This window comes from Lepus europaeus, chromosome 14, assembly GCF_033115175.1.
Source record: "Lepus europaeus isolate LE1 chromosome 14, mLepTim1.pri, whole genome shotgun sequence".
In the NCBI taxonomy this organism is placed as follows: Eukaryota; Metazoa; Chordata; class Mammalia; order Lagomorpha; family Leporidae; genus Lepus; species Lepus europaeus.
In genome coordinates this window covers 41,866,514-41,938,602 of record NC_084840.1, presented here as the reverse complement: position 1 = coordinate 41,938,602, position 72,089 = coordinate 41,866,514, and the positions used below count along the sequence as shown (strand labels likewise).

The window sequence follows — 72,089 nt, the reverse complement described above, 5'->3', positions numbered from 1 at the left end:
AATATGGGATACTGGTTTTCTAAGTGGAGGTTTAATCCCTATTGCACCATAACATCCCCTTCAAAGTCAGGGATTTTTTTTTGTCTGTTTGATGCACTGTAGTTTCCCAGTATGAAACAGTGCCTGTGACACTGCAAGTACTTGGAAGATAGTTGTTGGTATAGATTGTTGAATGAATTGCTTCTGAGCTTGGTGCAGGGAGAAGTAGAATAATTTCTCAAACATTAAAATGTAGGAGAATTATATTGGAAGGCCTTTACCCTTAGTGTGGCCTGGAGGAGGGCTTGGAAATGGTTGCAAAAGAGCTGGGAGAGATCACTGGGCCAGAACAAGGGACACCACAGCAGCATGTGCTGTGAATGAGTGCTTGGGACCTCAGAGGTGAGGGTGATTGTTCTAACTGTGGTGGGAAAGAGGACAGCTGGTCACCAACAATCAGACCACACACGCCATTCCAGCACTCTGTAAGTTCCCTGTTTTTTTTTTTTTTTCAAGATTTATTTTATTTATTTGAAAGACAGAGTTACAGAGAAAGGTAGAACCAGAGAGAGAGAGAGAGAGAGAGCGAGAGAGAGAGAGAGAGAGAGAGTCTTCCATTCGCTGGTTCACTCCCCAAATGACCGCAACAGCCAGAGCTGAGCTGATCCGAAGCCAGGAGCCAGGAGCTTCTTCTGGGTCTCCCATATGGGTACAGGGACCCAAGGACTTGGGCCATCTTCCACTGCTTTCCTAGGTGATAGCAGAGAGCTGGATTGGAAGTGGAGCAGCCAGGACTCAAACTGGTGCCCATATGGGATGCCGGCACTGCAGGCTGTGGCTTTACCCCACTGCACCACAGTGCCAGCCCCAAGCCCCCTGTTATTAAGATATATCTTTGGGTAAAATGCTGATTAATTATTCTTCTCCTGGTAGAATGGAGGTTACAAACAAAAATTAGTATAACATATAGAAATTGCTTTATTGTTCTTGAATTATGTGGACTGAGATCTATACCTTGTGGCAAAATAACCTGGCCAACCTCTGTCATATCTCAGTGTACTTTGATCCAGTGAATTCATGTCATAGAAGACATAAGAAATGTGGTCTTAAAAAATGAATAAATGAGGTTGAGAGGAAAAATGGCTGCCTTTCCCTCATTTTTGTGTGTGTGTGCAAAAGTCAACTTTCACATCATATGCTGTTCTAAAACTCTTCTTCTTAAGATTTTTAAATGGGGGAGTAATTTCTGATTATATTATATATATTCCAATATCCTGCAATTGCTTGCTCTAATAAGCACAGTGTATTTACCTTGCAGAAAAATGAGCAGTTTGTTTCCATGTATGCATTTACAACACCTTACTAAATATCCCCCATAAGTGAGGTATTCTCCACAAAGGAGGTGCCTACAAGATGAATGGCCAGTAATGGATTTCCCTGTCTGTTCCACTGGGACCTCATGAACAACATGTCCAAAGTAGAACTCATCCTCAACCCCTGAATGCACTACTGCTTCATCCCTTATTTTGGCTAACGTCAACTTCATTCATTTAGTCATCAGGCCAAGTGCTTGAGAGTCTTCCGGAATGGGGCTTCTCAAAACACAGTCTTCAGGGGAGGGCTAGACCACAGAATATCATTATAATATGGTACGTCAGAAACTTTTATCACATCCAAACATGTGATCCTTTTCCCTTTGTTTCATTTTGCCAAATATTGGTCCACGTAAACCTCACTGAGATAGTTTGAGAAACACTATTCTAGACCACTTCTCACTATCTAGGTGGATGTGGATTCTGCAATACTTACCAAGCATATAACAAATCCATTCTCCTCTTTCCCGAAGTGTAGGGTCTCATTTCTTACCCGGACTATGACAATGGCCAGATTAACTTTTCTTTTCCCTCTCAAGCCTATCCTGTCCTCCTCCAGCCATACTGCCTCCAGAGCACCCAAATAAGATGTGAATACCATCATATACTTTCTTCCGTAAAATACTCCAGTGGTTCTGTTAACCACAGAATTAAGCACATGTTCCTTTGAATATGTGTAAGACACTCCATAATTTGAACCCATTTTATTTTATTTTTTTTTTTAGTTTTATCTTCTATTGCTGTCTGCTCTGTTGCCTATCCACCAGGCATATCAAACTTGATTGGCTTACTGACCACATCTTAATTTTGCAGATGTCTACAACTCCAAACCTTCTATTCTATGTAGCTATGATAATCATCTGCATTTGTTCCTTGGAAAAATCCTTCCTTTCTGTAAAAGTTCACTCAACAGAATCAAATTTAGGTTGGGATAATGGGAAGAGGACACGGTTCATTGGCACATCTAGGTCAGAGTACTGACCTAGTATTTGGAGTATTTCTGACATAAATGGAACAGTGAGAATGGCTCTGGGAAAATCCAGTCTTCAGAGACAAGAACCCAGTAGAATGTATCCAAGAACACATTGTGGTGTTTTTAGGAGCAAATTTCTATGTCGAGAGAAATGTCACAAGACATTCCACAGAAATAAGTGCTGGAGGAAGAAGTAGGATCTAGAACTAAAATACTATCTAAATCTCCAACAGGAGTAGGAAATATTGTGCTACAACTACACTGAGATCTGCTAGATGCCTTACTGATGCTCCAGCTAGCTTTCACTTCTACTTGCCCCATATGCAAAAGTTCTCACTCTGGGATGCTTTATGTCAAGTAATCTGGTGTGTTTTGCTCAGACATCATCATGTCTTATCTTCTTGCTACAGTTTGCTAATGTGTGCATACTTTTCATCCACTTATACGCTGGTATACTTATTGGCTGTTAACTCACTGTATTGTATTGCATTTTATTTATTTGTTTACATATCCTCCACTCTACTAGTTTATGAGCTTCTGAAGTACAAGAACATGCTCTGTTTACCTTCATATTCTCAATGCCTAGCACAGCTCATTAGGGTGTAACTGGCATTTAAGCAATGTTTATTGAGTGAATTATTAACTGCATGTATGGGTGCTTGTTTATGTTACTTAAGGAACTAGGTGGAGAAAAATCTTTTGGCCACCCTTTAGTAAGCTTCATAATTGACTATAGAAACTTGTGCAATGTCACATCCAGGAAATTGTCATTTGACTTCATGTTTCCAGGGATCACTTTGCAAGGGAAATAAAATCTACAATTAGGACACAATATTGACAAAAATATTCTGGGAAAAGAAGTTTAGGGTTTGGTCCATATGAGAAATTGAATTATCCAGATTATGAATGAATCCAGTCCAGAGGTCAGTAAACTTTTTCTCTAATGGTTCAGACAGTAAATATCTTAGGCTTTGCTGTGCAGTTCTGTTGCATCTACTCTCATTCTGCATTTGTAGTGTATAAGAAACCACAGTCAATACATAAATGAATGAGTGGGACAGTGTTACAATAAAACTTTATTTACAAAAAAAGGCAGTGGGCTAAATTTGCTCTGTGTGATATGGTTTGTGCACCATTGATTTAATCTATTCTTTCAATACTTAGTTATTAAAGATCTTGGTGTGGGAAAAAAGAATTGATTCTGGTGGCCACTATATACCTTGAGCTGGTCACTTGACATCATCATTCCATTTACTTCTTACAACAGTCTGTTAGACGCATGGTTTTACTTCACTTAAAAAATTAGAATGAAGTTCAAAATACTTAAGTAATTTGATAAGATCACACAGGTAATAAACGATGTTTGATTTCAATTTCAACCAGATCAAAAACTGTCATCGAAAAACTCCGGTTTCCTTCACGAAAATGCAGTCTCTACTCTGTTGACTCTGTTGTGGGATGTAAGTTGTGGCAGGTGTCAAGTAGTCTGTGATGAGTGAGAAGGCAAGGTTGTGCTCGGGTGATAACCCTAGTAATCTCAAGTACCTGAATTACCAGCGTGGGCTGTGAAATACCCACTGTGTGTGACACTTAGATCTAGGGCCAATTGGGTATTGTTTTGTGATTTCAATTAGGATTTAGTCATTTTCCATAGACAGTGCAGGCTGTGCACAGAGGGGACTCTCAGTCACACTCATTTGCCCCAGATTGGCACTCTTGAGACTCAGGCCAAGGGAGCCCCCAGCCCCTGTGCAATCTCTAGCACCTATGGCAGGCAAGAAGAGAACAGAGCAGTTTTTGCACACATTTTCTAGGCTTTTTCTAAAATAAAAACACATTAGTTTCACTTATCCTTCACTGGCTAAAATGATTCAGATAGTTTTTTACCTAACATCAACGGAGGGCAAAGAGTTGTGCCATGCACTCAAGATGAAGAGACTATACATAAAAGTGAATAGCACTAATAACTACCAAGACTTTAACAGGAAAATTAAAATTTTTTGCCAAGTAGTTTAAATGTCAAAAGTTTTTATATCTGAAACTATGCCAATGTGTGTGGGAGAAAGCGGAGGTCCAGACGCCTTCAGAACATATTAATGTTAATATCACCTTATGTATTAATTACAAAAAGATTCTTTCCTGGCTTGTTTACTCCATTGTATATCTGGATAGTGAGTACTTCTCCAAATATTTTGGTAATGGAAACAGCATCATTCCACAAAGTATGGGACTGATGTGGGATGGAGGTTTAAACAGAACTTGGTAATGTTAGAAGTAGTATACGACAATGCAGTTTTTTTTAAGATCTATTTTATTTTTTTGAAAGGCAAAGCTACAGAGAAAGGTAGAGACAGAGAGAGAGGTCTGCCATCTGCTAGCTCACTCTCCAGATGGCCGCAACAGCTGGAGCTGCGCCAATCCAAAGCCAGGAGCTTCTTCTGGGTCTCCCACACAGGTGCAGGGGCCCAAGGAGCTAGGCCATCTCCCACTGTTATTCCAGGCCACAGCAGAGAGCTGGATCAGAAGAGGAGCAGCCCGGACTAGAACCGGCGCCCATATGGGATGCCAGCACTTCAGGCCAAGGCTTTAACCCACTGCGCCACAGAAAGACAATGTGGAGATAAAATAGTCAATTTAGAAACTGTTAATTAAGGAACTGAATAAAGGTAAACTTGGCTCTTCAGATGTGTTTAATACAGAGCCCAAATTCTGAACTCAATTACTCCTATGCAACCAACAGAACTAGGTCCTTTTTATTAAGTGTAAATGTATCTTATGTTATGTCTCCCCCACCCCCAACGATGTGAGTAGACACTGGAGAACCAGAGGGCAATTTGCAAGGGCTGCAAACCTGAGGCCAATTTTCAGGGAGCCTGCTCACTGGCTGAAAACCCGCAGGGGGTTGTTCACACATCGTGAGAATATGGCTTCATTTATCACCGTGGCCACCAAATGGCTAAAGGCTTCCAAAAATCTTCAGGGCTCATGCTAATTTCAATGTTTCTTCTCTCTGGTTTCTGTTACTACTTAGGAGGAGAAGAGTAGGGGGACAGAAGACACTGGGCCTTTCTGCCTCCACCCAGGAAGTTCTTGTGTGAGCGTGAGGGTGCTGTGTGCACTAATTCCACATGTCCACTCCTCGAACTTTCCCTTGTAGGGATCAGCCATGCTGCAGGGATTGAGCCTATTCAGCAGGGTAGATGTCTGAGATGTTTCCAATTTAGTATATCTGTCTCTCTGTACAAGATACACCTGATGGATGTGGGTTTGGAAGTGCTGGTCTCAAGTTGTGGAGTCTTGTTAGGTAAATAAGACTTTTAGGGCTGGCTTTTTGGTGCAGTAGGTTTAGTTACTCCTTGTGGTGCTGGCATGCCATATTGGAGTGCCGGTTTGAGTCCTGGTTGTTCTACTTCCAATCCAGCTCCCTGCTAATGCAGCTGGGAAGGCAGCAGAGGACAGTGCAAGTACTTGGCCTCTGCAACCCACATGAGAGACCAAGATGGAGTTCCTGGCTCCCAGCTTCAGACTGGCCCAGCTCTTGCAGCCATCTGGGGAGTGAACAAGTGAATGGAAGCTTGCACTTGCTCGCTCTTGCTCTCTTTTTAAAAAGCAGATGAGACTTTTGACAAAAGAATGGTCTAAATTAATTCTTTAGGAAGGACAAATGTTTCTTAGTTACTTTAGGAATCCAAGTAAGCAAGCATGCTCAAACCCTTCAGCTTTCACTGGCTCTGCCTTGGATTCACTGTTGGTCTGCAGACTATTTCATTGTCTGTTTATGACTTCCTATAAATGAACAGGGAAAAGTTCATAGAAGTTTGTTTTTCTTATTAAAACAACAGAAAGTGAAAAAATACTTCAGTCCATTTTTCTATGTTTATTAGCCCAAAAAACAATAAAAAACCCCACAGTCTTACAAAATCATGGCACCATAAGAAATGCCCTGCTGCTCCGGACCAGTGGTGCGTCCAACCAGCAGTTTGTCCTTGGTTGTGATTCTAACCAACGTGTGTGTGTGTGTGTGTGTGTTGCATGGTTGGGGGAATACAGGGTGGTGCCCTTTTATGAAGCCAATCTCAAGTGAGCAAAGTATTTTTTAGCTTAATGAAGTTTCGTGGGGCTGGAGTTGTGGCACAGCAGGTTAAGCTGCCACCTGAAATATCAGCATTCCAGCATATGGGTACCAGTTCAAGTCCTGGCTGCTCCACTTCTGATCAAGCTCCCTGTTAAGGTGCCCGGGAAAGCAGTGGAAGATGGCCCAAGTGCTTGGCCCCTGCACCCGCGTGGGAGACTTGGAAGAAGCTCCTGGCTTTGACTTTGGATCAGTTCTGGCCATTGCGGTCATTTGGGTAGTAAACCAGTGGATGGATGATCTCTCTCTCTCTCTGGCTTTCAAATAAATCTTAAAACAATGTGAAGGTGTCAACATGCCTGGGTTGTTTTTGAAGAGGGCTGTTGGGAAGAGATTATTTCCCGCCTTTTCAGGTTCTGGAGGCTGCCTCCTTCCTTGGTTCATGGCTCTCTTCTATCCAGACCTTCAAAGCCAGCCATAGCTAGTTGAGTCTCACATAGCATCACTCTAACTCTTCTGCCTCCCTTTTTCACTTATAATGACCTTGTGATGACACTGGGCCCACCTGGATAATTCAGGATAATCTCTCCAGTTCAAGGTCTATTGATTAACAACCTTAATTCTGTCTGTAATCTTAATCTCTCTTTACCATGTAACCTAACATATTTACAAGTTCTGGGCACATAGACCTTGACTGACATCTTTGGAGAAGGGAGCATTATGCTGCCCACCAGCCTGATCTGGACAATGCAGAAGGGGATACATCTCTCTAAAACTGAACATGCTTCTGGCACTACCTCAGAGGCAGGATAAAGAGTATTACGTATACATTCACGGACTTTCAGTGAGAGGGCATGGATTTTGAGAGCTGCTCCACCACCTACAAGCCACAAGAACTTGAGAAGGCAAAAGTTGTACCAGGTAAACTCTTAGCTTTCTACTAACTCCAACACATACTAATTGTTTTATTTAGTAGGTAAGGACAATACATTTTAAATTCTGGCACTTAGAAAGGCTAGAATTTCTATCATGTACTTATGAATTCAATGGAAAGGAGATTATATTGTGCACCAATATTTTCCCAACACTACCTGCAACATGTTTAAGCCAAGAGTAATGGTGGTACTTTTATGGGAACAAAAATGATGGTGACATTGACTCTGACATGTGTTTCCTGTGTAACCTCCCTCACCACACTGACATGATTAGGAACTTGTTCTCTACTTATACAACAAGATCATTATCTTACCTTATAACCAGAACATGCCATTGAAATAGGAATTACATGGTTTGTGTTCTATAATAAAATATTCTTCCCAAGCCTTAGGAATCAACCTCCCCAGTAGGAACCAAAAAAGAATGTGAAGCTGCTAAAATAATAATAATAATAATAATAATAATAATAATCCTGGAGTATCCCAGGAAGAGAAGCATTTTCCCATTCTAACCAATGCATGTATGTGGATTGGATGATGTGACCTTAAGGCTGCTGATGGTGAACTGGAGCCGTTGTTCAAAATGCATTGAAATTCAGAGCCATATTCTCTGCACTGAGATAGCTGCTGAGATTTTAGAACACATATATTTTTAAAAAATGATATCAGGCCTATTTCTCTAACCATTTTATTTTTTCCTTCCAAAAACCATAGTAATAACCTTTTCTAACTACATAAAACTGCATTCATGCCAAAAAAATTGCAACAGCATATGCTAATTCAGTGCTCTAGTAACTTCATGACTTGATATTACCTTAGAAATGGAAACAGCCCTGAAAGAGGGCTTGGGTCTGACCTTTTGAGCAAACCCTCACAAGGAAGGGAAGCGAGATTGCCTGTGTCAAAGCTCAGGACTCCACCTCCTGGCCAGGGGTGGCCAAGGTTCCTTTGAAGTATTTTGTCAAACTGCAGAGAAGGAGAGGCCACAAGGAACCAGAAGATGAGAAGATGAACACACGGCCTCTGTAACACGGGTGTATTTTGCTACCGGCCTGCAGACACATCATGATCGGTGACGAGCTCTTTGTGATCCGAGGGCAGCTGCAGGACTCCAGAGTTGTAGGCATTTTTCCTTTGAAAGCCTCATGAGGTTTCTTTCCCTGGGTCTCAAAAAGTAGAACAGGCTTTCCCCTGTGAGCATTCTTTGAATTATGCTCATAATGAATACAGAGAGGAATGAGTTGCAGGGTGGAGGAGATGAATCAAACACTCTGCAAAGTACTGAGGGCCACTGATTATATCCAAACTACATTTGAAAATCAACCTTTGGATCCATGGACATAAAGTTATATGATGTGAGTTAACAGAGAACAATGCACATCACTGTGGCTATCAAGGAGGGAAGAACCTGGAAAGGTAGATGAGATGTGAACATGATTAGATAGCAATACAAGGCAGCTCTCCATGAGTGTGTGTAGAGACCAAATGATCTTGTGTGCTTCCTATCACTTATTTTGTGCTGTTTATTGGAATCTCATCCATCTTTAAGATACACCCTCCAAGAAGCCTTCTGTGATCACGCTGAGAAGTGATCTTATTTTCATGACACTAGTTACTGCCTTTATGGAATCAAAACATGTACCTGTGTTTATACCTTATAGTCAACTGGAATATTTCTTCAGTGCAGGGACTAAAACTAGGTATCCAGTTTCTTTCCAGTGTGTATTTCATGTTCTGTGAATAGCAGGAGTCCACCAATTTTTATCAAATGAAAAAATGAATACAGTAATTCTTGTTAAGTGCATAAATGAGAGGTGAGGTAAGAACTTAAAGTGATCACTCCTGCTTGGGATGTAGGAAAGCTTTATGGAGAAAGTAGTGATTAATTCCCTCTAGGGGGTTACTGTAAGATTAAAGTCCTTACTAATATTTTAAATTCATTGTACAAAAAAGTAAAAGACTTGCACATCTCTGAATAGATGTCCATGGATATTACCATGATACCTCTTCATCAACCCCTTACCCCATATACTAAAGGATTTCTGACTTATGATTCATTAAAGTGCCTAGAACACAGAATATATTCGGTAAAAGTTGAACAAGTGATTGAATTGTCTTGATGAAGATATTCAATTTAAATTTATATCGTCAACCAATACTACATTTTAGAAAGAATAAATTAAGGGGTCAACACTGTGGAGTAGCAGGTAAAGCCACCATATGGGCACCGGTTCTAGTCCTGGCTGCTCCACTTCTGATCCAGCTCTCTGCTATGGCCTGGGAAAGCAGTAGAAGATGGCCTAAGTGCTTGGGCCCCTGCACCCATGTAGGAGACCCAGAAGAGGCTCCTGGCTCCTGATCAGCTCAGCTCTGGCTATTATAGCAGTGAACCAGCAGATGGAAGACACCCCCCCCCCCTTCTCTCTTTCTCTCTCTCTCTCTCTTTCTGTGTAACTCTGCCTTTCAAATAAATAAATAAATCTTTAAAAAAACAATAAATTAAGCCTTATTGGGATCTCCATTGCAACATATGTATTTTTAAATTTCATTTCTTACAATAATTTGTGAGGTTGATATTATTCCCACAAGTTTTATAGGTAAAACTCTGGTCTCATCTAGATGAACTAATTTGCCCAGGTCACACAGTCAATGCAAGAGAGGAAATTCAAATCCAAATCTTACTGTTTCTGATCTTCCCATTTGTAGGAAGATGGAGATAAAGGAAATGACATAGGTATTTCTCCTTGCCTAGTCAGCTCACACTTTAAAATAGCAGCATTTTTCTCATTTCTAATCTTGCTTGCCATGAGGTAAAGGCTTCTTCAACATCATCTTAAGAAGCTGTTCTGACATTCCTTTTGAAGGCACTTGGGTCTCCCATCTCATCCGAACCCTCTGGGTTTACAGAAATGTTGATGAAATCTTTCCATCTTTTTCATTGCATTATTTCAAACTGTGCTTCATTTTTACATTAACACATCCTCTGGTATTATCCATATATGTATGTATATATATATATATATATATATATATATATATATATATAAAGTAAACTAAATTCAGTGCTTGTGCATCCTGATTGGCCAGACCAGATGGAGTGATTTCTGAACTAGAATTGAAAATCAAAACATAAGTGCTTTTTAAAGAGGTTGAAGTTTAGAAGCAACTGTTCATGGCAGACTTAGCTTTAATTCTAAGCGGGTTTGGGTTTGTTTCTAAGCTGTGTTTGACTATGGAATATTGGAACCTCTACCCTTATGCTGCTATATATGTATCATACACACATATTGCCCTTGACAAACAGGGGAGTGTAGTTAGAGCTCAGCTAGAGAGTTTTAAAGGACAGTGTGGCTGTTAGGATCATAGTCATGGTAAGTGATAGTTGCTTTTTGTTTGTTTGCTTGCTTTTGATTTTTGAGATCTGTATGTAGAAATAAAGTGATGAATAGGTTCTGGGAGGTCTCCAAAGAATAAATCCTGAATGGTAATACATGTTAATTTCCAAGTGTATAGTGTGAACTAGACTCCTTACACTTGCTGTCTATTTAATCCTCAGGATAATCTTTTGAAATCAGCATTGCAATCCCTGTTTGATAAAGCATACTGGGAATGCTCCAGGTCACACAACCAGAGTAGAGAGGAACTGAGTTAAAAACCAAACCTGTGGTTCACAAGCCATTAATCCATCACAAAAATACTTCTGAACTCACCACCAGGAGTCTAGATGGATGAGAAGGCAGCTTTTCTCAGTCCCATAGAATAGAGAAGGATGAACCTGGAATGCACCATGAAAAACTTTTGGGGGCAGCCAATGTTGTTTGCACTTTTTACTAAGAGCAGGCAGAGGATGTCCTACAACAGGTCAGTGTAAATAATAATGTGGAAGGTATTATGGTGTAGTAGCTTATTTTTAGAATTTGCATCTAGAAAGCCTTAGAGATTGACTCCTGCATTGTTTCCTGGTTACCTTTAGCAAATCATTTATCTTGTCTACCCCTGCTTCTTTATCCATAAAATGAGGATAATATAGTCAATTCTCACTATTCTCAGATTCAACATTTGCAAATTTTCCTACTCTCTAAAACCTATTTATAACTCCCAATCAATGCTTGCAAAATTTTGTGGTCATTTGCAGTCATGTGTAGAGCAGCAAAAAGTTTGAGTTGTCCAGTGTGTATTTTCCTAGCTGAAGTCGAACAAGGTGACATTCTGCCTTCCTGTTTTGGCTCTTATACTGTAAACATGTGTCTTTTCATGGACAATTTAGTATCGAACTTTTCACATTTTTGTGCTCTTTTGATTGATATTTCTGTTTAGAATCGCCCCCAACCACAGTGCTGAAGTGCTGTCTAGTGTTCCTTAGTGCAAAGAGACTGTGATGTGCTGTTTGCTGAGAATATGTGTGTCAGATCAGCTGCATTCAGAGATGAGTTGTGTTGCTGATGGCCATGAGTTCAACATTAATGAATCAGCAATATGGTGCACCCAGCAAAAGGAAGAGGAAATTTGCTTATCTGTATGTGCAGTGGTCTAGTGCTAAGATAGTATCTATAGAATGTGATAAAAACTTGCCTTCCTCTAGGAGGTTCACACCTCCCTTAGGATATACCCCATGTGAAGAGATAGATAGGTCTGGGCCTCTTAACTTACAAGGCCTAAAGCCCACCAGATTATTATCAAGCCCCTTCTATCAGGTTCTATTTGCCTCTCAATCAGAAAAATTACTTGTAGCTTAGACAGCACCTTTCTTAGCTCCTCTAATAATGACTCTGTCCTTTGTTCTAGACCCTGTCTAGTGCACTTGGGCCTCATTCCTTTGTAATCATAACCTCTACTCTACCACCAATGGCTCTACTCCCAACCTGTGTGTACTGATGGTCCTCTTCCCCACTTAATGCTGTATAATTGTTCAGACCTGGTTAAGGCCACTCTTAGGATCATTGGTTAATATCCTCAAACTGTCTTTTATGACCTTGTCTAAATATGATCAGAGTCGGGGAACTTGGAAGGCTTCCATAGCCTTGGCAACTCATGACGACAGCCTAGGGTGGTTACTGGCGCCATAAACTAGAGTGTCAATTTGTTGGGTCAACAACAGGAGCCACTGTGCGCTTGCTCCTGATGTGGGATCTCTGTCGTTAATGTACTGTACATTTTGATCTAATGCTATAACTAGTACTCAAAAAGTATGTTTCACTTTGTGTTTCTATGTGGGTGCAAACTGTTGAAGTATTTATACTAAATTGATCTTCTGTATATAAATAGAATTGAAAATGAATCTTGATGTGAATGGAAAGGGAGAGGGAGCGGGAGAGGGGAGGGTTGCGGGTGGGAGGGAAATTATGGGAAGGGGAAGCCATTGTAATCCATAAGCTGTATACTGGAAATTTATATTCATTAAATAAACGTTTAAAAAAAAAAGAATGTGATAAAAACTATGGGACATAAGGAAGTATGGATAAAATGGGGGATTCATGAGATGAGTTCTAAAAAATGTTATCCCTAATTGTTTTTTTTTTTTTTTTCCTGACAGGCAGAGTGGATATTGGAGAGAGAGAGACAGAGAAAAAGGTCTTTCTTTTTGCCGTTGGTTCACCCTCCAATGGCCGCTGCGGCCGGCGCATCTCGCTGATCTGAAGCCAGGAGCCAGGTGCTTCTCCTGGTCTCCCATGTGGGTGCAGGGCCCAAGCACTTGGGCCATCCTCCACTGCACTCCCTGGCCAGAGCAGAGAGCTGGCCTGGAAGAGGGGCAACAGGGATAGAATCCGGCGCCCCAACTGGGACTAGAACCCGGTGTGCCGGTGCTGCAAGGTGGAGGATTAGCCTGTTAAGCCACAGCGCCGGCCCCTAATTGTTCTTAATTGCAGTGGATTAAGGGCTTTGGAGTCACAGACTCAGTTTGAAATCAGCTCCTTTCTCTACTGGTTTTATGATCCTAATACTTTCAGTATCTTTTGTAGAACAAGGATTGCAGTGCTTAGTAATGGCTGAAGGTTCCCCTCTCCCCACTTAAAATTTCCCCAGTTAAAATCACTTTCTCAGATTCTAGTAATTTCTCCTAATGAATCTAACCCACTGTGGCTCAGTGGGTTAAGCTGCTGCCTGTGATGCTGGTATCCCATGTGAGTGCCAGTTTGAGTCCTAGCTGCTCCACTTCCCATCCAGCTCCCTATCAGTGTGCTTGGGGAAAGTGGGAGATGACTCAAGTGCTTGGGACCCTGCCACCCATGTGGGAGACCCAGATAGAGTTCTCATTTTCTGGTTTCAGCCTGGACTAGTCTGGGCCATTGTAGCCATTTGGGGAGTGAACCAGCACATGGAGGATCAATCTGTCTCTCTCCCTTTTCTTAACTCAGCCTTTCAAATAAAAATAAATCAATCTTTAAAAAAGAATATACAAGTCTCTAGAACAAGTAAATTTATTGAGTGAGCTATTCAACATCTAGCAGAGAAAGGTCTTAGGGGGAGAGGTTACATGAGGGGCAGATTTTAGCAAACAGCTGAGTCACTGTTCCTAAGAGGACTATGTCACTTACGGGGATGGAGATGAGGTGCAGGTGGATTGTACAGCTGGAAGGATCCCGACATCCACAGGTGGCAGGAAAGCTATGTATGGCTGGTATGGGTTGAGAGGCTCAGGTCATAAGGTGATAAACAAAGATAATAAGACTCTGAAAGGAGAAATCTACTCACTCATTTTATTTCATAAGTTTTCCCAGAGTTGTGAAAGGAATTACTTCATTGATATAAAAACTCAGCCCATTTGGCTCAAGATAACAGTTGTGATTAAAATTTGTGCTAAACAATATTTATGTTTTGTTTCATCAAATTGCTTGATAGTTATTAATTAATTACTCGAATAGAAAATGTGTCTCTTAGGAGAATTAAAAAATAATCATAAAGAACATAATTCTGTTAAGAACTATTAGCCCAAGAGTGGGGGAGCTTTGTTTCGTCTTATAGATAACAGAGATGTGATTTGGTTTTCCATCAAAATAAATGGGTTATGACACATTCCACCCTTTAAAATGCTCCAAGGCTGGTGGGATAAAAGAAAGCGATCTGCAGATGGTAAGCTGGGCAAAGGCATCTAATGAACCTAGCGTTGCTACATAGCAACAGCATTAGCATTTCATTTGTTGGAATGAATTATTTGAGTTTTTCACTTTTTCAACGGGTTTATGCACTGTTCTTTAGGCAACGGTGTAACTAATGATTAAAAAATTCATAAAGCCTTGAAAAATAAGACTTATTAACAAAGGTTACAAGACGTGAAATGATTAAATCTGTGAGAAGGTTGATGGAGCTAATTAGTCAGGATTTTCCAGTGCCTGAATGAGGACTGTCCAGAAGATAGTAACTAGCTGTTCTCTCTCTCTCTCTCTCCATGGGATATATTAATAGGTTTCAAAGGATGTCAACCTGAACTACAATAGGAGTTATTGGGGGTGAGTTATAGAAATAACTTCCTGTCTGTTTTGGCAGGAAAGACTAAAATGATTTGGCAAAGAAGATGTATAATCTTGTTCCTCTAAGAGTTTCCTGACACTCCTCTCAAATTAGAATCCATTCCCTTTGGCCTGGGGAATGTAGGAAAATTTTGTCTGAAGATAGAGGGCCAAATGATGTTTTGATATCTTCATTTTCACTAAGATTGGTTCCTGTACTCAGTGTAGAGTGCTTGGTGCTATAGAAGCCCACTACTACTCTAAGAGTGTATAGATTTATTCCTTTATAGGAATAATCTTGAATTAGAAGTTAAAATGTAAAAATAACTAGTGTTGTAGCCCTGAGAAATTCTTAAAACTCATCCATTTTCCTTGCCTCCTGTAACTACAAGTTCATTATTGGCAAAAGCAATTTTATTCATACTTCCTCCCCCTTTCCCTCCTCCCTTATCCTTCTCCTTCCCTCCCTCCCTTAATCTAACCCATACAGAATGGTTACTTGAGGGAATGGTTTTATGAATAAAGATCATACACTTTGCTCAAGAGCCTTGGTATGTGATTATAGATTAAAGCTTTCATTTTAAAAATCAGAGCAATATACAGTCATAAAAATAGAGATAGCAGCATTATTTTAATTATTGCATGTGGAAGCATAAGAAAGATTCAAGACAAATACAGTGCTTGCAGTTTGCGGGCTTCAAGAACTGCACTCTAACTGGCCCAGTGTTCATGCTGGGCCAAACAGCCATCTCTTGGGTAAACTCACAGAGGTTATTCCTGTGTCAGATGTTGGTTGCACTGATTCTGTGCTTCTTATCATTCCACTTGCTGCCCTTTTGGTTTTGCTTTGGATCTTAAAGTTATTCACTTGCCCATCACAAATAAGTACCATGTCCTTCTAATCCTTCACTAAAGAATTTACCGTGTAGTTCTTGCCTACTGTTTCCAGGTGATATAAAATACAGGTGCTCCATGTAGTATATCGGACATACTTACACTAAAATAATTACCTTTAATATGAAATTAAAATTTAACTAAATGTCTGTCCTGGATTTTTTTTTTTTTAATCACAGAAAGCTTTTATTACTGCAGAGGAAATTGGGAAATGCTGGAGACCATCCACACACAGCAACCTTGACAGCGTGTGTGATCAGGGAAGGGACACAGAGGGAGCCCTGTTAGCTATGTCTGGGCAGTGTCCCGCCCGACACGTGTGCTTGGGTTAGGAAAGATGTGTGCACGTGCACGCATTTGTGTCCGTGTACGTGTGTGTGGTATGTTCAGAGACATCAGTCTTGACAAGCAGAATTTCCTAGACAAAGGACAGCCAGAACCGGGGATAACAGCTGCACAGAAAACCTTAAAATCGAAATCAAATTAGGCTCATTTTATCAGGAAGTGCGTATTACTCTGATCATGAAACAAGAGCAAGGAGGGAGCGCTAGGCTCTACTGTACAGCCTTTCCTTTAGATAAGCGGCTTTGAAAAGTTAAATATTGGCAGGCCTTGCTTCTTGTTAACAACAAGCAGCACACAATTTCCAAGGCAGCTTTTAACACTATTGTTATCTTTTGTTATTTGGATTTTGAACAAAATTGATAGAGTAGGAGCCAGTGGAAGAATCCTGTTTGATCTGGAAATTTTCTGTGGAGAGCCCAAAAGGTCGGAGAACCAAGTTCCAGAGATCTTTTAGTTTACCTAACGTCTCTTCTTTCAGTCTTTCATTATGTTCTTCAATTTGCTTAGGTAATCTCATGCAAGCTTCTCTTGCTTGATGTATTGATGGATCTTTTTCTAATGCAAATTTATAGTCTTCTAGGGCTTCATCTAGCTTGTCCGTTTTTTCGTACAACTCCGCTCTTCTCAATATTGCCCTGATGTAGCTAGGGTTTAACTGAATTGCTTTACTGCAGTCACTGATGGCCATGTCTTTCTTGTCCTGTTTCATCCTTGCAGCAGCTCTATTTGAAAACAGAATAGACCTGTCTTTCTGGAAGCAGGATGGGCACATCTGAAGGGCTTGACTATATGAACTTTCAGCTTCTATATAATCTCCTTCCTTAAACTGTTCATTTCCCTCCTCCTTTAATCTAGTGCTCTCTGCACTTCTTCTCTGTTTCTCTTCTTCTGGCATGTTTTTTCCAGTTCTATTAGGTATTCTTCATCCAGTTCAGAGGAATTCACATCATTAGGTTTGCTCTCAACCTTGTCCATTCCTGTTTCCCCCTCCTCAAATGAGGCAAGGCAGTTATGAAAACACCCCTCTTCTACCTGATCCTCCTGGGGATGGGCCTCACCACCCTTGAGCAGCTTGCTCTGGGGATTCTCATGTTTAGGATCAGGAACTGGAGCACTGGCACATTCTGCTTCCTGGGGATCTGTAAACTTCAACCACTGAACAGATCTGCTGGAATCTTACTATTCTCTGACTTCTCCCCCATGCTATCAGTGAGGGAGGTGAAGCTGAAGCCAGCTTCACGGTTCCTCCGGTGTCCACCTTCCTGGCCTCTGAGACTTTGTCCTGGATTTTTTTATTTGCTAAATCTGGCAACCCTATTCTGGATATTCTCATTAATTTGATGATGTTAAATGTGATTATTATTATTATTTTTTTTGACAGTCAGAGTTAGACAGTGACAGAGAGAGACAGAGAGAAAGGTTTTCCTTTTTCCGTTGGTTAACCCCCCAATGGCCGCACTGCGTTGATCCGAAGCCAGGAGCCAAGTGCTTCTCCTGATCTCCCATGCAGGTGCAGGACCCAAGCACTTGGGCCATCCTCCACTGCACTCCCGGGCCACAGCAGAGAGCTGGACTGGAAAAGGAGCAACTGGGACAGAACCAGCACCCCAGCCGGGACTAGAACCTGGGGTGCCTGCGCCGCAGGCAGAAGACTAGCCTATTGAGCTGCAGCACCGGCCTTAAATGTGATTATTTTATAATAGCAAATGGATGATGTCCATTGGAACCTCATAGTAATTAACTCAGAGAATTCCTAATGCATAACAATATGATGAAAACTCAAACTTGTACCTAGAGGGAATTAATGATTTTAGTCCACATGACACCCTAGAGTAGAGAAGCTGAATGAGTTTAGGCTAAGCAAACCTGTGGACCAAGAGAATAAGGTGGATGGACCAAACTGTAGTCTTGGTCTGGACTATGGAATTTTTTTAGTGCAATAACAAGTTTGTGATTGAATTTTTTTGCCTATGAAACTTAAAAGAAAAGAAGGTATCGGAAGGCAGGTGAGCTGGTGTGGAGAAGGTCCCACGCTGATGGCTGAATACCACTGCCTGGACGGAGTCAGGTATATATTCAGTTTCGGTAAATATTCTGAGCACACTTGAGAAGAACATGTATTGAGTTGTTTCTGCACAGAGAATTCTATAAATGTCACTTAAGTCCAGTCTGTTATCAGTGGTCAATTCTACTATATTCTTGATGATTTCGTATCTGCTTATGCTAATAATTATTGAGAATTATTGAGATACCTGATTTAACTGTAGATTTCTACTTCTTCTTGCAGTTCCATCACTTTTACTTCATGTATTTGAAGCTCTGTTATTAGGGGTCTACAAATTTAGGATTGATATATCCTCTCATGAACTATCTTTAATTTTTCACAAAATGATCTATTCATTCCTCAAAATAATCTTTGCTATGGAATCTACTTTGCTTGATATGCGTATGGCCACTCCAGCTTTTTAAAATTAGGGTTTGCAGACTATATCTTTTCCTATGTTTTTATTTTTTATTTATTTGTATCTTTATATTTATTGTGTTTCTTGTAGGCAGTCTTAGTTGATCTTGTCCACACTAACAATCCCTACCTTTTAATTGGTTGTTTAGATCTTTTATATTAAATGTTGCTATTGATATGGTTGTGTTTGAGATATCATCATGCTATTTGTTTTCTATTTCTGTCATTTGTCCTTTTAAAAAAATTTAATTTATTTTCATCTACTTGAAAGGTAGAGTGAGAGAGATCTTCTATCCACTTGTTCACTCTCCAAGTGCCCACAACAACCAGGAATGGGCTAGACAAAGTCAGGAGCCTAAAATTCCAACTAGATCTCCCACAATCTGCTGTCTCCCAGGATGCATTAACAGGTAGCAGGATCAGAATTAGAGTAACCAGGACTCAAATCTATCTCTCTGATAATAGTATGCAGGCATCCCTAGAGGCAGCTTTACTCCCTGTGCCATAACATCCACCTTACCACTCTTTCTTTAGTTCCCCTTTCCTCTTATTCTGCCTACTTTGCAATTCAGTATTTTTTTTTTTTTGACATGCAGAGTTAGGTGAGAGAGAGAGAGAGAGGCAGCGAGAAAGGTCTTCCCTTTTCCGTTGGTTCATCCTTTTTCCCAAGTGGCCGCTAAGGCCGCCAATTCGAAGCCAGGAGCCACGTGCTTCCTCCTGGTCTCCCATGCGGGTGCAGGGCCCAAACACTTGGGCCATCCTCCACTGCCCTCCCAGGCCACAGCAGAGAGATGGACTGGAAGAGGAGCAGCCAGGACAGAATCCGGCGCCCCAACCAGGACTAGAACCTGGGGTGCCAGCGCTGCAGGCGGAGAATTAGCCAAATGAGCCGCGGCACCGGCCGCAATTCAGTGTTTTTTAATGCTCCATTTAATCTCCTCTGTTGGCTTATTAAGTGTGATTCTTTGTTCTATTATTTTAGCGTTTGCTTTAGGCATAGGTCCGGTTTAACAGAAGTCTTCTTACCATAGCCTAAACCCACTGAATATGCCCCCAGTCCAGCGCCTTTGCTCTTTGTGGAAATTCTCTCAGGCTGATGTCACATTGCTCGTTTGCCCATTTCCTTAGGTCTCTGCTCAAATGTCACTTCCTCTAAGATGCCTTTCCTGACCTCCTAATCTACTATAACTACTGAAATCTGTCCTGTTCCTTAGAGCCCTATCATCTCAGGATGCACATTTACTTGTTTATTTTCTCCTCCGCTCCATCACCCCCCGGCCTGTACGTGTCATGAAAAAGACTTGTTTTCTTCATTGCTGAATTTCCACTGTGTAAAACACTGATCTGTGAAACCCTTTATAAATATTTGTTGAATGAGCGAATGAATGAAAGGTCCAGAACTGTGGGGAGCACAGCTATCTAGGTGCATGTGTAGGTGGGCCTGCTACAGCATCTGATCCCCAGCACACCTTTGACGATCTAGCTAGAGAGGTGTGTGCCCTCCCCTGTCACAGCTGGGACTGTGGGGAGGTTCCGTTGCTAGAAAGGGTAACCGTTTCAACCAGAGAAGCAGCACACAAAGTCAATGTGGGCAAGGCAGCTTTTGTGCTCCTTCCCAGCCTCTCTGCACTCACCTGGTCCCCAGGACACTGCTCTTCTCCTTCATATTCACCCCGCAATGATTTCTATCACGGGTCTCGGAATCTTCAGGCTCAGGATGTCAGTCATCTTCAGTATCCAGAGATCAAAGGCAATTTTTTTCTGAAAAAAAAAAAAAAAAAAGAGAAATGTGCCAAGGGAAAGGAAGAGAAGAATGTGTGATAAAACAAATATGATAAATTGTGACATTTGGGGGAACACTTTTATAAATGCATTTTTTTTTTTTGACAGGCAGAGTGGACAGTGAGAGAGAGAGAGACAGTGAGAAAGGTCTTCCTTTGCCATTGGTTCACCCTCCAATGGCCGCCGCGGACGGCGCACCGCGCTGATCCGATGGCAGGAGCCAGGTGCTTCTCCTGGTCTCCCATGGGGTGCAGGGCCCAAGCACTTGGGCCATCCTCCACTGCCTTCCCGGGCCATAGCAGAGAGCTGGCCTGGAAGAGGGGCAACCGGGACAGGATCGGCGCCCCAACCGGGACTAGAACCCAGTGTGCCGGCGCCGCAAGGCGGAGGATTAGCTTAGTGAGCCGCGGCGCTGGCCTTATAAATGCTTTTTTAAAATTTTAATATTTTGCCACATTTGTGTCGTATACAAATACTGTACATGTACACATAAGTTTTTTGAAAGCAGGGATATTGGTATCAAAGATGTGGGATTCATGACAACAATTGTAACATGGGGAAAGAAGGGTATATTGCTATGTATACAGTATAATTCAGTGAAGTGATATTTATAACTATATACCAAGTAATATGACATCTACATAATTTTTATATTCTTTATATATTAACTTACACAATTAAGAGAAAATGTGATATTTGTCTTACTAGGTATGGCTTATTTCACTTAGCAAAACAATCCTTCTACATCGGTACAAATGTCAGGATTTCATTCTTATATTTGGTGAATCTGGGTGAAGAGCTATGAGAATTCTTTACCCTAATCTTTGCAACTTGTATGTAAGAGTGAAATTTCTTTTAAATAAGAGGAGGATAACTGCAGGCTTCATCCCTTCCATTCCTCCCACTAATCTCCCTGGCTGACTGTACCTCCAGCTCTCGTTTCTGGTTTGCCATCCGACTTTGTCCCCAGTGCCTCATTTCATTTCCCTGCGGCTGAACCCTACTTACTGTTCCCTCTCCCTCATATCCTCTTACCTAGGATCTTGCAACAATCTCTGTATGTAGCCTCTTGAGGCGGTCACTTTTGGCTGCAACCCACCCCACATACAGCTGCCGGAATGCCTGGCCTGAAACATGGACCTAATCACATCACCCCTGTGCTCAAAAGCCTCTGCTGCCACTGTGCTGCTTACAGAACAACGTGCCAGCCCTCTGCACACTTTGGTCACACTTATTTCTCACCTTCCTCTTCTACATCTGGCTCAGCTGCTTCCCTGAATTCCAAGAACACATCCTTTTCTCTTTGCTGTCTCTCCAATGAAGGAATTCTACAAATGCTACCATCTCTGGAGGCTTCTCAGGTCCCTGATCAACAGGAAATTTCTTCTGAGAGTGGTGAGCCTACAGCACTGTGCTTTATACATTTGTTATAGAGTTTACACCCTTGGCTTCGGTTTGATGCTGTGAAAACTTAGAGAGAAAGAAATTTGTCTTACCCATTTTTCTATCTCCCCAAACTTAGACCACCTGTACAGCCTTACATATAAAGCTAATACACAATTACTGAATTGGGCAGATAGTTTTGAATTTTACTGTCATTACCCTAATGACTATTTCTACAGAATCATTGTCCATCAAGCTGTTTAACTTGAATCATATTCATTTTTACCATAACTTTCAAAAGATCCAATCAGCTAAATTCTTCTAGATTGATACTCTGATTAGCAAAGGCACAGATATGACCCAGTGTTTTGGACTCTACAAGAAAACCACGTGGAGGTATAAGTTGGTGAGCAATTACATTCATAATGACTTAGAGCCTATGACGGTTGAAATCATGTTTCCTCTTATATTCTTGCATAGAGGTGCTCATGCAGGATTTTACCTTAATAAAGCTCTCTATAAAATGACGTCACAGCTTCCTTTCTACAGGACCCTTTATTTACCTGCTGAGTTGGGAACTGGCTAATTTCTAACTTAAAAAAAAAAAAAAAACCTTTTATGACTTTTGATTAGCCCAGGTTTACACTGTGTTTGATTTATTTTTGTGAGATTCAAATCACTGGGATCAGACACAGAGATACACCTGCTGTCAGGATATGTATTTTTGAAAGGCAGAAAAGTACATGACAATTTATAAAATCTGTTCTATCAATTTTATTTCTGTGGAGGTTTCTGTTCCCTACAATATGTCTGAATTATATTAATTTGAAGAGATTGGAAGCAATATGATGTGGAATAATTAATGACACTTGTACTCTCTGGTAAAGAGCTACAGTATTTAAAGGACGAAATATTTTAGGATGCTGTTCAGTAAGCAAAATGATGTTTGATTTTGTAAATTCTTTCCCTTTGCGAGATCAAGTTAGGTTTCCCTCATCTGTTACTTTAATCTAGTTCATGATTTATGACACCAGATTTTGTGAATTTAAACATTATGGAATTGACCTATCATATAAAGGCCCATTTCCTTTTATTCTTCCTTCCTTTTTTTTTAGATTTATTTATTTATTTGAAAGTCAGAGTGACATAGAGAGAAGGAGAGGCAGAGAGAGAGAGAGAGAGAGAGAGAGAGAGAGAGAGAGAGAGAGTCTTCCATCTGCTTGTTCACTTCCCAACTGGCCGCAACAGCCGGATTTGCACCAATCTGAAGCCAGGAACCAGGAGCTTTTTCCAGGTCTTCCACGCAGTTGCAGGGGCCCAAGCACTTGGGCCATCTTCAACTGCTTTCCCAGGCCATAGCAGAGAGCTGGATTGGAGATGGAGCAGCCGAGACCGGAACCAGTGGCCATATGGGATGCCTGCACTTCAGGCAGTGGCTTTACCCACTCCGCCACAGTGCCAGCCCAGAATATAAAATCAGAAATGCCTGAAAAATTCCACTACCCATGAGGCTGATATGGTGAAATCTATGAGCATGTGAGACTATTGTAAGGCCGCCACAAAACACACCAAACACCAGAGTAAGGGAAAGGGTTTATTGGGGGAAACCCAACAGACCGGTGGGAAGGGGCAAAGAAGGAAAAGAGGGAGAAGGAGAGCATAAGATAGACAGAGACAGAGAGTAGAGGGATCAGGAGAAGAACAGAAAGAGCTATCCTTCCTGCAGGCACTGCGGCTCACTTGGCTAATCCTCTGCCTGTGGCGCTGGCACACCAGGTTCTAGTCCCGGTTGGGGTGCCAGATTCTGTCCTGGTTGCTCCTCTTCCAGGACAGCTCTCTGCTGTGGTCCAGGAGGGCAGTGGAGGATGGCCCAAGTGCTTGGGCCCTGCACCCACATGGGAGACCAGGAGGAAGCACGTGGCTCCTGGCTTCGGATCGGCGGCCTTAGGAGTGAACCAATGGAAAAAGGAAGACCTTTCTCTCTCTCTCTCTCTCTCACTGTCTAACTCTATTCTTCCTTCTTGAGTTTACTGTTTTCTCTGGAAATTAGCATCACTTTCTTAAAATATTTATGATGGACACTGAAATCTGGAGAAAGTCCATTTTTTACTACACTTGTATTTTCTTTATCTCAATTTTAATTTTTCTTCTTTCTTGTCTAATTTAATTTTCAAACTGCTAAGCACCATTCCACTTTGCTTTACTTTTGGATTTATCGCGAATGATTGGATTCATAGGCATTTGAAATTATCTATAAAGCCTGACATTCTTCAATGCTGAATTTTGGAAGATTCCAGAAGTTTTTGTAGCCAGAATACATGCTCCTGATGCAGGCACCAAAGGGAGTACACAGATGTCTGCTGCCCTTGGTGTGTCTTCCCTTATAGAAGAGCTCAATGTAACCCCACAGATAGGGCCAAACCACCCAAAGGTCATGAAGACATTTTGTGCAAGATTTTGAGTCCTGAGGCAGCCCCACAAGAACCAGCGACAGACATGACAGGTGTGTGGTCGCTGACAATAGTTTCACTCAATTCCTACAGTCCAGGGGACTTTTCTGTGTGCTGAGTCCTTGAATTGCCCAGAGGTCTCTCAAGGTTCCTTACTGGGTCTTAAACACAGTCTAACACATAGTCCTTGATGATCCCTCACATAACTACCCCTCAAAGCTTCTTTCTAAATGCTCCCTGGTTATTCTCTTTTCTCAACACTCCTCCTCTTTCCTTGTTAAGGATGATTTGAACCTTTTTTTCTCCCTTAGGGGAGTGGGAGTAATTTGGCAGTGACTTTACAGTAATGACAGGAAAAGGTCTTGCATGCGTTCAGAGCATTGCAGTTCTTGTCAATTCGCTGTTAGAGAATCACGTTCTGCCTGTCACTTTCAACGCATTCTCACCCTGCTTCTCGGGCTGTGGTCGTGATTCATTTCTGCTAATGATCCAACAGCATATTTTAATAGCAGTGTCTTTATTTACTAGAGTACAAATTGCCATAAGATTTCTTTGTGCCCAGAAATTATACAAAACTGTTCTGTGAAATATTACATATGCACAGTAATGTTCCTTGTTCACTTCTCACTCTGGTTCTTTCCCAGGCTTTACTTCTTGCACAGCTGCCAATCATTCCTACATGTTCTTTCTGCACTGGCCTGCCACTGCCTCCATAGGTTTGCTCTCTGGCATCTCAATAATCTATCCCCTATCCCTCCATTTGTATATATTTTTGGTTTACCCCCAAAATGGCTGCCATGGCCAGTGCACTGCGGCGATCCAAAGCCAGGAGCCAGGTGCTTCCTCCTGGTCTCCCATGCGGGTGCAGGGCCCAAGCACCTGGGCCATCCTCCACTGCACTCCCAGGCCACAGCAAAGAGATGGACTGGAAGAGGAGCAACTGGGACAGAACCAGCGCCTCAACAGGGACTAGAACCCGGTGTGCCTGTGCCGCAGGCAGAGGATTAGCCTAGTTTGCCACGGCACCGTCCCCATTTGTAGATTTTTAAGCCTGCTTCACCTTATAAAATAGCTTGCCACAGATGTAGAACAATCTTTTCTCTACCTGCCTACCACCCACTGAGAGCCAAATTTCATCACCAAGGAAGTGCAGCAAGGTCTACCTCCTGACATCCCTATTTATGTCAGCTGGGCCACTGTCCTTCCAGGCTCAAGTCTCACACTCTTTGGTTTTGTTACTTTATTACTGTTTCCTATTTACTTGAGAGGCATAGAGATACAGAGATAGATGATGATGAACTCAATTACTTGAGCCCCTCCTGCTGCCTCCCAGGGTCTGCATTAACACAAAGCTGGAATAGGGAGCCAGAGGCGGGAGTCCAATCCAGGCACTCTGATGTAGAACAAAGGCATCTTAACCTCTATGTCAAACACACACTTCTCTCCTTAGATTTTTTTATTCCCTGGACTTCCACATCTCACTATTTTGCTAAGCCCAATTTCTAGTATGCAGCTGCCAGAGCACCTCCATGGATGTTGACGTCATAGGCTCTGATTCAGACTCCACTTCTAATTAATGGGGGATATTTTTGTGCCCCGATTTATCTTCCTACTTCTTTCTAAACATGTTACAAAACCTCTCACACTCTTTATCACAAGTTTGAGTTGATTTTCTTGAATGTACAATTTCCAGCACCATCATAAATTTGTTTTATTATTTGAAATAATTATACTTACACTGCTGTTTAGAAGTCTTAAATTTCTAAAACAATGTTAACTATAAATGTGAGTGGCCATTCTGACTTTAATACAAATAACTCTAGTGTTTCACCTAGAAAAGAGTACAGACCTAGGTGAAAGATAAATAATTACAGCACACAAACATAAATTAATAAAAGTGTGTAGCGCCTTAGTGGACAAGAAATCATTTTAAATGGGAACACATATCAAGTGGGCCTTATGCAAAGGATGAAACAAGAATGGACGAGTGGTCATCTAAGGAAGTTTCTGAGAGAAATAAGCAGGACTAAAGATTCACCCTGAAGGACAGAATTGGATATGTGGCTGGAGATGCAGGAGATACAGAATTCCAACAAATGCAGGTAGAGATGGGCTACAGAAGAGTCATTTTAATAACACCATCTCTATTTAGCTGCATTTAGAGGTCCTCTAAGTGTGAATTTGCACTTTCATTATTCATTCTCTTTGGAGTGAAAGATCCAGTAAAAATGAAGTTGTCTGAAATGAGGGTAGATTGTGTGTGTGTGTGTGTGTGTGACAAGAACAAAAACCAAAGTAACCTAGGTCAGCATATGTTTCATAAAAATAGAAACTGGTAAAATTATGAAACAATGATGCCTCCCTCTAAACATGTATCCTTCCCTGTCAGCAAGTCTTATCCTCCTCAGACCCCAAACGATAGGCTTACAGCTTCCGGTGGGCTTCTTGGCAGCAAGCTCACTGTGGGGTTTTGCAAATAACCAGAGAGGTTTCTTTTAAGTTTAAAATTACCCTAACCAAGAAAATCTTCTTGCGGATTTAGTCGCCAATGTCCATTACATAAATCTGTAACTTCACCTCTCACATGTCTTTATTTTGTGCTCTCTTTTCCTTTTTTGGCTCATCCTACTTTTCCAGAACTTCCTTAAGCCTCTTATCCCAATACACGACTTTTTTCCCTGCTTCAAACATAGAAAAAGATAAACCGGTTCCGTAACATCTTTCCGAACACCACCCAAGTCTTAGCACCACAAGCATGTAATTCCTTGTACCCAAACACCCTTCCCAGGGCACCTTGTATTTAGCATGCTGGAATGTGTGGCTGACCACCAAAATCCACTTTATATTCTCCATATCTGTCCAAGACATTTTAGTTCTCTAGCTCTATGGGCCGGCACTGTGGCATAGCAGGTGGGGCTGCTGCCTGCAGTGCCGGCATCCCATATGTGCACCAGTTCGAGTCCTGGCTGCTCCACTTTCCATACAGCTATCTGCTATGGCCTGGGAAAGCAGTGGAGGATGGCCCGGGTCCTTGGGCCCCTGCACCCACGTGGGATACCCAGAGGAAGCTCCTGGCTCCTGGCTTCGGATCTGTGCAGCTCCAGCTGTTGCGGCCAATTGAAGAGTGAACCAGTGAATGGAAGACCTCTCTCTCTCTCTCTCTCTCTCTCTCTCTCTCTCTCTCTCCCCCTCTCCCTCTCCCTCTCCCTCTCTCCTTCTTTCTCTCTCAGCCTCTCCTTCTCTCTCTGTGTAACTCTGACTTTCAAATAAATAAATAAATAAATAAATCTTTAAAAAAAGAAACTAGGGAAATTAATGTTCCACTTACACAATCTTAGAATGTTGGAACTGCGAGGGAACTGTAGAGATCATCCAGTCTAACTTATTATGAGTCATTTGTTAACAGCTCCAAGGGACTCATTCACAACAGGGAAAATAAACAATTAGGGCCTTTAAAAGAACTCTATAGTAAGAAAAATTACAGGATTCCCCTAAGGAAGGAAATGAAGCTAAGTGTGCTAATTTGGACAGATGCTTTAACAGCATCTCCAACACATGCAGGCACAAATGCAGGGCTCTGTTGATTCAATACAGAAGATGAGGCTTCAAATCAAACAGAGACATTTATTAAGCACAGCACCATGATTAAGACATGCCCAAGGCATCAGGGAACCAAAACGGTGTTCTGGAAATGTGAAAGGCTCACACTCTAACTTATGGAACAACACCACAGACCATACCTCTAGACAAATAATTTTCTACTCTTTTTCTTTTTAAGATTTATCTCTTTATTCAGGCCAGCATTGTGGAATACAGGGTTAAGCCGCTGCCTGCAGCATCAACAGCCTATATGGGCACCAGTTTGCATCTTGGCTGTTCCACTTCTGATCCATCTTTCTGCTAATGTGTCTCAGAAAGCAGTGGAGGATGGCCCAAGTGCCTGAGTTCCTGCTACCCGTGTGGGAGACCCTGATGGAGCTCCTAGCTGCAACCTGGCTCAGCCCTCGCCATTGCAGTCATTTGGAGGGTGAACCATTGGATAGAATACTCTCTCTCTCTCTCTCTCTCTCATAGTGTTTTTTTTTTAAAGATTTATTTATTTATTATTTTTACCTGAAAGGCAGAATGACAAAGAAGGAGGGAGAGTGAGTGAGTGAGGGAGAGAGATCTTCCATTTTCTATTTCACTTCCCAAATGGCTGCAATGGCCAGGGCTGAGCCAGGGCAAAGCCAGGAGCCAGGAGTTCATCAGGGTCTCCCACTTAGGTGGCAGGGGCTCGAGTACTTGGGCCACCCACCGCTGCCTTCCCAGGTGCATTAGCAGGGAGTTAGATTGGCAGTGGAATGGGAGGACTTGACTGGTGTTCTAATATGCAATGTGGAGCAGCCAGGACTTGAACCAACGTTCACATGGGATACTGGTGTTGCAAGCAAGAAGCCTGATGCACTGTGCAACATTTCTTTTTTAAAAAAATTATTTATTTGGAAAGAACAGTGACAGAGAGAGAGAATGAAAGAGAAAGAGAGAGAAAGAGTGAGAGAGAGAGAGAGAGAGAGAGAGAGAGGTCTTCCATCCACTGGTTCACTCCCTAGACAATACTAGACAATAGCCCTGCCTGGACCAGGCTGAAGCCAGGAGCCAGGAACTCCAGCATGGTATCTCACATGGGTAGCAGGAAACTGGATTAGAAATGGGGTAGCTAGGACTTGAACCAGTTTTCCAATATGGGATGCTGAAATCTCAAGTGGCAACTTAACGAGATGCACTATAATGCCAGCCCTCAAATATTCTGCATCTGTAGCCTAATATGTTTGGTGCTCTACATGTTGCTGAGGAAAAATATCTCTGAATAGGTTTCCGAGGGGTCTTAAAAATCACAGTGCACAGTTTACATGAAAAAACCTTTGCTAAGGTCTTTTCAGAGCAGTAGCATAAGAATCTGACTTATTCAAGTCAGCAACTAAATTTTCTCCACACAAATGTGACAACAGCCTGGAACTTTCTACTGTATTTTAGTTCTCCATCAACAAGGCTCAGTATGCTAAGAGGTCTGTCTGAAATTGCACCAAGTGCGGTAGCCTGGAGAGGTCCTTCTCAACTTACAAATGTCAGTTATTTTTTGCCTTCTCCATGGAGCCTTGGTTGACCTCTGTACCTGAGACAGGAAAGGCCACACTCGAGTCTCTCCCTTTGGCGTCTCAGAGCTCTTCACGAGGCTGAGTCAGGCAGTTGTTCCATATGAGGTGGTGATGCCCCCTTTGTGGTGTTGGGAAATAGTTGAGGATTTTTTGTTTGTGTAAGGAATAACAGACACTTCTGGCATTTAGTGGGCAGAGGCTAGTTCTGTTCAGTAAAGAGGTATTTTATATCTGTATTTTTGAATAGTTTTCACATCTAGTGACTTTTCTGGAAGTACAACTGCCATGTAAATTGAGAGGAGATGGTGTATTGTCTCATTTGCAATGTAATCAAGAGTTTTTGGCAACTGCACTAGTGGTGTCTGAACTGCCAGTAACAGTCTCCTCTGTCACTCTGCCTCTGTAGTTCTGAGTCGTGGTGATCCCATGGATAAAGGGAAGTATTTGCCTCATTACGTGTTCTGCTGTAGTCAGACTTAAGCATTCATGTATTTATTATCTTGGCAAGTTATATTCTTTTTATTCTTAACTGTATAGAAGCATCACATTGATTTTTATGAAACTATGAATGCAAAGATATATATTCTCAGTGAATTGATTTTGGGAAACTGAAGAGAACATTAAAACATATATTCCAGAAAGGCAGCATTGGGCCTGATTGGTATAGGGCGGAAAGAACATGTCCTTTGAGGGCATAGCTAGCTCTCCGTTCATCTTTATCACTTATCAGTTTTTGAAATTAGGAAAATTAATTCTCAAAGTCACTTTTCCTTATCTACAAAATAGATCCCTAAAATAGCAATCCTTTAATAGCCATTGCAATTTATGCAAGCTCCACACCCATAGCAAATGTCAATAATTAATTTCATCTCATTAATTCATTCAACACATATTCATTGACCACATACTTTGGGCAGGCATTAGTATTGGTGTTGGTATGTAAAACAGCAAATAGGGGTTAGTATTATGGTGTAATGGATTAAGCTGCCTCCTGCACGTCTACATCCCTTAAAGGCACTGGTTCAAGTCCCAGCTGTTCTACTTCCAATCCAGATCCCTGCTAATGCACCTGGGAAATCAGTGGGAGATGGCTCAATTCCCTGTGTCCCTGCACTCATGTGGGAAACCTGGAAGAAGCTCCTGGCTCCTGGTTTCAGTCTGGCCCAACCCCAGCCATTGCAATCATTTGGGAAGTGAATCAGTGGATGGAAGATCTCTTTGCCTCTCCCTCTCTGCCTCTATAACACTGCCTTTCAAATAAATTAAATAAATCATTTTTAAAAAGCAGCAAACAACATCTGGCCTACGGGAAGACAGATTCATTCAATGAGGCATCATGTGGTATCATCATTTTATATCAATTTGATTGCTCTTATCATATTTTATGATAGTCAATTGAAGGTGTGTGATGATCTGTGCTGGATTATATGTCCCTGAAGCAGGTGTAATCTTTACTCACTTCCATCTTCTCAACAACTATCATAGTCCTCTGCCTCCAGTAGGCTGTAATGTCATCATGCATCATTTGATAACAGGGGCAGATCCTGAGAGATGCATCATTAGAAAACTTCATTGTTGGGTGAACATTGTAGAATGTACTTACACAAACCTAGATGGCATATCCTACTGCACACCTAAGCCATACAGTAAATTTCTCCTAGGGTCATGATAGTCCCAACAACACAAATGCAAGAGAAAATGATGTAGTAAAGAGATGCGGTAAACATGCTATGTGTCCATGAGATGTATGAGGCTACTGCTGGTGTGGACTGAACACTACTTGAGGCAAATGTTTCTATAGGTAAAAGGAGTACATACTAAAGTAATGATAAAAAATATGTGATACTAGATATGTAAGCCTATGTAAACATAGGCATTTATTGTCATTATCAAGTATTCTGTACTGTACATAAGTTGGTGTGTGCTATGCTTTTATATGACTGGCACTATAGCAGTTTTATTTACACCAGAATCATCACAAAACTTGTGAGTAATGTATTGTACTGTGGCACAACATTAATACATCATAGGGATTTTTTAGTTCCATTATTATCTAATGAACCCAACACTGTGTATGTGATCCATTGTCGACCCAAATGGCATTATGCAGCATATGGATGTAAATATTTTTCACTGGATTGGATTATTATATATTTTGTATATTAGGACTTTAAGCATCAGAAATTCTAAGTCTTATAATTAAGTTTAAATATAAAAATATTCCTAATGAAGATGGTGAGGATGGAGAATATTCTGTGTGAGATGCCATTATGTTATTTATGGCCCAGCTTTCTTCTGCATAGTTCTTCCTTAGGCTCGGTGACACAAGGCCACACTTCAGTTCTACCATGGCTGGTTCCTTACAAGGAAGTGAGTCTATGGAGCTGGGGTGATATGCTTACTTTGAGCCTGCACAGACCTCCCTCTGGACTGTGTTCAGTGCTTGCTCCAACCACCCCATATCAAATACCAGGAATTATGCAGGCTTCTTTCCCATGTAGGAACCAGCAACTCTACCTAGGTCTTCCACGTGGTAATAGGTACCTAAGTACCCAGACCATCTTCCCCTGCCTTCCCAGGTACATCAGCAGGAAGCTGGATTGGAAGCAGAGCAGCTGGGACTCAAATTGACACTCAAATATGGGATGCCAGTGTTTCAAACAGTGGCTTAAACTTCTGCACCACAACACTTCCCTGTAAATGTTTACTTTTTAAGATACATCTTACAGAACTTTTCTAATCTTATGTATTCTAGCAGGAAGTAGTAAACTTAATTTTTACATATAGGAGCATTATTCCTTCTATCCTGTTAATCTAAACTTTCACTTTTCATTAAGTTGTTAGCAGAATTTCAAATCTCAATAAAATTATTATTTTTTTCTTTGTGCAATATATTTTCCCCCAATAATGAAAAAATGTCCATGCATGCATTGGTATCTCTGTTTTTAGGTTGCAAGAATATCTTGGAACTAAAATATGCTTAATTTTATTGGGGTTTTGTATTTGAATTTCTTTAGGGAAAACCTCAGAAGAGATCCCAGAGAAGCAAGAGATATATGCATTTGTTTGTTTTTTTCCATATTATCTATTATGGAATATTTTCTTTGTATAACATTCAAACTGTGAAGCAAAGTTTCTGCTGAACTAGTTTCTGGCATTTATGATTTTTACATAGCTGTTACAAATCCATTGATATATAATGGTGTGATTTGTGCCTGGTCTTTATGCATTTCCTGAAGCTATTTTCCATAATACATATTTTAATAGAATAATTTTATTCCTTTTTATTTATATGCTATATTATCTTTTTGATATATACTCATAGTTTAAAAAATGTGTGAGTATTTCATTGCATGATCTCAGTTGTCTGTGGAATCTAAAACAGTTGAACTCACAGAAGTAAGACAGGGGTTTCCAGAAGCTAGGGGAATAAAGTAGGTAGGGAAAAGGGAAACAAGAGTTAAAGGTACAAAATTTCACTAAGCAAAAGGTATATATTTCCATAGTCTATTTCATTGAATGGTGAAAATAGTCAATAATCATGCATTATATATTTCAAAATCATTAAGAATATATTGTGAATGCTCTCACCATGAAAAATGATAAGTATGTGAGATCATGATATGTCAATTAGCTTGATTTAATCATTCCAAGATACAAGCTTCCACCTGTAGTGCCAGCATCCCATATGGGCACCAGTTTGTGTCCTGGCTGCTCCTCTTCTGATTCAGCTCTCTGCTATGGCCTGGGGAAGTAATAGAAAGTGGTCCAAGTGCTTGGGCCCCTGCATCCACATGGGAGGCTCAGAAGTTCTGGCTCCTGGCTTTGGATGGGGCCAGCTCTGGACATTGCAGCCATTTGGAGAGTAAACCAGCAGATGGAACACCTTTCTCTCTGTCTCTCCTTCTGTCTGTAACTCTAACTCTCATATAAATAAATAAAAGCTTAAAAAAATCATAGAGAATCCCATACATATAACTGTTAATTAAATATAAAATTTAAGGGGTTGATGTAGTGAGTAACGCCACCGTCTTCAGTGCCAGCATCCCATTTGGGTGCTGGTTTGAGTACCGGCTGCTCCACTTCTGATCCAGCTCCCTGCTGATGGCCTGGGAAAGCAATAAAAGATGGACCAAGTTCTTGGGTCCCTGCACCCACATGGAAGACCCAGAAGAAATTCCTGGCTCCTGGCTTCCGATTGGCACAGCTCTGTCCATTGTAGCCATTTGGGGAGTGAACCAGTGGATATAAGATCTCTCTCTTTCTCTCTCTGTCTTTCCCTCTTGCTCTATAACTCTGCCTTTCAAATAAAATATATAAATCTTTAAAAAATTTAAAATATACCTCAATCTCTTTATTTATATATTATTGTGTTATAGTATATTACTGTTAATATCTTTACTGTCCATAGACTTATTGCTAATTCTTTTTTTTTTTTTTTTTTTGACAGGCAGAGTGGACAGTGAGAGAGAGAGAGACAGTGAGAAAGGTCTTCCTTTTGCCGTTGGTTCACCCTCCAATGGCCGCCGCGGTAGCGCGCTGCAGCCGGCGCACCGGGCTGATCCGATGGCAGGAGCCAGGTGCTTCTCCTGGTCTCCCATGGGGTGCAGGGCCCAAGGACTTGGGCCATCCTCCACTGCACTCCCAGGCCACAGCAGAGAGCTGGCCTGGAAGAGGGGCAACCGGGACAGAATCCGGTGCCCCGACCGGGACTAGAACCCGGTGTGCCGGCGCCGCAAGGCGGAGGATTAGCCTAGTGAGCCACGGCGCCGGCCTAATTCTTTAAAATTTTCTTTTATAAGATGTTCAGTTTTATTTACTTTAATAACTTCCTGTTCTTGCATATTACACTAATATATGCAAATAACTGGAAGTGATCATTTTAAAAGATCTATGTCTTTGATCTCAGGTTGAAATCTTAGCTATTCAGTGTTCTTTCACATGAGTTAGTATTATCATCTGACTCATCTCTGTTTAATGCAATCAAAATGATTTTTTAAGATAGGACTCAGGTATTGCCTCTGTCATAACTTTGACATTCATCCATTCAGTAATTCCATAAGATTTATTTCGTGACTATTATGTCATATGCCCAGTTTTAAGTGTTTAGTGATTCAATAGTGAGGGAAAAAAACAGGCAGGCTCTGTTCCCATGGACGATATTAACCTAGTAAACACATTTTTAAATATATAACCTCAAATAGAGGAAGGAACACAGAGGACAGGAAAGGACTCTATGAATAAAGATGTTGAGGAAATAGGACTTGAATTAGCCTTTGATTCACAGGGTAATAATAAAAGCTCAAACCCAACTGTCTGACACTGAAGTCTGACATGATTCTAGTGGGTTGCTTGTTACAATGGGTGCAGTAAGTTCTCTCATTTATGTATGTCGGATTCTTCACACGGTGGATTTGCTGCTCCTTCTCTGGAGCATGATGTTCATTTCCCCTTTCTTGAATCTAGGCTGGCCTGTGACTTGCTTTGACCACTATGGGAGGAGTACCATTATGCAAATTCTGGAATGCAGGGTTCAGAGGCTTAGCAGCCCTCACTCTCATCCACTTGGACTGTGGCCTGATCATCAGCATTTAAAGAAGTCAGGTGTAGCCTACTGGACTAAGACAGGTTACATAGAAGAGAACTGAGGCTTCCCAGCTAACAGCCACAACCAACTTCCTGCACGTAAAGATTCAGACCATCCAATCCTATGTAATAGAATGCTGCAAGATGATTGCAGCTCCGTGAGTGACTTCACATGAAGAAAAACAGAAAAACATCCCAGCTGATATTAATCCAAATGGCTGAGCTGCAGAATCATGAGCTATTAAGTGTTATTTTAAACCAGAAACCGTGAAGCAGCTTGTTACCCAGTATAGGTAGCAGAAACAAAAGCGCTTTACTTTTCTGAGGGGCTTTTAAATTGAGGTCCATTAAACCTTAGCTAAGCCTGGAATGAACATTTGAGGAGTTACAAGTTCCATAAAGTTTTTATTTTTGTTTATATTTTGATAACATTATTTTATGAACTTAAGCTCAATGCCAATGACAATTCACACTGGAAAGGTATATTTTCTGCTTAAAAATTTAGATTTTTAAAAAGAATTCTATTTATCTTATTTATTTGAGAGGCAGAAGGACATAAAAAGAGAGAAAACCAGACATATAGAAAGTTTCCATCTGCAGGCTCATTTCCTAAATGCCGTTAATGGCAGGAGATGGGCCACACTGAAGCCATGTCTCAACTCTGGGTTTTTGTGACCACTCTCTTTCTACTGTGCTTCACTCTTAAAGTATGGGACAGGTCTTTCCTCAAGTCCCCCCAGTATAACTAGCACATGGTGATAATCTTTCAGAACAGAGATGATAGATAGCATCTAGGAATCACCACAGTGGAAGATAAAGTTTCAATTTGATAATTACTCTTACAATTAGATTTTTCTCCCATTGAAAACCAACGCTCACTCCTTAGCACTTGGAATCCACTATCAGGTATCTCTTTTCAAGTTCTAGCCCATTGCCATTTGGGAGGTTGCTGTTTGTCACCTCCAGAGTTCCCTATATCTTCTCTTCTTCTAATTCCCATAACCCTATAACTTCTTGTAGCCAGACTTCCTTGGAAGTAACTCCAAGCATCCATTAATATCATTATAATCTGTACAGAGTAACATCTGGCCATGCAGTCTCAATCCTTGACCAACCTGCTTGAAGCTTGTGCTGGTCTATTGCTCTAGGAGTCCCAAGAGGTTTATTCTTAGCTGACAACTGCATGGTAAAAATGGTTAAACAACATGTGCCAGAACAAAGTGGCCCAGAGATATCTGCTGGCTTCTGAACTGCCAGTCTGACAGGAAAGCTGAGATCTAACCTCAGAGCTTCCTATTACCATGCTGTATTTGGATCGATATTTTTCTAGACTATGCCTCATGTTACAGATGCCCACTGAAACATGTGAAAATCCGTCATCAGATATTTCCTCTCGGAAAGTTACAAACCCTACTGGCAAAGGATCTAAAAATGCTGAAGTAAAGAACTATTTTACCTTTGTTTAGTTGATCATTTCATAGATTTATTTGACCATGGTTCCCCTAAAATTTACTAGAATGTAGCGCTTATGGAGTGGGAACTGCTGCCACAGACTATGTGTCAAACCTGAGTGCACCTGCTCCATTATCCTCCCTGGTCTTTATTTTGTCTCTCTTTGGCAAAAGATTCCTAGTCTGGATTCCACCCATATCTTTTTCTTGTTCTCTCTGGCAGGTTATGACCTCTTTTGAAGAGTGCAGCTCAAGCAGACGTCTTCTTGTTTTGTGATTCCTCTAACACAAAACCTGCTTTGTTCCAAGTTCTGTCTCTCCAGTGAGAGTGTAAGTTTACCCAGGGCAGTGCTGGTGCAGAACTGATAGGGACTCAGGAAAAAGCCTGTTAATTAGATGAGCTCATGTGTTCATTCCACAAATAACTATTATGTGATTTCTCCATGCTCAACACACATCTTAGTGTCCTAACTCCAGTGAGCAAGAGGAAGAAAAAGGCCTGCCCTCCTAAAGTTTATATTCTAGTGATGGATCCAGATAATAGGCATTGGACATGATAAGCAAGTTAGTAAAAACAACGTATTGGCACACAGAACATTAAATCGATGATCTTTTCTCTTATAATCCTTACCTTCAAAAGTACCATGCAGATTCAATTTATTTCTGGCTAACCCCCCAGATTTTCGATTCTAGGTTTAGTAGACCATTATCCAGCTTGTAAAAGTTCTAGCTGTGATACTAAAACAATACATACAAGAAAACCAAAATGCTGATTATCTTTCTACAACATGACTATTGTAATTAGAGAAAGAAAGAAAGAAGCTAATGCAAAAATTAAAGGGGAGAAATGGGTGGATATTGTGGTACACCAGGTTAAGATGCTGCTTGGGACACCTGCATCCCAGACTGGCTACTCCACTTCCAACCCAGTTTCATGTTAATGCATCTTGGGAGGCATCAAATGATGGCTCAAGTACTTGGCCCCCTGCCACCCATGTAGGAGGCCCAGGTGGGAATTCTAAGCTCCTGGCTTTGGCCTCGCCCAGCCCTGGCTGTGGTTGGCCTTTGGGGAGTAAACCAGTAGATGGACGTGCTCTCTCAATCTCTCTCTCTCTCTCTCTCCTTTTCAAGCTGAAAATAATTATGGACTGCTGGATTGCTACTGAGAAAAATTCACCAATTAGTCCACTATGTCTTAAAACAGAGATCAGATGCTTTCTACAATGCACATTTGATTGTTTTTGTCATCTTTTTTTTAAATTATATTTTTATTCAAAAGAGTTATATAGAGAGAGGGAGAGAAAAAGAGGCAGAGACCTTCCATTCACTGGTTCACTCCTCAAATGAACACAATGTCTGGGACTGAAGCCAGGAGCCAGGAGCTTCATCTGGTATCCCACATAGGTTGCAGAGGCCCAAATACTTGGGCCATCCTCTGTTGTTTTCCCCAGGTACGTTAGCAAGAATCAGAAGTGCAGTAACACTATTTGAACAGGCATCCATATGGGATGTTGGTGTGGTAGGCAACAGCTTTTCCTGCTATACCACCACACCAGCCCCATTCCTGTCATCTTGAAGCTCTCTTGAGATCCTAAGTTCTGGAAATGTATTATTTTTCCTTCCTTTTACTTGATCATTTACTCTACTCTTTTGTAAGAAAACTAAGAAACAAGAAAAGGGGGAAAAGAAAGAAAGAAAAAATATTTAATTCCCGGCCACTTTATAACTTCGAGGGTCATTATGGTTTGCTACCACTCTCTCTTCTTCAGTCAGTGTCCTTCACCAACCTCTTGTGTTCTCTCCCTAAGGCATCTGAGACTCACCAGTTGGTTCACAGTCTTCCTCTCTACTCTAAGGCCATAACTATCCTGAGTGACTTCAACATGTGGACAACCTCCTAACAGCTTGTCTCTCGGTTCCCTGTAGTTTAGTTTCTGATAGCTTCCGCTTCCATGCAGACACCCACCCCCGACTCTCACACTGTGTGCTCTCTGGTCAGATACTGCCCTACCTCTGCCACCATCAACCTAAGCATCCCACTTTGGACTCCAGTCTCCTCTTCTAGCTGCCTGCATTACTACTCCTGCCATGATTATTTCTTGGTCTCATCAGGACCCTCGAACTACAGAGACCTTTGCTTTCTCCTAGTCTAGCTGTCTTTTGCTTTCTCACCCTCCCTGGCAAACTTAAATTCCAGAGCTATCCATTAAGTGGCTGCAGTTGTTTTTTGTCCTAGCAATCTTGGATCTTACTATTCTCCAAACTCCCCCTTCCCCAAATACATCCATGCATGAGCCACTGAGCCATGCTAGGGAAGATTACAGCAAATGTCAGATTAAGAGTCACTAACAGTCATGGTCATTCAAGTATGTCTCATAAACGGCTTCAAAATCCTGTTATTTCTGATCAGTTTCCTCCCTCATCCCTCAGTCTACAACATTTGTCATTTAAACACTCTCAAGTCTTTTGTATTGCTTTTATGGATGTTTCATTTCATCCGACTAACTGTCTCTTTTTCTTGTTCACAAATTTCTTGAATGAAACTTCTCTGCATTTGTTTGGCTACCCCCTACTCTTTTTGCTAACCTCGCACTCACTGCTTATCTCACTCCAGTCTGACTCCTTCACCCCACCAATTTATTAATAGAAAATAGCTCTTAGTGAGGACTCAGTGAGGATACCTATGCATGAAATTCAGTGGAAATTTTAAATATTTAACTTCCTAGTCTTTTCAGTAAAGTTTAACTTTCTTGATGATGCTATTACTCTTTTAAAATAATAGCTTGATATATAATTCACACTGCAGAAAGTCACTTATCTAAAGTGGAAAATTTAATGATTTTTAGGATTTTCAAAGTTTTGCAATCATCACTAGAATCACTTTCAGTACATTTTCATCACCCATAGCCATTAGCAATCACTCCCCACTATACCTAGACTATCAGTCCTTGGCAACCATCAGCCTACTTTCTGTCCCTGTGGATTTGCCTATTTTGAGTATGTCACATAAGTGAAGTTATGCATATATGATCCTTATGAGTGGCTTCTTCATTTGGCAGGATATTTTCAATGTTTATCCATACTGTAGCAGGTATCAGTAGCTCATTTCTTTTTATAGTCAAATAGTATTTCATTGTAGGGATATATGATATTGTTTTGCTATTCATCAACTGATGGATATTTGGGGTGATCCCAATGTTTGCTATTTTAAATAATTCTTCTATGAATATTCATTTTCAAGCTTTTGTGTACACTTTTTTTAAAAAAAAGATTTGTTTATTTATTTGAAAGTCAGAGTTACACAGAGAGAGGAGAGGCAGAGAGAGAAAGAGAGAGAGAGGTCTTTCATCCACTGGTTCACTCCCCAATTGGCTGCAATGGCTGGAGCTGCGCCAATCCGAAGCCAGGAGCCAGGAGATTCTTCTGGGTCTCCCACACAAGTGCAGGGGCCTAAGGACTTGGGCTATCTTCCACTGTTTTCCCAAGCTATAGCAGAGAGCTGGATCGGAAATGGAGCAGTAGGGTCTCAAACTGGCGCCCATATGAGATGCCGGCACTTCAGGCCAGGGCGTTAACCCGCTGTGCCACAGTGTGGGTCCCATGTACACATGTTTTTATTTCTCTTGGATACGCACCTTGGAGTGGAATTGATGGCTCACGTGGTAATTCCATGTTTGACCATTTGAAGAACTGCAGATGTTTTTCTAAAGTGGCCACATCTTTTTGTATCCCTATGAATTTATGTCTGAGGGCTTTATTTCTGCACACCATGCCTACATGCATTTTATCCCATTTTTTGATTCTAGTCTTTTCAATAGATGTGAGATAGAATCTCACTCTGGTTCTACATTTCCTGACTAATGACATTGGGAACCTATTGGCCATTGGTAAAAATTCCTTTGAAGAAATGTCTAACGTGTAAATTTTTTTTCATTTTAAAATTAGGTTATTTGTGTTTTTATTATTAAGTTGTAGGAATTCCTCATATACTCTAGATACCAATCCCTTATATGTTAGATGTACATTTTTTCTTCCATTCTGTGGATTGTCTTTTCACTTTCTGTGTGGTATCCTTTTCAATTTTGATGATGTACAATTTATATATTTTTGTTGTTATTTGTGCTTTTGATGTCGTATCTAGAAACCATGACTTAATCCTAGGTCACAAAGACTCCTATGTTTTATTGTAAGACAGTCATAGTTTTATCTTATATTTATATTTATATTTATATTTGTGGGCCCATTATGAGTTAGTTTTTTCTTAAGGTGATGTGAGCTAAGGGACTCCAGTCATCATGAAAAATCCTCTTGCCTTAGCTTCCAAGAGATCACGCCCTCCTCATCTCCTTCTGCTCTTCCACTTGGCCCCTCAGTCTTCTTCTGTTTTCAGGTACACTTTCCTGTGTTGCATCATCTCTTCCCTTACATTCTTCCTCTCAGGGAATCTCAATAAGAACACAGCTTCAGTCATATATAGTCACTTAAATTTATATCTCCATCTCAGACTTCTTTAAACTACAGATCCTTTATCCAACTGCCAACTCTATCTCTCCTCTTAATTTTCTCAGAAACACAAAAATTATATCTAAAAATACAGGATATTTTAATTTTCCTATCTTGGCATCACTATTTATGAAAGCTAAAGACTTAAGTACCATCCATGACACTTTTTATCTCTTAGTCTCAAATATAATCCACCATTGATTCTCTCAGTTTCACCTTCTAAAAATTTCTCAAAGGTACCCACTTCTTCCTGTCTCTTGCAGCCATGTTATTTTCTTCATGCTGCTAAATTCCTAATGTCCAACAAATCCCAACTCATCTATTCTAGACCACTTTGACTTTTTCTCCACTCTGGAGCTAGACTGTTTTCAGAATATAAGTATGACTCTACTAATTAAAAAATTATGCCATTACCACTAGTAATACCTATCCCTAACAATTAAAAAAAATTTGTCAAATGCCTCTGTATATTGGTACATCTTGTTTGAATATTTAGATGCACTACCTTTTTTCTTGTCTACAGAAATGTCAGAATCCTTCATATATATCCAGGGGTTATGTAAAAACCATTCTATCAGTCCAACTTTCCCTCCACAAGCGGAAGGCTCTCCTATTTAACCCCTTCTCGTTCTACTGATTTCTGATCAAGTGTTATTCTTTAGGGACACATTGATGTCCAGCTGTTCTCATGTTCGCCTCCATGATTCCCTTGTTCCATGATCTAACAACATGAGTCCCTTTTTTTCCCTCTGAACATGTCTCTCAGTTTGCAGTTTTAGATTTGACCCTATGGCTTGTAGATGAGCCTCTCATGTGGAAAGAGAGACTAAATGGTTTTAATTACTACAATATTACCAGACTTAAGCATTGTCTTTGCATATAAGCAGTGCTAAAAAATGATTGTGTGTATGTGTGTGTGTGTGTGTGTGTGAAATAAATGTAGTGAGTGGGCACAGCAGACATATTATAGAAAACAGTGGCAGGCTTTGCATAGAGGTTAGATGAAGATGACTAGATTCTTATAGCAAGGGAAGTGCTCTGAGTAAAATTTTTAATTAGTACTTACAGAGACCTTGGAAATTAATTAGGGTTAGCATGAAAAATAAAAAGAAAAATCCACATAGAACAACATTTGACTCATCAAATAGATATAAATTTGATTTCAAATATTAGGACAAGCAACTCTGCACTCCTGTGGAAGGGATAATGTTAACTTTTTTGAAAGAAAGGGGTATGTTTAAAATTCTGAAACAGCTGTTGGTGACGAGCTCTGAACATTAGTTCCGAATTTCACTTTGGAATTACATTTTTGCATTACAGTTTTCAGGAGGTGAAGGAGATAAATGTGGAGGAAAGAACCCCTGACAGCGTCTTTCCCTATCTGGTCATGTTCAGTCAGACGGAGAGAACGGGAGCCTGGCAAAAGGACTGAGAGAGGGATCAAGGATCCAAGGAGGTTCAGTCTTAAGAGCAAGTAAGTGTGGAAAATTGGGTGCAGGCAGGACACTGGAGAGCAAAAGCAAGCCACTGGCAGGGTAAGAAGAATATGTGTGAATACTCAGAGTTTCACTGAAAAAGAAACTGCTTCGAAGGAAAGAAACCATCTCTTTCCATGCTAGCCTCTAAGAATCTTCTCCATGTCGGTTTTAAAGGAATAAAGCAAAGACATTTGTGGAAAGTGTTCTGAGGTTTCTGTGCAGAATACTGCCACATAAATCCACGAGAGGGGACTGACACAAGTTACAACATAGAGCAAAGGCCAAAGAAGACAGCCATGTGCACAAAACCAGCTTCCTTGTAACCACAACATTCAGCTGCATTTCCTAACTGTTGCTGGCAAGTGTTCTAAGGTGTTTACAAATTGCCTAGCAAGGTTTCAAGGTTAGAGTACCAAGCTGCTTCTGTCATAGGGCACCTGTTATCTAAGCCTCTGAAATATCCTCTTTGCTCACCTGTCTATTTGTTTCTTGTTTCTTAAACATAAGAGAAGTCTGTACTTTTCATGGCAGAGTTTTCTGATTCCAGTTCAGCAGCAACTGCTAGACCTGCAGCAGCACTGAGTGTGAAGCCCTTTGACTTTGGGAATTAAAAATGGAAGCATCAGGCCCGCACCACAGCTCACTAGGCTAATCCTCCGCCTAGCGGCGCCGGCACACCGGGTTCTAGTCCCGGTCGGGGCGCCGGATTCTGTCCCGGTTGCCCCTCTTCCAGGCCAGCTTTCTGCTATGGCCAGGGAGTGCAGTGGAGGATGGTCCAGGTGCTTGGGCCCTGCACCCGCATGGGAGACCAGGGTAAGCACCTGGCTCCTGCCTTGGGATCAGCGCAGTGCGCCGGCAGTGGCGGCCATTGGAGGGTGAACCAACGGCAAAAGAAGACCTTTCTCTCTGTCTCTCTCTCTCTCACTGTCCACTCTGCCTGTCAAAAAAAAAAAAAAAAAAAAAATGGAAGCGTCTTGAGCCGATACTCCAGCTATGCTTTCCACGAAGTGGGGTAGGCAGCTCCTGACAGGGACTGGGTGCTGCCTGGGGAGAAGGCAGGGATATCAGGACCCATGGTGCCAGAAGCTCACCATCAGGACTGCGTGGAGGGTCCGCCGGGCCTCCCTGGGGGCGGCTGAGGCTTCCTACCGCTGCTGTGGTTCCCACAGCCCCCTCCCGAATCTGCAGGCCTCCCACACTTCCCAGCTGCCACTGTGACAACGCGCACAGAGCAGCAACAGTTGCTCTTTCCCAAAGCCCAGAACCTCCCCCCATCATCCTCTGTGCCAACCCCGAAACACCCACCCTCCACATTCTCCCCCTCCCCCAGTCCCCGAGGACCCTCCTCCACCATCTCTTGCTTTGTGCAACTCAGGGATTAACATTGCACGTTTTTTCCTTTTTCCTCCTTGAATTTGAGTCTTCAGGCTAGGGCGTAGGATGAGGTTGGCTGGTTCATGGCTGTCAGTGGTTCCTGTAGAGCCTACCCTTCACACCTCTCCCTCGCATGCTGCTTCAGAGAAAACGGAGCTACCTGAGCAGTTGGAGGGCCACATCGTCCCTGTGTTCCCACTACCTGGTTTTGAGGGCACAGACATCAGTAAGCTTTTTCTCTTATCCCTTTTAACTGGAAAGTCCCCCCCCCCCCCTTCCCAGCACTCCTCAGGCCCAAGGCTTCCCCAGCATTACCTGTCCCTGGCTTGGCCATGTCACAGAACAGACACCTGCTAGCCTGCTCACTGGTCTACCAGCTGGCTCCTTCACTCCCTTTCCCTCTCTGGGTGGACTCGCTTTTGTTCCTGCTCGCTTTGCACCACACCTTTCAGTCAGTCATTGCAGGCACATTTTTAAAGTGCCAGCTATGTGCTAGACCTAATTAATTTTTAAAGATTTATTTAATTTGAAACATGGAGTTAGAGAGAGAGAGAGAAATCTTATATTGGCTGGTTTACTCTCCAAATGCCTGCAACAGCCGGGGATTGGCCAGGCCAAAGCCAGAAGCCTGGGACTCTACCTCGGTCTCCCACATGGGTGGCAGGGACACAAGCACTCGGGCCATCTTCCACTGCTTTCCCAGGTGCATTAACAGGCAGCCGGATGGGAACTGGAGCAGCCAAGACTTGAACCAATGCTCACAGCAGGTGCCGGCACCACATGCAGTGGGTTAACATGCTGTGCTACAATGCCAACTCCCCACACCTAATCTCTGGGTATAAATTAAGAGTTGCATTTCCTCCCCTCACACAGCTTATAGACCAATGAGATGGAGATAAGAAACAAGCATAAAAAAATAGAAAATGATAAAATGCAAAAGTGCCATGAAAGGAAACTGCACATTTGAAATTTTTCCTAACTCTAGTATCTTTCTCTAATGATCAAGCTTAAAATAAATTGACTTTGAATTTGAGACCCAAATAGAACTGGTATCTTCAAATCATATAACTGGCCATTACATGGTTATGGTCTTTCAAAGACTATTCAAGATCAGAAATTAATGAGATGACTGAGTGGGATTGTGGTCTTCTCTTAAGTTTCCTGAATGTTCACAATATACCAAATATATATGATACTGTTTGGAAATGCTCGTAAGTACTTCCTACAATTCAGTTTGTGTGTGTGTATATGTGTGTGCACACACTTTGAAGTGTGCACACACTTCAAAATACATTCATGGATAACACATCCCATTTGCTTTATCTTCTTGGTGAATACTTTAGGATTTCAGGGTTCTGGAAACTCTAAGAAATCAGATATATCTTTGGCAACTTAAAAGCCCTCATGAATACCCAATTAAGGAGAAAAAATATATCAGGAAAGTCAGGAATACAACTGGAATCAGAGTCAGATCTAAACAGCACACAAGGTGAGTCTGGGCTTGTGGGCTCCTTGAGTAACATCTTCCTTTTTTTTTGTTTTACATTTCAATCTTTTTTTCTTTGAAAGGAGTGAGTTGTGGACAGGGGAGTTAAATGCGGTATGTGGCAATATCCTTTTCCTATTGTTCCCTCAGCCTGGCAGCCTTCTTTTCATAAGGCTGCTTGCCACCTGCAGCGGTGTTACTCCACATCTCTCCCACTTTCTTTGCAGCATCATCAATGGATAGGCCAGGATGTTCTCCTTGGATTTTTGGGTGATACACAGAACAGAACAAGAAAAGGGATGAAGGAGGCTTCTTGGGTGCATTGGGATCCTTGAATTTCTTTTTTGTTTCCCTTTAGGAGGGATCTAGGTTTTCAGGTCTCTTTCATGACAAGCCTGTCCGCCATGTCTTCAAATTTTCCTTTCTCTTTAGCAGACATAGTCTTCCACCTCTCTGAGCACTTCTTTAGAAAACTCTGAGAAATTGACGGAAGCATCTGGGTGCTTCTTCTTGTGCTCCTCTTGGCAAGCTCTCACAAAGAACCAATATGATGACATTTTATCTCTTGGCTTCTTAGGATATCCTTTGCCCATGTCTAGTTATTTTTCCTCAGTGAGGCACAGATTCGCTCAGTGCCCATTCAGCTCTCACTTGTCCTGGCACTGTCTCTATGGAGCTCAATGTACTGCAATGGCTGTGAGAGCAGGAGCCAGACACAGCCTCCTGACTCTGCTCTGTAACATTACTGAGTAACAGGTTCTTACAAGCTACGTATAGGTAACGGGTTCTTGAAGATACTCTCTGATGATGGGAGCTTTCGAAGAAGCCTGACTTGGTCTCATTCTGGGGTCAGGTCATTGGTAGTGGGAAGCTACACAATGTGGGTACAGTATCTTGCAGCTCAATAGCATCAGAGGCATTAGGATTCAAGAGGCGGAGGGGCTGGCTCCTAGCACACAAAGGGAAGGCTCCTTGAAAATGCTGCGGGAACCTGGATTGGAGGGATCTCTTTAAGGTAGGCAAATTTCTGGAAAGCACTAAGTTTGTCCTTGTGTTGTTGTCACAGACTCTTGAGGCAGGAGATTTGAAGTTTAGGTATTATTGCCTTCTTCCCTAAATCCCTCTGCAGTATGTGTGGGACAGGCATCACTATCAACTCCCCCTTGCATTTCACTCAGGATGAATTTAGTAATTTCCCCAAGGTCAACATGTAGATGTGAAAGGCAAGCCTTCTTGCTCAAGATGTCATGTGCTGCATGATGGCTCCTACAACTCTGGGAAGCCCTTCCTAATAATTAAAAGGTGGACAGGCCCAATGGAATTAGAGTTACAATATGCTTTTCCAAATTCTCCCACTGTGCTTTGCAATCAAATCAAGCTGCTGTTCATTTCAGGACTAAGGATGCAATGTTCTGGGATACAATGTTCTCAGTCCTGTTCCCGGTGGATGAGTCTCCACAGATCACAAATAGCACAGCTGATGTTAATGGTTGCTTATCACCCTGCAGTGTCTCAAATAGCTGCAAAGTTGGCAGGGAAATCTTGGGCATAGAAACACAGGTTCTGTTAGATTGTGTTAAAGCTCTGAGCATATACTGTGGTGGGTTCAATCTCCTTCATATGTCTTAGCTCCTGGAAGTTAGAAAGCGTGGGACCCTAGGAAATACTGGCATGTGCACTTCTGCTCAGTGGACTGGGAACAAAAATAGAACAATATACCATGTGCATGCTATAAAATCATAGCCCACATGTCCACAAAAATAAAGCTAAGCCTGATCGGTTTCCAGGTTTTTTCATTAACTTTCTTTCACTTATTTATTGATTTAGCTCCATTACCCCTTGTTATTACACTATTGATAATAGCCAACAAATATTAAAGAAAATTTATGCAAGAAGAACGTAAATGAGAGAACTCTATATACAAGTTCATTGCATTTTAAAATATTTTTTAGATTTTTGGTGAGTGAGGAGAAGATCACCATTAGTTGATTTTTCTGGAAGAACAGCACAATCTGGCTCTCTGAAGATGTATCTCAGGAACCATGGCTGTTAGATCAAATTTAAGTAAATAGAACCTCAGGAGGTAATAAAGGTTTTCTAAAGATTAAAATGATTTGTTAGTTTTGTCAATAACAAGAGTAAAAGGAACATTTTAAATCTGCTGAGGAGTCTCAATTTTCCAAGCACTTTAGAGATAGTTACAGATGCATTTTGCAAGCTCTTTGCCCAGCATTTTTTCTTTCTTTTTTTGACAGACAGAGTTAGTGTGAGAGAGAGAGACAGAGAGAAAGGTCTTCCTTTCCGTTGGTTCACCCCCAAATGGCCACCACGGCCGGCGCGCTGTGCCAATCTGAAGCCAGGAGCCAGGTGTTTCTTCCTGGTCTTCCATGCGGGTGCAGGGCCCAAGCACTTGGGCCACCCTCCACTGCCTTCCCCAGGCCACAGCAGAGAGCTGGACTGGAAGAGGAGCAACCGGGACAGAATCCGGCTCCCCGACTGGGACTAGAACCCCGGGGTGCCGGCGCTGCAGGTGGAGGATTAGCCAAGTGAGCCAGGGCACCAGCCTGCCCATCATTTTATTTGCTGATTTCCAATCTTTGAAACACACTGATCTCTGAAAAGATTTACTGAATTCCACTGTCTTCTTCCCTTCCTTTTTTTCTACCTTTTCCCCTTCTGTCTTCAGAAGAATCACTGCTCAAACCCGGCCTCTCAGAAGACATTTTGAAAGCCCTCTTGTACTTTTCAACTTTCCCAACATATGCTGGAGTTTACATTTAAAATGCAATTCATACTCATGTTACCACCTACCGATCGGGTACTGGACAATACCAGAGGCTGTTCATTCTGGTCTGTATCAGTTGTTGGACTACAAACTGCAAAGGCAGGCACAATAGTCTTGCTTGTCAGCCTTCACCTGCGGCTCCCACATAGTAGTACCATCATGGTAATTATAGTGTCAATAACAATAATGATACCAACAGCTATGTTTTCCATAGTGCTTATGATATCCTAAGCAATGTCTGAAGAATTTGTCACATACTAACACTTAATTCTCACCACAACCAGTGGAATCAGAACTATTATTGTCCCCATTTACTATTTATTTTTTATTTTTGACAGGTAGAGTGGACAGTGAGAGAGAGAGAGACAGAGAGAAAGGTCTTCCTTTTGCCGTTGGTTCACCCTCCAATGGCTGCCGCGACCCGCGCGCTGCGGCCAACATACCGCGCTGATCCGATGGCAGGAGCCAGGTGCTTCTCCTGGTCTCCCATGGGGTGCAGGGCCCAAGCACTTGGGCCATCCTCCACTGCACTCCCGGGCCATAGCAGAAAGCTGGCCTGGAAGAGGAGCAACCGGGACAGAATCCGGTGCCCCAACCGGGACTAGAACCCGGTGTGCCGGCGCCGCAAGGTGGAGGATTAGCCTGCTGAGCCACGGCGCCAGCCTCCCATTTACTATTTACAAGTGAGAAAACCCAGGCCCTGAGAGGTTGAGTGACTTCCTTAAAGTTAGTGAGTGCCGAACAGCCGAACACAATTTGCCACCAAGCAGCATGGTTTAAGGGCAGGTGCCCTCAACTGGCTCAATATACAGCCTCTCAGTGCAGAAAAATGAAGTGGCACACCTTATGAGAAAACTTTATTTGATCTCAGCTCTTCACCAACTTGCTACCTTATTTGCATGGCATTTTTATACCCTTCCTAGAGCTTTTGCATATTTTATTTTATAATCAAGTTTTCAAATGACCAGGTTCTAAATCAGCACCAACTTTCTTATTTTTCCAAGAGCTCTGCTTTGCAGAACCGTTAAGTCAGAGTAAGTTTTTACTTATCTGATTCGGATGAGGTTGATGCCAGAGGCTGACGGGCTGATGGCTTTACTTACCAGTCTAGTCAGGTGATGGACAGTGTCAGCTGCATATGCTCCGTGGAGTTATTCTCTACTCCGTGAAGACTTGCCAGCACTGAAAAAGGTGATCAGTTTTAATGAGCAGTTTGCACAACCACTCACAGCCCTTTCTATTTAATCTCATAACTTTGTACTCTAAGCCTTTTATAACTACCTAAAGACACCAAATTACTAGAAGAAGAAAAAAAACCTTACGATACTGGAACTGAAATCTACATGTAAAGTTTGGTATATCAAAAAGCAATATTTTGGGGCCAGCACTGTGGCATAGTGGGTAGCCCTGGCATCTTGTATGGGCACCAGGTTGATTTCTGGTTTCTCCACTTCTGATCCAGCTCCCTGATAATGTGCCTGGGAAAGCACTGGAGGATGTCTCAAGTTCTTAGGCCTCTGCCATCCACATAGGAGACCTGGATGGAGTTCCAGGTTCCTGGCTTCTGCCTGGCCCAGCCCCAGCCATTCTGGTCATTTAAGAGAACCAGCAGATGGAAGATGGGTGTCTGCCTCCCTCTCTCTATAACTCTGCCTTTCAAATAAAATAAATAAATCTCTAAAACAAAGAGTCTATCTGTTGGGTAGAGGGTATAAAAACAAAGACAATTAAGTCTACTCTCATCTAAAGCAAAGTGAAACAAAACAATTGATGCGTTTCTTTAGCTTTTACTTGGTTTTTTTGGACCACTGCTTGGTGTTTCAGATTGCTTTAAGTTCTCCTGACTGGTTTCCAAGATGGTGGCCAGGAGTATGGGAAGGGGCCACAGACTTTCTGGAGTTGGCAGGAATATGTGTGATGAAGAATGTGAATTGAGTCCACTACATTTTGACTCAACTAGTTCTGATCCTAAAGAACCTGCTGAAATCCGCTGTTGATGTCCTTGTTGGATGAACTCACAATAACAACTTTGCCAAGGTCTCAGAACTATAGGTGATCTTCTCTTATGACTTCACCTTCCCTTGTCCTTCATGGGTTTAGATGACTCCTCTGAGTCCCTGTGACATCCATTCTCTGCCTCTGCCTCACGTGGATCGCCCCAAAGCCGCTGCTGTCAAGTTATCTTGCTCTGACCATGGCAGCTTCAATAAAGGGCTCCATGAATTTCACCTTGATGTCTATGTCATATGGGAAACAAAGAATGATTAGCAAACTCAATCTTCAGTTTTTTCTGGCGATGCCCATGTACATATGCTGCAATCACATGAAATGAACTCAGAACCCTTTCTACCAATGCATCTCGCAGACAGGGAACTGGAAAAGGGCCCCTCTGCTCTCGGTGCTCCTTTCTGTCAGTCTAACTAGCCTCCTTCTCAGGCCCGAGTTCCAAGTCCCACACTGCAGATACTCGCACGTGTGTAAGACTTCATCCCACTCTTAAATCTGCCGCAAATCAGGGGGAAGGGTAGACATGTTGACTTCCTGTTTTTGGTTTGAGTTATCTAGTCCTCTCCACTTCCAAGACTGTGTTTCCTTCCCTCCACTCTTGAACGTGATGGCCACAGCTTTCTGAAAAGGAAACATGAAGGAGGAAGTAATTTAAAATAATGCTGTAGCTACAAATGTGTTTTAGCTAAGAGGGTATTTAAGTATCATTTTTAATTAGTACTTGCAATCAAAATTACATTGATTCTGAAGATAGATGGCAATTAGTGAAAATGATCATGATTTTATAGCTTTTATGAAGCATAATGGCTTTGTGATTTTAATTACAAAATGGTGGCATTGGCAGGCTCTATAATATCAGTAGCTTGAAATCACAGAATGTTAAAAACTATAATAGAAAAAATACTAATATTAATTGAACACTTACTATGCTCCAGGTATATTCAGACAATTTATATGTGTGTGTGTGAATATATATATATATTCTTCAGAAGACATTTGCAATACTTTACAAAGTTACGTTAGCATTGAAAAAATTTTTAAATCAGTGTCTAAAGCAGCAACCATCAAGAAGACAAAGGAACAGGCTTAAAGAACATTTTAGGAATGGGATTAATAAAAACAGAAAAGGAGCACATAAGTACAATTGCTTACTTAGAGATAACAATTAGTTAACTTTCTACACCTTTCCACTTTCAGAGTTAACCGTTAAGCTTTCTGGGTTGGAATCATTCATGTTTCTATTAGTTGTGGATGATTAGTGCAATATATGGTGACAAGAAAGTGATATTTTCAACAGGATTATCAAATGTGCTCCAACATAACATACAAAGTACGTTTTTTTTTTCTTCTTCTTGGGTTTAAGATCTTTTATTTCAGACTATCCTAGGAGTTGGCTAATGGTGTCATTTTATTTTTAAGAAAATAAGCTCAATAAAGACATATAACCTGAGCAATGACACATAGTTCTCCATTACTGGGAGACAACTCTTAATGAGTCTCTAGCATTTTTGCCTGTCTTCAGGCAGAGTCTTCAGTTTTGGACATCTTTAGAGATATCACAGTGTAGGGAAATGCTTTGTGTTCTGAGATTATGCCTCCCTTCCCAGCACAGCTTAGGCAATTGGTTATAAGCTGCCAATTACAAAAGACCAGGGTCTCCTAAATGCAGGTTTCCACTCCTACAATTAAACTTACTACACATGCACGTATCATTTGGCCCTCATGGTATTGCCCTTTGGGAACTGGGGGGGTGAGGGAACAGTAACAAGCTAGAAACAATGGAAGAGCATTGCTATTGTCATGAACAAAATGGTTCTTTCGCCTCTCACCAGGTGCCTGGTGTTATCTGTGTGAGTATCCATGAGACCTTGGCAGGTTAACTTGCTACCCTGCAAGTAGTTTGGAATTTCAGATCCTTCACAGCCCCTGACATCCTCCAGGAACACTGGGCCAACTTGTTTTCTTCTGATTACACAAGACAGCTCATTTCCTAAGGATGGACTGCTCACAACCTAGCCGCTGGAAACCATCTGCCCCTTCCTCCCCAACTACACACACTCACCCACCTCAAGGGCTTCCCTTTACTCTGGGATAAAAATAACATAATATCCCAAAACACTGAATGCTGAGAACTCTGATCCCCATTTTGGTGATCTTAAGCCAAGAATGCATGAATAGAAGGCTTCCATCTCACTGGAATACACTCAAGGGTAGAAGCGAAGGAGGCAGATTTACTTTTTCAAAGCTCTCTAAATCTCCTTAAATCTTATAAGTCATATTGTACAGGTGTCAGAATAAAAATAAGATGTAGGTATCTAGTTCTTCCTTTCTCTTAGCCCAAATGATTTTCCTAACACATGGTTAGGATGCATTATAGTGATGATTAAAACTCTTCACTGGTTCCCCACATCAAGATAAAGAACAACCTTATATGCACGACCTACAAAGCTCTTGATCCTCTTCCCTTAACTTCTGCTCCCTCATCTGGTTCATATCTGGGCCCACGGCACAGAAACACTGACTGTTCCCTGATTCGACTGAGGCCATTTATATCTCTCTATCTCTGTGTAGAAGAGTTCTCCTTTCTTTCTATTCACTTCTTCCTACTTATCTTTCAAACAAACTCTTGGAGAGATTTACGGAGTATGGGTCCTCCTCTCTGAACTCACTGGGTCCAACACTATCTTCCATTACAGCTCTTTGTTTTGCAATCAAGTTGCTGAAATGCAGTACTTCCCAACTTAAATTCTCCAAAGGTAGTTCACAGTGTTAACAAACAATAATGGTGCCTCTGAAGCAATGAAATAATTCTTTAATCTGTCAAGTAGTAAGGAAATAAACCCATCTCTCTGCACTTCAAATAAAAATAGAAAATGGAAAACAAAGTAATTGTTAAAAATTTGAAAATAAATAGACTCATTAGAGTTTCCAAGTATGGACTGGTGATTATTAGAGGTGGTTATTGACTATTAGTTACCATGACCCTGAGTCAATAATACCAGTGTTTTGTTATTCTGCTCAAGTTTGCTACCCACCTGGTGGTAGTGATTGATGGCTATATAGCTCTAAATTGTACCTATGTGTTTTTATTATGGGTCGCATATTTTTCAATTTAAGTTCATAATAGACTTGGTAAAATCTATTAAGTACAAAGAAACCTAATCCAGAAATTCAATAAATTAATAGAAAGATAAAAATTATGCTAAGTCTACAAATGGATCTCAACATGAACTTCATAGTTGTCATTAATTGTACTTGTGATTAAATATTTTATATTGAAATTTAAGATAAAACTGATACTTCAAAATCCAATGTTATAAAGAAGACATACTGATGATTATTTCCACTTTGATTTTTTACTTGCTGGGAATGAAGACTTTCCCCCTCACAATATGTTATTTACAGAAATGCACTTGTAAATAGGATTCTGAAGCCTGTTGATTTTTTTTTAAAAAGCACTAAATGCAAAAATATCAAATATCAGATGCTGAAGACAGTTTTGCCTTTTTGAATAGTGTTTAATGTGCAGTTAAAATTTAATTTATATTTTAATTTATGTTTAATCTTCAAACCAAATTTAATGTCATAATTAAATTTATGTGTTGACAGATTTTTTCTTATGAAAGTTAAAATAAAATGAAATACTCGTGACATGTGCTAAATGGAAAACAAGTCAAAATTTTTCTGTACTTAGTTTTAAGATGATTAATGATCTTCTCTGAGGAATCTGCACAATTCACAAACTCATTCATATCTGGGTTTTGCTCAAAAGTCCATTTTCAGAGGGAGGCCCTCCCTAGCACTAAATTTTAAGCTGCAAAATATTTCTCAACATCCCCCTGTCCCTCTTCTTTCTGGGATTTAATATCTCCTTAGCACTTTCTACCTCTTTAATACAATAGATAGTGCTTTTTAGAAAAATCATATCTATTATCACCAGCACATTAGATCCATGAGGACCCTGATCTTGTCCATCAAATGCATGATTGCACCTGCAGTACCCACAACACTGTCTGGTCCTTGGCAGGTGCTCAATCAATATTTTTAAGAAGAATCATAGGAAAAACCTTATAATAGAATGTTTCAAATATCCTGATCTAGACAGCAATATTTTCTAGTCAAACCCATCTATGTATCATGTGCCATTTTTAAGACTTCTATGTATTTTTAAATCTTAACATTTGTGTGTGTCTTTACAATATTATACATTATTTTGAAGATGTGTGAATTGGAAAAAATCCTAGGAAAAGGGCTGTATTGTAATTTTTAAAACTTTTTCAGAATAGTTTTAAATTTACAAAACTATAATTGTAGTTATACAAAGAATTCTCATCTACACCACAATCAACTTTCTCTATTAAATTATATTAATATATTTGTCACAATCCATAATCAATACCCAACTTTTCCTACCTTTTTAAAGTTCAAACTCTCTCTGTTTCATTTCAAACCAGACTTTGAAGTTTCGGGGTCAATGATATCTATTCATTATAAATTTTTGTTTTACTGGTGCTTCTAGAACATAGCTCATAGTTGATGCTAAACAATAGATGCTGAATGCATGAAGGTTCAAAGGAAAAGCAATGCGAGTTGGCATGAGAATGAGTTTTCAGGACACACAGATGTAACTGTGCTCTAACATGCCAACATACCTGTCACTTCATCTAGTGACCATTCCTCAACACCACATCCTAATGTCAATTAGGGAGCTGACCATGGAAAGATGTTCCTGTTGTTGAGAGTCGAACTTACTTGACTTGTAATAGGTAGAAGTGGGCAGCTGGGGTAAATGTGAACAGAAATAAAAAAAAAAAAACAGAAATTGAATGGAAAATGAAAACGATTGAAATGGTTATTTTCTGGCTAGTGAAAGTATACACCTTTGATATTGGCATGAAGTGGAAAAAGCACTTATAGCTACCACTCACGAGGAGTGGTAGATGTTAACACTGAGGAAGGTAACGTCATGAATTGTGGTAACTTTCCTGTTTGTTTTTAGCTTCCCAGGACACAACTAATGTTATTACAGAATAAATGAAAAGATGGCAGTGCTCTCCTATCTTTCTGAGAATATGTATGTGGTAGAGGGCAAGAACACATTACATGGGTCTCAGCTTGAAAGAAGAAAGGTAAGTTGAGGACCAAAGGCTATTTCAGCACTAGCCATTGGACAGGTCAACTCTTTCTGCTCTAGACTTCCTGGACCACCAGCCTTTTCCTACTTTCCCACTGCCAGTTATATTCAAAATGAAGACTGTAATTTTGAGGTTCCAGTACATGAATGGTAGACTATGGGCATTCATTCTACATTTTATTTTCTTAGCAAATCCCTTTTTCAGAAGATTTCTCCCACAACCTGTCCTGTGCACGTTCATGGACATACCGACATTACAAGGCCCATGCACATTCTGCTTTTTTTTTTTTTTAATTTCAGCAGTGGCTACCTCTTGGCATAAATAACTTGCAAGCACACTGCTTTCTCTCCAAATTCTACAGGAGCATTGTGAGAGGGTAATTAAAGCAGTCTGTTTCTCCAGCACGTTCTGGCTGTTTTTTCTTTTCATTATTAGATGTGATGACACATTTGCCTGTGTGGCTTCCCACAGATGGCACAGAAATTTTGTGATCAAATGGTAAGAGTAAACCAACTGTCGTCTCAGATCACAGCTTTCCATGTTGTTCCCCGGTGTGGGAATCTCACTTTAATAAAATGCTTGCTTCTGTTTAAAGTGGTATTATCTGTTGTGCAGAAGATTTTAGAATAAAGTAGAAAACTCTGAAAAGGCAGCTGAAAAGTGTGAAGTGCCAGCTAGGTTTATGTTCCATGTTTTGACTCTGATACAAAAGAGAATTAATTAAAATGATCTCTGCACAGAGAAGTTAGTAATTAAAAATAATTGAACTCAATGATTTTGTTTTTTTTTGAGAGAAACAAGGAAAAGAATTTGGATTTTTTTTTAATTTCTGTGAATTGACAGGGAAATAAAGTGAACTATCTTTTATGTTTGTTTCTAAATTTATTTATATTATTTATAGGCAAAATGTCTAGAGTCTTAAGAAAAAATTTTTGTCCCTGAAAAACTAACTAGAAAAAAGAGACTCCATAGAAGATGAAGTACTTGATTAAAGTGGCATTTGTAGCCTTTACTAAATAAAGCTTAAAAATTAGCTTTGATTGTCAGAGTTCAACATAGGGAAAGATTATACACATATCACTTGGAATGTAAGAGATAGAATGGAAACTCAGTGTGTCACCTTTGATGACGTTTTCCTTTTGTGTTTTGGTCAAAGGGCTAAGTAAACGAAGTGGAAAAAAGTCGAAGACCTAATTTGGCAGGTAAGCGATATGGCATACATTGGGTTGGAATAGTTGTTTGGACAAAGTGTGGCTGACAAACGCTGTCTCTCCAAGTGGTGAAGAGTAGGCTACTGGAGCTGAGAAAGCTGGAGGAGATCATGTTAAGCTCAGGTGGGGTCAGTGAATGTTCTCATCAATATGTACTGCACTTGCACTTAAGTAAGAAGCATTCAAGAGAATTATAGCCTGGGAAGTTTTAGATCTTAAAGGGTATGACCACAATTATACCAAATAATAACTGATAAAAGATGGAGTTTTGTACAGTGAGGTTACTGGTTTAAAGGAAAAACAGTGATATTTGTAATCTATACTGGGTTTCACCACTTGTGCTCTTGAATAAATCATTTCATTCCACCGAGTCTCTGTTCCCACCTAGGTAAACCCAAAGTTCAGATTAGATGGACTGCTAGATAGCTACAATACCAAAGCTTTCTAAGCATTATGGAACCTATAGTTTATGTTTGTTTCCATCTTCCCACATGATTTACTACAAGCAATCATTATGGTGGGATGTGATGACTGGGCTAACATATCAATAGAAATATATTTTAATTTATGTAATATGAAGTGGATTGAACAGTGGATTGAACAATGCTGGACACCCAGATTTGAGACAGAACTTAACAGTTATCAATTCGCTTGAGTTTAAACTAATCTGGATGAATCCTGATTGTCCATTATTTCTGTGATATTGGAAAGTAATTTCTCTAGCCTTTACTTTCCCCACTTATCAACTGAAGAAATCCCATTACCCAGATCATGAAGTGATCATGGAGATTAAAGGCAGGCAAAACGCCTTGTTCAGAATAATACTAGATATTTTGATGGATTTTTTTTTTTTTTTGAGTAACATCACCTTGGATTCGTATTATTCCCTACATATTTGAATCTAGATTTGGTATTTGCTTCAATCTGCCTAACTTACAGGAAGCACTGATTTTTTTTTTTTTTTTGACAGGCAGAGTAGACAGTGAGAGACAGAGAGAGAGACAGAGAGAAAGGTCTTCCTTTTGCTGTTGGTTCACCCTCCAATGGCCGCTGTGGCCGGCACGCTGCAGCCAGCACATCGCACTGATCTGAAGTCAGGAGCCAGGGGCTTCTCCTGGTCTCCCATGGGGTGCAGGGCCCAAGGACCTGGACCATCCTCCACTGCACTCCCTGGCCACAGCAGAGAGCTGGACTGGAAGAGGGGCAACTGGGACAGAATGCGGCACCCCGACTGGGACTAGAACCCGGTGTGCCGGCGCCACTAGGCGGAGGATTAGCCTAGTGAGCAGCGGCGCCAGCCGGAAGCACTGATTTTAATGACTAAGAACAATCTGCTTTGATTCTTGGTAAAAATAGCCTCACTGGTAGGAAATACTTAATTATGTTTAGCTATATGGACTGGTTATAGCAATTATACTAAGTCTGTTTCTTACTTTAGCTTGACTGATTTTAATTTAAAATGGCACTTCAAAATATTGGTGGAAGATACATATTATGCAATGACTGTGTGAATACAATTTTTGGAGGGCCAAAATAAGTTTATCTTTTAATTCAATTTTCCACAAAAATTTTGAAGCATTTCTGTGTACACAGTCATTTAACATTTCCAAATCATTCATTTCTCTGTAATGCAGAAATTAATGACAAACATCCTGACTGGTTTTTGTTTTGTTTTGTTTTTTGGTTATTTCTATCATAATATACTTAAATGCTTTCATGAATTCCAACTTCCATGAGACACTTTTTAATTATGACCAACTAACTATGACATAAAGGTGGATATATATCAATGAAATGGAACTGAGTGAAGAAACAAACTATCATATTTATTAACAATTGATTTTTCAACAAGGATGCTAAGACTATGCAATGGCTAAGAATAGCCTTTCAACAATTAGCTGAGAAAACTGCATATTCACATGTGAAAGAATGACTTTGGAACTCTATCTCACCATCCACAAAAAATAACAAAAAGTGGATCAAATGCCCAAATATAATAGTTAAAACTATAAAATTCTGGGTCTGGTGTTGTGGCATAGCGAGTTATATGCTATACCAGCATCCCATATGGGCAACGGTTTGTATCCCTGATGCTCCAGTTTCAGTCCAGTTCCCTGAAAATGTACTTGGGAAAGCAACAGAGGATGGTTGGAGTACCTGGGCCCTACATCCTCATGGGAGATCAGGAAGAAGCTCCTGGCTCCAGCTTAGACCAGCTCTGGCTGTTGCGATCACTTGGGGAGTGAACCAGTAGATGGAAGATTCTCTCTCTCTCTCTTTCTCTCTAACTCTGCATTTCAAATCAATAAATAAATCTTTTTTAAAAGCCTATAAAATTCTTAAATGAATGAAAACACAAGCACAAATCTTTGTGACCTTGGACAAAGCAATAATCAGATAGGACACCAAAACCCACAAGCAATAAAAGAAGAAAAAACTGCATTTTATCAAAATTAGTAATTTCCTGCTTCAAAGCATACTGATTTCCTGAAAGTGAAAAAAACAACCCAGGACAGTAGAAAACATTTGCAAATCAAAAATATCTAATTAGAACTGTTTTCTAGACTATATAAAGAATTCTTATGACTCAATATATAAGATAAATAACAATTTTAAAATTGGGTGAAATATCTTAAAAAAGATACTTTGTTTTTGACAGGCAGAGTTAGACAGTGAGGAGAGAGAGAGAGAGAGAGAAAGAGAGAGAGAGAGAGAGAGAGAGAGAGAGAGAGAGAAAGGTCTTCCTTCATTGGTTCACCCCCCCAAAATGGCCACTATGGCCAGTGCGCTGCAAATGGTGCACTGCGCCGATCCGAAGCCAGGAACCAGGTGCTTCTCCTGGTCTCCCATGTGGGTGCAGGGCCCAAGCACTTGGGCCATCCTCCACTGTACTCCCGGGCCACAGCAGAGAGCTGGACTGGAAAAGGAGCAACTAGGACAGAATCCGGCGCCCCAACCGGGATTAGAACCCTGGGGTGCTGGTGCCGCAGGCAGAGGATTAGCCAAGTGAGCTGCGGTGCCGGCCAAAAAGATACTTTATCTGTATTATAAAAAAAAGAGTGAGGAAAGCTCAGTAAAATAATTACAGTAGAAGAATGACAGCATATTATGTTTTCAATTTTGTATAATTTATAATGAAAAGAATTGCAGAGAAAAATCATGGTCTCACAGGAGAATACAAGAAATTTATAATTGAGCTGGAATGTAACATCTAAAGAGAAATACTAAAGCAAAGGCAGTTAATAAGACTCTGGAAGAACTGTATTTAATTCTCAAACTAGTGAACACCACAGCTTATAAGCCCTGGAGCAAATTCTAGGGCAGCCACACCACCACCAAAATATTTTTGGAAGCAGTCATTTGACCGTCATGTACAAAGACTAGGTCAGAGGTTGGTCATGGACCAACTCAAGTCCAAAGATTCTGTGGCTGCTCATTTACCTTGCACTCAACACTAAGACTGTACATGCACTGGGGACTTCTCTTGGGAGGTTACACTTTCAGTCCAACAAGCCCGGGAACAGATGCACCCTCCAAGAACATGACCTGGTCTTTTCAGAGCTGGGTAAGACATAGGCCTTCCCAGCTTCTATTTGAGGAAGTTAAATTTTGATCCCATTCCCAATTCAGCCTGAAGTGAGATGACCTGGATTTCAGCCATCCATTCTCTTCTTCCTGTGGATGGCTTGAGAGCTGTGCTTGCTTGTACTGCTCAGGGAGCTGCAACAGAAAGGAAGCTCTGGCTTGCACAGTTAGTTACGTTGTATCTTTCACATAAAGGTAGGCAGATTAATGAGCCTCCAAAGATGTCTTTACCATAATCTGCGCCTGCAATATTTCATCTTACATGCAAAAGAGAATTTGCAAGTATGACTGAATTAGAGATCTTGAATCTGGAAGATGATCCTGGATGACTGGGAAGGCCCAGTATAATCACAAGGTTTCTTAGAAGGTCAGTCAGGGCAAGATTTGAAGATGCTATGGGGCTGGCATTGAAGACAGAGGAGGGGCATCGAGAAGCTGGAAAACCCAAGCAAATGAATTATCTCCCAGACCTTCTGCTGACACCTTGATTTTAGCCTAATGTGATGTCTGGCTGTAGAACTGTAAGATAATGCATCAATGCTGTTTTAAGTAAGTAAATTTGTGACAATTTGTTATAGCCACAGTAGTAAGCACAATCTTCACAGTAATTTTTTAAGTTTCTTTTTCTGTAGTTGTTTTAATTTATTTGAAAGGTCCTCAAACAGGTCCCAGCAAGGGTTGGGCCAGCAAAGCCAGGAGGCTAGAAATCTACTCAGGTCTCCCACATGGGTGGCAGAGGCTCAAGCACTTGGACTGTTTTTCACTACTTTCCCAGGTACATTAGAAGGGAACTTGATTGGAAGCAAAGAAGCTGGGACTCAAACCAACACTCTGACCTGGGATGCTGGCATAGCAGGTGGTGGCTTAATCGCTGTGCCACACGCTTCATCCACCCCCACCCCTGCCCCAGTAATTTTAAAATCTCTTCTTTCTCTATGTGGCAGATCCAGCATTGTTTATATGCTAACATGGCACAGTGAGGAACAATGGCTGCACCCGGACACTCTCCTCACTCTTGTGTATACGCTCATGTACTTACATATATCCATGCAGATGCTAGTCTGTACTCATTTCCACCCGACGGTGCTGCAGGAATTAATGCAGGCCAGCAGATCTGTAGAACCTTCACTTAAGTGGGGAGGAGTTTAGATCCAACTCCTTTCAATTCAAAGGATGTCACTGTAAAAATTAAAAGAAAAATAAAGGAGGAAGGAGGAGGGAGGGTGAGAGAAAGGGAGGAAGAGCGGGTAGGCTGGGAAGAATTCATTATGCTCTTAAAACTACATATATGAAATACATAAAATTTGTTCCCTTTATATAATGCTTTTTCAAAAAAAATTGAAAAAGCAATTCCTTAATTTGTGAAGAACTGAAAAATTTAGGAAGCCTTTCTTTTACATAGGTAACTATGTCTCCAAGTAATTCAGGCAGAGGCCTTCACAATTGTCCCTTGTCAGTTTTTCCATTCTTTCCACTTAACTCTAGGCTTAAAAGCTTTGTCTAAGGGAATGGGTGTCTTCATCCCATATTGAAGTGCCTGGGCTCAAGTTCCAGGTTTGTTTCATATCTCAACTTCCCGTTAATGGACAGCCTGGGAGGCAGCAGCTGATGACTAAAGTACTTGTGTCTCTACCACCTATGTGGGAGGCCTGGATGGGTTTCTGGGCTCCTGGTTTAATCTGGCCCAGCTCAGGCTTTTGGGGGCATTTGGGAAGTGAACCAGCAGGTGGGAGCTCTGTCTGTCTCTGTCTGTCTCCCTCTCAACCAATCAGATCTAACCAATGAAAAGCTTTGTATAAGGATAGCACACAATTCCCATGCTGGTGACAAAGGCACAGTACTCAGCGTTGAGATGGAAGATTCCTGGGAATCATCACATGGGCTCTTGAGCTACAGAGGAACACGTTTTCTGTCAACCCTGAGTTTTCAAATTTTCAAGAGTTGAAGTAGAAAAACAGTATCAAACGATTGAAAATAGATCAGATGAGAGCTCTTTTGTAGTCAAAAACAAAAAAAACTAGAAAAACCTTTTTAAAGGATTTCTTCCTGGTTTTCAGCTATCCATGGGATCCTGAGAACAGTGTGCGGTGAGTTCTCTGGCTGTTATGGAGGCAAGAAGAGGATCATGACGAGCCTGCATACTCTGTGGTGAACCCAAAGAGAGTGGCTTGTAAGATTCCTCTGCTAACAGAAAAAAACCACAGTCCCTGGATGGGTCCCTGCAGGATGTTTTGTAAGCAATTGTTGCCTAAAATATTGAGCACGATTAGACAGTGCCTGAAAACATTTTCAGTGATAGGAAATTTCAGGTACAATTTGACCTGTAACAATTTTTTTCCAAAAAGAGACCAATTCAGTTACTTCACCACAGTTTCATCCCTTGATATCATAACACTGGCATTCGGAACTCAAATTTTACCTAAAGAAAATTTAATGTGGGGGCTAGGAAATGTCTCATGACTTTTAGTTTATTTGCTCAGGATGTGATTTAACTCTTCTATTGCTTTATATTTAGCCTATTCCTTATGGGTTACCAGGAGAACATATGCTTCCTTATTAATGCAAGGCATCAGAGTCTTCCTTTGAAGTTACCCTTTACACAAAATGCCAAAAAGCCTAATCTTAAGTGTCATTTTTTAGCATGATGTTTTTGGTTCATTTTACTATGCAATAAAATAAAAAATCCTTTAAAATCATAGAAAACAATTTCTAAAAATGCAGATATTATTTGCAAAGGTACTGCAAGTTTTAGAAATACATTTTAATGAGAAAATAACAAATTCTTTTAAAAATTTTCTCAATAAGATTTGTATACAATTTTAGTTCATTTTACTAATGCGTACCATAATTTTTGCTGAATTGAATTCCTAACAATGACACTCAGTCAAGAAAATTTTGCTGTGTTGTATTCAATATTCTGATAATTTATATTCTTTTGCAAATTTGGCTCAGAGCTACTCAAATTCTCTTTTTTTGTTTTTTTGAAAAATAGCAAGAAGATCATATTTGCTATTCCAGTTATACGCTTTTAATTTGTTCTTCCCTGTGACTGGAGTGGTATAAGTGGAAAGTAAATTATAGATTTTTGTATATTATATATGACATTAGAATGTTGTCATATTTACATGATGTACATCAAAAACCAGTCCTCTACAATAAAGGTGGATTGGATAAGGGTTATACCACTTTGGACTCAGAATAGAAGAACAAGATGGAATGAAACAGTTTCCAAACAGCTTTTCTTTTTATTTACTTTCCATTTATCAGAGTGCCCTGAAATGATTGTCTACTATAGACATAACCAACTAGTAAGAAAAACAAACGTTTCCCCTGGGATTACGTCTCTATTATCATCTATTCCAAAGGTGTGGAGGGTTGGTGGTAGGGGGAGATATTGGTCAAGAACCTCTCACTTACTGGATACGAGTTTGTAAGCTGTTCCCTTGAGAATACAGTGCTCCTTAGGGACGTCCCCTCTGCCTGCTCCCTTCCTCCTTTTTGCTCTCTTTCCACTCTTCCTCTTCTCTTCTTCCCTGAACTGCAGATGAGAGAGGCATTCCCTAATATTAACTATCAAAGCAGTAAAAATATTCGTAGTTCTACCTTTTGAATAATCAGATTAGGCTTTCCCATTAAGATTCTTCCTTTCTTGCCAGGAAGCTTTGGAATGACCATTCCAATGAGCGTGACTGTAATTCCCGTTTGTCAAATGCTTCCTTTGGCCAGGCATTCTGCTAAGTCCTCTGTACACATTATTCATACTCCACATTATCCCCGCAACAAACTTATGATCTAAGTACTATCACTGTCTCTGTTTCATACATTGGGAAGCTCAAGGTCAGAGAAATCAAGAAATTTGCTCAACATTGTGTAGACATATTGGTCATAATGGGATCTGAATCAAAAGGAGTAGTCTTAACTCCCTGCATATAGAGTGTCTAGTTTCTGTTTGACCACTAAGGTATGATGGTCACTTGAATTAGACCTTATTATCATCAACTGTAAAATGTTGGTACTGGATCAATAAATGGGTCAACAGCAATCCATAAACTGGGGACATGTTGGTTCACATATTTTTGTTTTTGCTGTTTAACATGTGAAATATTAAAATTTTTGTGAAGTCATTAGAAATAAATATGTATTTTTAAAATCAAGAATATGCTTGCAAAAATGTAGATTCCTAGCTATTAATGAAAAATGAGAATCTCTGTCTTTCCTTGCCTGCATTCTATCATGGCAAAAGTTGGCTGCAAGTTCGTGTGGCAGTGTCCTGTAAAGGATGTACGTATGCATGCACCAATTCACCATCGTCCCTACCCAAGAGCTTCACTCATTTAAGATGCCTGCCTGATGTCTGTAGACATTGGAGTTTTCACTTCAGGATTAGCTGACTCTTAATGGGTAATCAGTTTTCAATTCAGTGTTCTAAATCTATACTAAAGCTTAATTTTTCAGTAAACTAACTTTCCTATTACCTAAACATGGCCTCGGTGTATAATAACTGGGAATCTCTTTGGAAGTTCACATTATAATTGTGCAGAACAAGACATAAAATTCATCCTAACTTCCTTTTTGAAGAAATACAGGTGCTTCAGTGTGTAAGTTTCTACAAGCAATCTTAAGAGCAGATCACACAAAAATTATCTAGTATGTTAACAGCCACATTAAAATAAAATGAACAAATTATAGAAGATATTGGTGCAATGCTATGCACTTTTGGGTAAGAAGATTTTTATTTTCATATGATCAGTGGGTGAATGATGTCTAGAAGCTAAATACTGGGACTGGTTCTTTGTTTCCTAATTGATACTTTAATTAATATGAGTATCTTCCACTAGTGTAAAGGTTAATGTTAGTGAAAATATTGTGGAAAATGTAATAGTATTTGTTTGTTTCTTTATAAAATATTATAGTTCTCTAAAATTTCCCTTTTAGCATCAATTTGAGTAGGATTCCCACTTTTTAAGCTAGCAAACTAATGTCTATAGGCATATATTAGTTACACACACATAATGTGCATACATATATCAGCTATATATATATATATATATATATATACATATATAGTCATTTTCCTAACATGAGATAAACAAAATTATACACACACAAAATTTGTACCAGGCCACAGCACATGACACAACAGTCTTGTTTCCATCACACAGGGAAACAGCTTGTTTTAATAATCAAATATGCTTCCTAAGGGTCTTGTTAAATTGCTGAATGTAAATTGCAATTGGAATTGACTATTAAAGATCTTGGTAGAGTAGGTTAAACATCTGTTCAATTTATTACAATTTTATTTGTACTTCAGCTGTAACTGGGGCAATTAAGCCAATCAGAGCAAGCAAATCAAATCTAATTTACACTCTAATGGACTAAAAATGAATGAATAAACACTGAACTACTAGATCCAAATGATTAAACTTGCCTCTAAGGATATGTCTTTCTATTTTGGTTCACAAAATCATGGTGTTTATACTATAATTAACCATTTAATAATGATACAAATTTGAACATCTCCTTATTTTACTTTTTTTAATAAAATTGCTAACCAAAATAAAAAAGTAATAAATTAGAACCCTTCTAACTTAGTTAAATTGAATTATAAAACCATTCATTTAACCCAAGTTTATGTTTTATGTGAATGCTGGAATTTCAATGGAACATTCCAACATTAATCTTTAAATACAATTTTCTGGTTTTTTGTGTGTATTTGTTAGCCATGCACTAAAAGGAAGATTAATAATGGCTTTAGTCCTGTGAGTTAAAACTTTATTGATCTTTGCAGGGCTTCTACAATTTGGAAATGACAACTTGACAATGCAGAGATGCAACGCTCAGTGCATATCTAGGTAGAACAAGCCAACATCCATCTTACTAGGAATCCAGTGTCACTGAAACTGCCAAGGCATGATATACAGGAGCACGGATCCCAAAACACAGGTGAAGTGCTGCAAAGGAGACCCTGTGCTTTACATGGACACTGAGCATGAACTTGCACCATGTCCTGGAGCAGCTAGCCTTTCAGCTCAGCAAATGCTATGTAAAATATCATTTTGTAATAAGCAGTAGCTTGAACACAGATTAATTACGATGTAATAATATACTGGACAAAGTGTTAGCCTCCTTTATATACTACTTATCTTATTTGGAGAGCTAAAATTTCCTCAATTAGGGACAATAACAATAAAGTCACTATCGTACTTTGTCTAATTATTGGAAGGTGTACCTTTTGACACTCTCCAACTGGTCCTTGGTTAGCTCACTGGTAGCATTTACCTAATTTAACTGGGGATGTGGTGCCCTGGCAGAGGCCATGCAGAGGCCACTAGCCCAACATTTTGCTTCCAACGTCTGCTAAGAGCAAGCTGTTTCCTCAAGGGAAAGATCTTGCCTTGGAACACACGGCACAGGGTTCATTTCAGCTGAAATCCACCCAGTCAAGGAAAGTCGCTGTCTAGACCTTCAACAGTGCACTTCACAGTGCCCCTTGTTATACCCAGGCCAGCGTCCTACCAAACTCACCACTCTCCTTCCCCACTTAATCTTGGTTACTTGCTCTCCGTAATCTGTAAGCAATAATTGTTTATCAAGAAGCTACTGAGAACAGTCATGCCTTGAAGGTAAAGCATGACTTATTATGTCTGAGTAAATTCATTCCCACATCTTCCTTCCCACCTTTCCCCCTTTCTTCTTTCCATCTCTCTTGTCTTTCTTATTTCCTCAAATCTTAAAAAGCAGATTGGGGCCAGCACTGAGGGGTGCTAAGCTGTAGCAGCTTGCAGTACCAGCATCCCATGTGGGCACTGGTTTGAGTCTGGCTGCTCCACTTCTGGTACAGCTCTCTGCTGTGGCTTGGGAAAGTGGTGGAAGATGGCCTAGGTCCTTGGGCCCCTGCACCTGTGTGAGAGACCTGGAGGAGGCTTCTGGTTTCAGATTGGTGCAGTTCTGGCCATTGCAGCTGGTTGGGGGGTGAACCAGTGGATGGAGGACCTTTCTCTCTCTCTCTCTCTCTCTCTCTCTCTGCCTCTCCTTCACTCTCTGTGTAAATAATCTGACTTTCAAATAAATAAATAAATCTGTACAAAAAAGAAAAGCAGAGAGACAAAGATCTCCCACCTGCTGGTTTATGACTCAAATGCCTGTTACAGTTGGGACAGGGCTAGGTCAAAGCCAGGAACCTGGAACTTATTCCAGGTCTCCACCACATTGGTAGCAGGAACCCAGGTATTTGGGTCCTTACTGGGTCATTACTTCTTACTGCCTCTCAGGTTGTGCATTAGCAGGAAGCTTGAATCAGCACTCTGCTATGGGATGCAGGCATTCCAAATAGCATCTTAACCACTGTGCCAAATTCCTATCCCTCAAATATCTTTACCTTAATTTATTTATTTGGAGAAGAGAGAAAGAGACAGACAGACACTGACTATCTGCTGGTTCACTCCCTAAATGCTTGAAATGCCTGAAGCTGGGAGTCAGAAAGTCAAACATCTCCCACATGGGTGGCAGGAATCCAGTTACTTGAGCCACCACTGCTACCTCTCAGGGTCTTCATTCGTGGGAAGCTAGAGTCAGGAGCTAGAGCAGGGCATCAGACCCAGGTACTCTAAACTGCTATGCCAAAATACCCACTCCCTGCAAATATTTTTGAGATGCTAAGTACCAATGCTACATAGACCCTAAGAATGTAATTGTAAACTGGAAAGATATTTTCCTTGACCTCACACAGCTGGTGAGGAAAAATCCATTAATGAAATATGCATACAATGAATAGAAAATTAAACCTTGATAACAGTTACAAGGTTGAGGTCAGAATAGGAAGAAAACAGAGCATCGTATTTTTTTGTGTTTGCTTGTTTTGTTTTGTTTGTACAATTAGTTTAGGGCAGGGTCTCCAACGAAGTATCTGTTAGGCTGAGAAAAAAAGGTTGAGTTGGAATTAAATAGGTGAAGCGGGGAAGAGAGAAAGGTTCCAGGCAAAGGAGATAGATATGTAGAACTATCCTGAAATGGATATAAATGGAAATACCCTGAAATGAGGATGATACTTAAGGAAGAGTAACAGACTACCAGGATTGAGAGGGCTTCTGTGAGTGGAAGCGTCTCAGGAATAGGGGAGTCAGAATTGACAGGGCCTGTAAATTGTGTTAGGGAAAGTCATCTTTAAGTTAAAACACTATAGACTATTGGAGGAATTTGAGCACAAGTTAAATTTACTCTCCTCTGCAGAAAGCAAGAGGGGCTACAAGTTGACCAGTTGGGAGAATGCATGGAATCCAGTTGCAAGAAGATGCTAACTTAAGATTCGGAGACTATTAGTAACTAACAGAAGTGGGTGGATTTGAGAGGCACAAAGGTATTTGTGTTGATTTTCAGTTATTCCTTGTCTTAGGTAATCAACATTTCCCATTCAGTTTTAACATTATTCTCAATAAACGATCAATTCCCCAAACACAAAGGTCCTCTTTTCTTCCTCTTCTACCTTCTCCAGCTTTATCTTCTTGTGCCCTTCTCTCCTCTCACTGTAGAACTCAATTTAACATAAAGAAAAAATAGTCTAGGCCGGCGCCGTGGCTTAACAGGCTAATCCTCTGCCTTGCGGCGCTGGCACACTGGGTTCTAGTCCCGGTTGGGGCGCCGGATTCTATCCCAGTTGCCCCTCTTCCAGGCCAGCTCTCTGCTATGGCCCGGGAAGGCAGTGGAGGATGGCCCAAGTCCTTGGGCCCTGCACCTGCATGGGAGACCAGGAGAAGCACCTGGCTCCTGGCTTAGGATCAGCGAGATGCGCCGGCCGCAGTGGCCATTGGAGGGTGAACCGACAGCAAAAAGGAAGACCTTTCTCTCTGTCTCTCTCTTTCTCACTATCCACTCTGCCTGTCAAAAAAAAAAAAAAAAAAAAGAGAGAGAGAGAGAGAGAAAGAAAAAATAGTCTAAACCAAATCTTTCAACTCTGATTCTTCTTATTCAGTTGTCTTTTTTTTTTTTGGGGGGGGGAGGAGACTGGATACTGGCATTGGAGCAGTGAGGGGGTAAGGATGAGATCTTAAAGAACATGTTTGGGATATGACTAAGACATCTTTTCCTTTATTGAGCCCTGATGAACTCTGGCTGTTATAAATCCTGATTGAATCCCGTGATGTTTTCCAAGCAAATGGGACCACTTTGTAAAAAGTAAAAGCATTCTCTCACCATGTGCAAGAGGAGGAGGTGTAAATGGAGAGGAGCCACCAGCATTTTCAGAAAGCTACATGATGTAACAGCCCCACCACACTGCCTCATTTGTACTGGAAAATTTTAAATAGAAAAATATAATCCTGTCCCATTAGCATAGCAACAAGTATGTCCTCAGCATAATAAACGTGGTTCCAGGGTGGCATTCAGTTCTGTTTTGCATGCCCTCTGTCTCACCTTTCACTGCCAATGCCATTGAAGTCCTAATGGAAAGACAGCCTCTGAAAGAACCCTGCTGGCTTTTTGGCTGCCTGTTGGCAACAGAGGGGAATAGGAGGATGGGAATATGCATTTGTAAAGTTCCACTTTCTTATCTTACTTAGGGACAGCATATTATCCTTTCAAGCTCATCTCCCAGCCACAGTAATTAGGCTTTCCAGAAACAGTCTTACAGCTGTCTTGACATCACAATAGCATTTTGATAAGCTTGGACAGTTACCAGCTCATCCGTCTGGCAAGACATTGCTGCATTTCCAAAGATTTCACTGTATCCTGGTGAATGCCATTAGTTCCCAGAAAGGAAAGAAACTGTTATTTTTTTTTTTTTAACAATGATATGCAAAGAAGTCATTCAGGAGCATGCTTACGGTGTCAGAACTTTCAGTGTCAAACCTAGCAACAAGTCTTCTTGTGTTGAATCATTTCTTTATGGGAGCATAAAGAAGAGGGCAGAAGAAGAAAGACAAGAAAAAGAGAGAGGTCTTTAGTTGAAAGCTCCCTGAGGTCAAGATTGAAGTTTTCAATGTGGTTCTTCCTTAACGTGTGATGGTGTACAGGTCGTGGTGATATTGTGACAAGCAGGAGCCCATCCAGTTGAGCATCTCTGTTTGCAGTCAGAGTGATAGCCTGTATCTTGCTTCAAGGTCTTCCATAATGGAGGAATCTCGAGTTCAACAACAACATAATTGTCTACGGCCACACCTTCAAGGGTCTGTTCACCTAGGACGAGCAGCCTGTCCAAAAGGACTTCTAGCACTGATGGAAATGTTCTGTTCTCGGCCACCAAACACTGAAATGTCACTGGCATAACTGAGGAACTGGATTTTATAATTTTTAAATTTTAATCAAGCTACACATGGCTAGTGGCTATCATACTGGACTGTGCCATGGAAAGTATTCATGTAAGAGAGCAAAGTACAACAACCTCTTTCCCCAGCAAGACTAAGGAAGAAGTACTCTGCCAGCATCCCTTTCACATCTTCAAAGAGGGGGAAAGACATCCGGGGCCCAGGGCCTCAGGGCATTGGGAATGCCCCTTCCTTTTAAGTACTTAATTCAAATTCTTCCTTTAAACTCTAATCATTGCAATATTTCTAGCATCACTGCAGAAGGATAAATAAGAATATCTGCTTTTGATTAGTACCTGGGACTCTTATGGTATTAGGTTCTGACTCAAAGATGCTTACAAAATAGACTCACCATGTGTTGCAAATGGGAATCTTTACAATTTTCTTGAAGTACAGTATTTTTTTACTATTAAGATATGACTTCCTGATGCTGGGAGGAGAGTTGCAATTATTTCATTTCTTTTAACCATGTCTTCTATTTGTAAGACCCTTCACTTGAGTCATAACTATGTTACTATGTTCTTCAGAAAAACTTTTACTGATTTTTTTGGACTATCATCTGAGGAATTAGTGAATAGGATACTAGATGGATATTCAGGGCCAGCTTTTGCCCCTTGGCACTCGTGTACATCAGTAAAAACGGCGCACAGGCAACTGGGGGAGGCAGCATTTGGACCAGTGATTCCACTGCAGCTGCTAACACAGAAATGCCAATGCAAAACTGAGCCACTAATTGGAAATGGAATAAACTAAAGAAATCTTGGTTCAAATGGCAGCTATATTTTTTAAAGAGAAGATTTCAGTTGAAATGCCAAAGGAGACAGTTAGCCAAAACATTTGTCTATGGAAATTTCTCTTCTCAATTTTATTCAGATTTACAGCTGGGTGCTAAGTGAAGCATTTCTTGAGAACACATGTCATGGATAAAGCAAGATGTTTATTTTCCTCAGTAGCAGATCAGATTGAACTCACAACAAATAGTTCAATTAGCATGATTACTAATAGGCTGATTAATTCAGACTGCAATGAATGAAATAGAACTGAGCCTCTCAGAAGGCTGATCAGGTCATTACCTGGGCAAGGCAGCTGCAGCCAGTTTGCAGTTTACGGATCAGAAAGGTGAGAAAGAGATCAGAAGCCTGTCTGCATGTTCTGTCAGACTGCTGCTTACTTAATACGTAGTTCATGATATTGGTCCATGGCTCTTACAGAAGGACTCCTGAGCTAGGTTCTACATTCTCCTTTGAATTCAGTGTCAGAAAAGTGCTTCCCTCCCCCAGTAAGCCAGTGTGATTCCTTAAATCAGGCAACAGAAGCAACTCATCTCATTTTCAGGATCTCTATGCCCTGGAGTCCTAAACGCTCAAGGCTGAATTCACCAGTCAATTCAAAATGAAGAGATATCTATAACAGCCCTTGGCTTCTATTCTTACCACTCCCTACTCAAGTGAGAGCAGGTTCCAAACATATTGGATATCCATGGGAATTTTAGCTCTCTCCTTCCAGAGTAATCTTGAACAAGTTGCTTCTCTTTCTGAGCCCTAGTTTACCCATGTGTAAAGTGGGCTGACAGTTCTTATGTCACAGGAGTGTGTCATAATGCTGCTTCATAGTAAATATTAAAAATGGTAAGTATTGCTTTAAAATTATTCTTGTGATCTACAATTTATTGTAAATCATATGAAGACACATTTGGGAGTTAGTATGACATTAATGAGATAATCATATAATTTGAGGGTAGTTATTTTAAGAACAGAGACAAAATGGATATATTTACAGGGCTTTTTGATTGTGCACAGTCCTTCTAAAGGTAAAATTTATATACAGTGAAATGCACATATCTTAAGTGTACAGTCCAACTGATTTTGACCAATGGGTATATTTATGTAACCTATCTTCCTGCCAAGATACAAAAAATTTGTATCACTCAAGACATTTCCTTTGGGTCCTTCTGAGT

At 40.8% G+C, this 72,089-nt stretch overlaps 1 protein-coding gene and 1 pseudogene across 1 annotated transcript; both read right to left on the bottom strand.

The window, feature by feature from the left end:
* Positions 1–15,854: 15,854 nt before the first annotated feature.
* LOC133773763 (tetratricopeptide repeat protein 1-like) lies at positions 15,855–17,270 on the bottom strand. Its single transcript, XM_062211354.1, is given in 3 exon segments — positions 15,855–16,922; positions 16,925–17,170; positions 17,173–17,270. Coding segments are annotated over 3 exon segments (873 nt in total). The 5' UTR covers positions 17,222–17,270; the 3' UTR covers positions 15,855–16,344.
* Positions 17,271–45,216: 27,946 nt separating this feature from the next.
* On the bottom strand, positions 45,217–45,704 carry LOC133773411 (high mobility group protein B1-like; annotated as a pseudogene).
* Positions 45,705–72,089: the final 26,385 nt, after the last annotated feature.